Below are 57467 nucleotides of genomic sequence, written 5' to 3'. Positions count from 1 at the left end.
ATGGCACTGACATGTGATACTAACTCATAGCACATGTGCATTATTTTTTTCCTGTTGTCAAGCTGCCCACTAACATGGCCTGCAGTTCCCTCTCTGTCCTGCAGGAGTCCTCACAGTTTCCCACAATTCAACTCCATCTGACATCCAACCCACCAAGTCCATTTACAGAATACCATAAGCCTGGTTTGATACCTGTTCCTGCTCACCTGATGTGATAGTTGTAGTCCTTTTTAAAGTTTTTGCCTACATACTTCGCCCCTTGTGCTTTTTGTTATTGCCTGTCCGGGCTGCTCAGGACCATCATTGATGCTGTAAACCTAATAAAAGATGGTAAGATGACAGAGGAATAAGGTATAAGTGGGAAAATAAAATGCATTGACAAGATGGGAAGATGTTCATGGAGTGTCAACTTAGGTAGGTGATCTACGTTTTTCTTCTTCAACAGCTACTTATTGGGCTGATGTTCGGTCACATTCAACCCCATTCATTCTTATCCCCTCCAATAGTTTCTCAGTTTATATCAACTGCATCCTGCATAAATATGTTGGCAGTCAGCCTCTGGAGGTTGTTCAGTTGCTTTACAAGGATCTGTTTAAGTGTAAGTGTCTATTTCACTGATTGACAGTTGGTAGCGGTAGGGCAGGAGGAAGAGCATCAATGCGCCAATAAGAGCAAGAAAGTGAAAGTGCAGCACAGTGGTAGGGACTGCTGTCTCATAGCAACCTGGGCTCAAACCCGGGGGGGGGGGGGGGTTTGCATGTTCTCTCCGTGGGTTTCCTATAAGTGCTCTGGTGTCCCACACCATAAAAGGCATGCACTGCCCTTAAAGTACTGGCATTACATCTGGAGTTGCTCCCTGGATGCCGGACAATGGCTACCCACTGCTCCTGAAGAGTTAGGATGGGTTAAATGCAGAGAATACAGTTCTTGTATATGCAAAATATAAATGGCAAAAAAATTATTTCCTTTCCTATAAGTGAAGACTGCCAGCAAGTAAACATGGATGTGAACATGCAGAGGTAATCAGCTTTGCAAAGGATCCTTATGAGGAAGTAAAGCCACTTCATAGACCAAGAATACTAACCTCATGTGTGATTGTGTGTTTGTGTGTAACTCTCTGCAGCTTCGCCCTGTTGCATTGAAAAAAAACAAAAGTGTGAAGTCAATGTGCTGCTGCTGTGGCTGATTGAAGATTAAAAAAGACTCATCAACAACCTTTAAATACCCTCACCTTTAATAAGATTGCATTCTCTGTTTGTTTGTTCTGAAGGTCATTAACACAACAAAGAATGTACATTTCATCTGATAGCTCATTACCATATAAAAGTGAAAATCAAATGTGGCTCCTACACCTCATTAAGACTAAGTATTCTTAGTATTTCTGTTTCAGTCTCTTTGTTGCAGCTCATACTGTAGTAATGATGAGGGCGGGCAGAGAGGAAGCTTGGCTCCTTCAGCATGAACTATATAATCCTGTGATTACACAACTGGATTAATTATGACACACACAAACTGACATATATAATATAAAAGCATAAGATAATGCTCTAATTTTCTCATAGTTTCACATATATCCTTTAATAGAATCGTTAATAACATATTTTTTTATTTAAATTCATTATACTAAACTAATAATAATAATAATAAATTGACAATACAAGTCATAGAGCACAGACACAATTTACCAGCGTATAAGAAAATACATGTGTTTTTTTGCTTTAATAGCCTGTGGTCAAGTCATACATTCACACAGTAAAAAATTGATTATAAGCATTCATCTTAAACAGTTTACAGCACTATGTATGTTTAGTTATGATAGTGTATGAAAGATGTATGTTACAGTGATCCTTGTTTTTATATCTAGTATTTCTTGTTTTGAAATTGTATTATTTTCTATCTATCTATCTATCTATCTATCTATCTATCTATCTATCTATCTATCTATCTATCTATCTATCTATCTATCTATATATATATATATATATATATCTTTCCATCTATATCTATATATATCTCTTTCTTTTAGATATATATATATATATATATATATATATATATATATATATATACAGATATATATAGGCAAGGCAAGGCAACTTTATTTGTATAGCACTTTTCATACACAAGGCAGACTCGAAGTGCTTCACAGCACAAAACTTCATGAATTTAAATGCATAGCAGAAAGACAAAGAGAATAAAAACATAGACAATAATAAAAACAGTGCGGACGTTAAAAGTGCAAAGATTTAGCAGAAAGCTAGGGTGAACATAAAAGTTTTTAGTCTAGTTTTAAAAGTGGTCAGAGTGGGTGAAAGTCTCAAATCTTCAGGAAGTTTATTCCAGCTGTTTGTTGCATAATGACTGAAAGATGCGTTCCCTTGATTTGAGTTTACTCTGCGAACCACTAACAGATTGGTCTCAGAGGATCTTTTAGTGATCTAGAAGGCTTATGTAGTGGGAGCATATCAGTGATATACCTCGGCCCTAGACCATGTAGTGATTTATATGTGAGCAGGAGGATTTTGAAATCAATTCTCTGACGTACAGGAAGCCAGTGTAATGATTTAAGAATTGGTGTAATGTGCTCACATTTTTTGGTCTTTGTTAGAACTCTAGCAGCAGCGTTCTGAACAAGCTGTAGCTGCCTGACAGTTTTTTTGGGAAGACCTGCAAGGAGACCGTTACAGTAGTCTAGCCTACTGGTTATAAAGGCATGGACAAGTTTTTCTAAGTCTTGAGCTGACATGAGCCCTATATCGATATATATATCGATCTATCTATATACTGTATCTATCTATCTATACAGTTGACTGACTATAGATGAAACATTATTATGCATTTAAATAAATAAAACGTTTTGGGGAATTAGGTAAAGGCAGTTAGTTTGTGTGAGTGACTATAGGGACTATATCATTTTCAGATTTCAATATACAAGATTCACAGGCGTACATGCAAAGCTTTTTGAGGGGAAAATACCAATTTTATGGGGTGTAACAGAAAAGTAGTGTAACTAAATACTGTTGGTGGTGAGTAATGAATCTTACTTTTGAAAGAGTAACAAATAATAAGTAATAGTTTCTTTTTGAGTGACAAGCCCAACAATGAATATGACACACGTCACAAATAATCATCAATACAGAAATATGAGTACAAAAGTTGATGCTGTAGAGGAAATTGTCTTATTTGAGAGCTTGAGTTTGTTTTGATGCTGTTGCATGTCTATACTCTCTTACATGCAGTAGTGATAAGTGTTGCATGTCTCCACCGTGCTGTCAGTGACGTAAGGAGAAGAGGTTATGCACGGGCGAGGGCTCCTTAGCTTTGCTTGCAGAAGTGCCTTGTTGTATGAAACCTGTGTACAAATCACTTTGTTCTCTTTGTCAGACTTCTGAACCAGCTTTAATTCTCATTGACTCATTGGTTGACTTAAATAAATACATAGAACTCAGCTGAACTTAACCCCTCTTTATTTCTCACCAGAGAAATTATACACTTCATTTCCACCAAGTAAATAAAAATCTATGTAATGCCATCTGTTTGCTATTTTAATTGCACTTGGAACAAATGACCCCTGTGTCTTAAAGGGACTGTGTTTTACTGTTAAGCCAGGACAGATTTGAACTTGACAGACATCAGTTTACAGTGTAACCAGTAGGTGTCGTAACTACATTGCTAATAGCTCAGCTGTTTGTCACCAACAGCAGGATGCCATCCTGAGAGTGACTCCTGTTTAAAGAAATGCATATTTATAGATCTAAGTGTTGTTGCATCCAAAAAGCTTTAACTTCTGAGTCCTCATTGAAGTCACAACAGCTGCTTGTTTCTTTTTTTGCTTTACGTCCTTGTGGCTGCCTTAAGCTGCATTCATGTCTCTATCTTCTCTTCTGCATCCCTGTCACTCACTCACATGGGCTTGAACCCCTAGTCACCGTTGCACCCTCACTAATGTGAACTCTCACAAGCCTGCAGGACAGACAGGGCACGTGGATGTCCTTTAGAATAGTAATAATGATAGTGATGGAGAGTAAAACCTCAGAGGGGGGTCTCTCTGTGTCAGAGCTTCCTAACGAGATGCTCTCTTTCTCTTCTTTGAAACATCAGAACAGGCACTGGCACATTCCTGTACGCGCGTAACCGCTCGCGTGTGCAACGTGAACGCGCTCAGTAGAGTCAGCGGGTCTCAGTGGGAATCTGGTTGAAAACTCAGTTCTAAATGTATTTTTATTAGTCTGTTTATCTGAAGACATGTTTTAATGAAAATGTCCAGTTTTATGTCACTTATTCAGCTCTACGTGCACAATGAGTCACAAAAGCGAATTGTGGTTTTATTCACGAAATATACATTCATTTATTTTAGGACGGTATAGTAGGCTACGTCCATGTATATGTCTTAGTGTAATATTATCAGCCTGATGCGAGTAAAATTGGTGAATGCGTTGCAAAGTCTTGTGTAACTCTGCATCAACTGTCTCAGGCGTCCAGTGGAAATGATGAACACATTTTTGTGCATGCATGGATCCGGAGATTGGAACGGCTGACGGCGGGGGCAGCTAACTCCACCCAGCTGATAGGATCTCTGGCAGGCGGAGCGGGGAGCAGCTTGCGCCGAAAGGGCTCGGGCTGGTTGGTCGGGACCTGTCGGGACGCCTGACAAGTCCCGCAGAAAACTTCGGAGGGGCAAAGTCCAGATAGAGTGTGCGTTAGAAAGAGAGAGAGAGGGTGAGAGCGAGAGCGAGAGAGAGAGAAAGAGAGAGGGAGTTGAGTGTTGAAGTGAATGTGTGCGCGCGTGCTGGGAACAAAATCACATGCCATTTTTAAGAAATGCTCCAAAGATGGCGGTGGTAATAGCGACGGGAGTTCCAGGTGCCTTCGGAGTGCAAAAAAGTGGATTTGTGGAGGTTTTGGTGCGCGAGCGGTGGCACAAAGTTTTGGTCAACTTGAACGAGGAAGCGCTCACGTTGAGCTGCGAGGACAGCTGCGTTCAAGACAACGTGAACGACAATGTCAACTCTAACGGCGTTACCAACGGATCTTACCTTGACAACAATAACGCCAACTCCAACAACGGCCCCCAAACTGTGCGCACCGCGTTCACAGACCTCCCGGAGCGGGTGCCCGAGGCGATCGCCAACAGAAAGCGGTGCGTCAAGGTGACCAAGCAGGAGGTCGGGGGACTCGGGATCAGCATCAAAGGGGGGAAGGAGAATAAAATGCCCATCCTCATCAGTAAGATATTCAAGGGGCTCGCGGCGGACCAGACCCAGGCTCTGTACGTCGGGGACGCCATCCTGTCCGTGAACGGCACGAACCTGCGGGACGCCACTCACGACGAGGCTGTGCAGACGCTGAAACGGGCCGGGAAAGAGGTGACACTCGAAGGTAGGCACGCTGGACAGACTGTGTGCGATATAATGGCTGAAACAGAAACTTTTCATACTCAATGCATGACCCCAAAACTTCCACATTATAAGGTCTTATTTTAGGAAGCACACACTGAGTTTCTTGGATTGTACAGCATGCCTGTGGGGGAGATAAAAGTTAAGATCTCAGTTTAGCCAAGGTCCTTCTGTTTTCAGCCCCTTTTATGGAGATCCAATATAACCAGATTGAAAGATCCCTCGGGGAACTCTGGACCTTAACATGCATGGGAACCTCATCCTCTCTCATCCCTCATAGCTTCCTTCCATTTGAGCTGTTTTTATGCGCATCACCCAGCATGTCTGTGGTCCCCGGGACACAAAGTAGGCTACTGAAAGTTTTCTATTCTACTTGCCAATTGATTGCATTCACTTTTAGCAAATCACTCCCAGAGAGGAACAGAATGAAAAGCAGCAGGGCTCTGAGTGTCAATTCCTGGGAATGAAAACTTCTGCTGCTGCTGTAAGATGTGATTTACTTTCCATTTAAGAAAGGAGAGGTACTGGTTAATAGCAAGAGCGGAGAAAGAAAATGAAGTATCTGTATTGCACCAGTAGCCTATTATTCTCATCTCATTTCATCAAATCTGCTTTGTTTTGCATTTACAAAGTCACAATTTGTTATCAGCAAACCGTCCCCCAGGGTAAGAAACTGTAGAGAAACTTTTCTTCTCTGCAAATTAATTCAATTTACAGCAGGAGAGGGGAAGACACTTTACTTAATTGTATATACTAAACATAACTTTGCTGGACACCTGGTTTCTTCCAACAGCTGACTGACGGGCTGCCTGCTCAACAGTTCAGGTTCTTAGGGAAACACTTGGCACCGTGGGAGAATCATGCAAGGTCAAACTCTCTCATCTCTCAACTCTCTATCATCTCTTTTACCCTCATGAACAAATCCAGCTCCACATTCACTCGAGTGTCATTCTCTCTCTCTCTCACATATACACACACATAGTCACACATGTAAAGGCAAAGGCACATTTTGTGCTCATGGACTCACAGGAGTGGTGCAGCCACGTTGGTGTTGTGCAGTTGTTTTTAACCAAAAGTGAAGATGAAAATTAGGCTGATGGCAGACAGATTCCACTCTGGATTAACATCATTTTACCCCCTTAACAAACACACACACACACACACACACACACACACACACACACACACACACACACACACACACATACACACATACACACACACACACACACACACACACACACACACACACACACACACACACACGCACACACACACACACAAGCAGACATGCACACACACTGAAGTACTCAAGCACAAATACACACACACTCACACACCGGGAAATGTTGCACATAAGTGCCCACTTCTGAGTTTTTATTCCTGTTCCTGTGAGGACTCTTGACTTGGACCCAAGATGGAAGAACAAAGCATCTCTTGCTCTCCCATACACGCACACGCACACACACACACACACACACACACACACACACACACACACACACACACACACACACACACACACACACACACATTCACTCATATATACATGCAAGCATGGTGGTGATCGTTCCCAGGGGGACACAGGGGCTATACTGCAGAGGAAAAAGCAGGTCCCAGCTGAAAACTTACACAGATAAGAAAGAAGGAGAGAGGGGAATGGAGCAGAGGAGGAAATGTGGAGCTGAAATGTGAATTTAATGGGGAAAGTGTTGTGAGGGAGGGAGATAGAAAGAGACTGAAGGAGAGCTAACAAGGGAGGCTAAGAGGTTGATAAAGACGACAGCAAGGGTTAGCGTAAGGGTAACAGAGAGACAGGAGTTCACCATGACTACAATTTAATAGATCATTTGCATTTGGCAAAGCGCTGAAACATAGGGGAATAGTACAAAGTGCAAGTTTCAAGCGGTGTCATGGATCTTTGGGGGCGTAAAAGGGTCTTGACACGTAACCCAACACATTTACTTTCATTTCAAATAAAACCTAAATGAGTGATTTATTCCCATTTTCTATTCCTGAGTGTAAGACACCATCTATGATATCAGAGAAGAAGACTGTTACATTAGATCAGGAAGAAACATAAGAATCAGCTGTTAGAATAGATAGCAAATGTCTCATGGGAGAGGAGCGTGTGAGTGTGTGTGCAGTGCACTGCATTTTTGTGCCTTTTCTGTGTATGAAACAGAGCTTGTACGTGCAAGTTTGTGATCTGTGTATTTGACAAGCCATCTTGGAAACTCATTGGGAAGATGGAGAAAAAATTCAGCTAAAATAGGCAGTGAGCACTCACTCACTCCAGCCTGATGTAAGAGGGCAGCAGATTGACCCAGGGAGGACCATGGTTCAAGCCTCCATGACAGAGAGCATCTGCTTTGTTAAAGTGTCCCCTGAGCAAGACGCCAGCAGCTCTTTTCTGTAGCTCAGCAAGCAGTCTGACAAGTCAAAATTAATTCACCACAGAGATTAACCAGAGTTCTGCAGCTGCACTACAAAGATCCTAGCAACTGCAGCCAGTGCCATTATGGAGGTCCACTGAGGAATCGATTGTGCCCCAATAATACCTTCAATTACACACTCATGGAAAACAATAAATAAGGCAGTTTATACTTGTACAGAATATTGCCAGTTTACACCATGTAGTGTACAGCTTGTACAATCACACTAAAGATCATTGGGTGAGCTAACAAGGTTCACGTGGTGCACTGCCTAATCAGTTTACCTGTACCACGTCTCTTGAATAGAACAGAGCTATTGTTAATGTTATTTGTAACACCTGTACACCTGTACTTTTGCTACAAGTCAAAATGTCTTCTGTGAAATTTCACAAGACATCGGTAGGAGAGTTTGTGTAACGAACTGTCAACTCGACCTATTCCTCGGCAGCAGAACAGCGCCCACACACACACACACACACACACACACACACACACACACACACACACACACACACACACACACACACACACACACACACACACACACACACACACACACACACACACACACACACACACACACACTCACACACTGTCCCTCAGTGTGATTCCAACAAAGTGCTTACTGAAGTGTCGAGCAGTGTCTGATCCCCCTTTCCCCACACGTTTCCCACCAAAAAAAAGGGAGGGGTTTGCTTCCAATGAGTTTTTGCAACTTTTTCGACACAGACGAGCTTCGTGCAATGACTTCACCACACATATTTTGACTTGTCATTGTGGGTAAAGCACCAGTGATACGAGGAAGCGCTTATGTTACTGGTGATATAAACGATGGCACTGTTCTGTTGAAGTGTCAAAGTAAGCCAAGACAGGACCCTGAAACTGAAGCAAACAAGTGGACTTCAGCCATTGTTACTGTACTAGCACTGTGTGCGGGTTGTTAATATTTTGGAGTGTGCATTAAAACTAGTCTGCAGATCCAGCCTTCACCTGCCTTCTCTCCAGATATCAATGCCCCTTAGAGAACCTGTGAGATGCCTGCTGGCAACATCAGAAGAGGTAATGCCTTACTTACCATTGGTAAACAACTTCAAGTCTCTGGTGGTGGAACAAGGCTAAATACTTTACAGGTGTCAGTCGTGGCGGTCACACGAGGATAACGGCTCTTAATGTTCACAGCTGTCTCTGTTCTGTCCTCCTTGCACTGTTTTTAACCTCCTCCCATTGTTTTCATTTTTGTATCATTTTATGCAATGGTGATTGAAAATTCAGTCCAACCATGGGGGTGTTAAGTGTATTTTTCCCAAAGAGCAATTTGATTAAGATAAAAATGATGAGAACAATACCTGTGGAGAATTGTGAAGCCCATTCACTTGTTTTTTTAATGGAAACTGGGTAGTCTCTTCTGTAAAAATTGGGTTTTTGAGCCAGAAGGAGATATAGGTGATGCAACACAAGGAGAGGCCAGATCATTTATTCGGAACATTTATCAATTATGTGTGATCATCCATTCAGTCACATGCAGGCTGAACAAAGCCTTCCCAAGGTTGGATTGCTGCTCAGAGGCTGAATTGATTTTGACCCCAGAGCAGTACAAGTAGCCAGTGTGTTAGGATTGTTCAACATACTCAACATTATATATTTCTTATTGAAGGGGTAAAAAAGTTTTCTGCAGTTTTTCTATAGTACATTTTAAGTTTTAAAATTAAGAACCCTGTAAAAGGTATATTTTGCACATTTTAGGGTGACCAGTTTCTCAAATGCATCCGGGGATATTTCCAGTCAATATATCTTTAAAATATCCAATGTTTTTATAAAAAAAGGGGGGCATTTCCCGTTTCATGTATTTTGACTGTGGTAACAGTTGGAAAAAATCAAGCACAATGTGATTGAGACCACTGATAGGCCCATTTTCTTGCCACATAAAATTAATGTGAGGGACATTTCTGGGGACAGCTCCAGCCGGGGACAGGGCAGGCCACCAAAAACGGGGTTTTATATGTAAACGTTTGTGGTTGCTAAGCTGAGTGGACAATCTTCGGGTGACGCGTTCAGCCAAGGGTCAATTGGCATCAACTACAGGACCCAGTAATCTAGTAATGGAGATAGTTTTGGTCAGAATGGATGAAAATGATGGCAGAAAACACTGCCAGATTGAGACTAGCAATAGTTGCACCCATCAAACTGCATTATTTGTTAGCAAAAGCCTTAACATGAAGGAAGAAGAAATGAAGAAGTGAAAGTCAGAATACAATAAAGAACATCTGTCGCACTTCTATAGACAGGAAATGAGTCGGTGTCCTGTTAGCTCCCCTGTTGATCCCCTGTCGTCACCTCACACCTGATGAGCACATCTGAGTGTGTGTGTATATGCTGCTGTCAACAGTGTGATGAAGTGTGTGTCTAGTGTATATGTATGTGTGTAATAAAATGTAGTTATCAGCACTGCAGTCTAGACTGATGTCAATACGTGGTTGTGTGTGTGTGAGAGAGTCGATGTGTCTACCATCTGCCTGTGTGTGTCATTATCATCTCCGCCACTACCGTTTGTTGTGCAGTCTGACTCAGAGCGGATGGAGGTGATAACAGCTGTAGCGCTGCAGTGGTGATTGTTGTGCTGAATATAATAGATTGAATCATTCATTCCACTGTGGATGTTTATACAGCCAATTCAAAAGCTGAGACAGAGTTAAAGCTCATCTGTTTCTCTTGTTTGAAGAGGACAAAAACACCTCCAGGTGTAAGCCTTGTGTTTTCTATACACTGTTTGTTTTGTCCCAGTTTTCTTGCCTGAACTCTGCCTCTATACTTCACATTCATGCTTGATTTGGGAGTCTGAAAAATATTTGTCAGGGTGACCAAAGATGACCAATAATGAGAAGTATGTCATGCAGCTTTACGGACTTTTGTTGAATGTGTCTCACTGTAAATGAGTCAACGCCCTAGCCTACTGTAGAAACACTTTCTGTGGTTGTGGTTTTGAGTGAGTTTGGTGGTTTATGTTGTTGCCATTTATGGAAATAATGGAACATGTAACACACAGCTTTCTGGTTTAAAGATTTATGATAATAGAGATAATGCATTGTGCTATTCACTCTTTTTAAGCATAGAAAGTTAGTGTTTGCTATCATCCCTGAGGCAATAGCGTATTTTGGGTCTTGTGAGCAATCATGGAGGAAGTTATTTGTGTGAAATTTAGAGCAGGACAAAATACAAGATTATGATTTTAAGGATGCACTTATCTTTTTTTTTAATGTCATGTACAGTAGCTCTTAGTCATAGAGGTTGAATGCACTAATAAATGTTAGCTAAGCTCCACCCCCCCTAAGGCTCATTTATGTTTGTCGTTAGATTATGACATGAACAGATAAAGCCCTCTGTCCATACTCTACGTTCATTTCGTCCGTATTTGTGCACGTTCAAGCAAGACATGACCAGTGATGGGAATACAGTGTTAAAAGATAATGGCGTTACTAACAGTGTTACCTTTTTTTAGTAACAAGTAATTTAATCGATTACTCTTCCCATTTTCGTCGTTACTGCAAAAGAAATGTGACGCGTTACCATAATTATTAGCTCATTAAAGCTGTTTTCAACTAGATCTCCAAGCTGCATGTGTACTACAGCATTTTGAATAGGATTCAATGGTTTCGTGTGGGCACAGAGATTTCTTTAGCCGAGGCCGTGTGGACGGAAAACCTTTTGAGAAGGAGGGTGGGAAACAGATCGTTTTCGTGTGGACTAGGCCTCAGTCAACAAGCAACTACAGGAATAGCGAGCCCAGGTAATCCCAAGTAGCCTTTTCGAACTGGAAGTATAGCCATCACTTTTCCTTACATGAAATGAATGGAACAAATACATGAAATGCACATTATGCCCTGTAATGCCCATTCTTCTGCATATTGGTTTTTCATGCAATTCCAGTGTGACTTCTTTCCATATAATATAAATATTATATCAAAAGTTCCAAAACATCTATTGTGTTATTTTTATTGATGCATTAAAAAAACATAGTAATTATAATATCTATAATAACACATGAAATTTGATTGGAGACTTGTCTAGATTTATCTTAAATAATTCCACATGCACATGTATTTTAAGTGTTAAAGAGGGGTGGAAGAGGGGTCCAAATTCTTTGACACATTTGAGCATAACGCAAAAGTTACTTTCCATAGTAAGTAGTTACTTTTGTAATTTGTAACTCAGTAACTAATTCAGTTACTTTTTAGGAGAAGTATCTAATAGCTAATTACTTTTTTAAAGTAGCATGCCAAACACTTGACACAACCATAGGACAAGATGAATTTTTTTTTAAATGACAGATTTTCTATGTCAGTGATGTATTTAATGACCTCACAGACCGTAGCCGTCTACAACGGTGCCACCGCTTTTGTCTCTTTCATCAGAAGTACATTATCCTGACCTCCTCCACCATCGCTTAACATCTATGCCAATGTAAAGGATGCATGGAAGTATGAAATGAATGTATCTATTTTTCGGTACGTAAAGGGAGCATCAATGAGCCTTTAATTCCTATTACACCTGTCAAGCTCTGACTCATGGCACACATAGTTTAAAATGATAACAATTATTTACACTTGAAATTCCTTGAGATTTTAAAACAGCGCATCCCTGTTTTCAGATAGAAGTAGAAAAAAGCAGGCTTTTCATTTCTAGCAGGGGACCATTGATTTACTGGCAGACTTTATCAGCTTTTGCTAGGGTACCTAATTGATCTCAAGTCAGTGCATAATTACTTTGTTAAAAACTCTCTCTGGTTTACTTTTTAAGGTTTCTTTTTAATGGGAATCTTGTAAAATGGGTCTTAAATATGCACTTGATGGCTACATATTGTGATAAAAGATTGAGGCTAAAGCTATGCAGTGGAACAGACGTGTAACCCAACAAACTAATGTAGTCATATGCTCATGGCCTTGTGAGTAAAGCTAGGTTACGTCTGTAGGTAGTTAGCTTGTTAGATGGACATGCCAATGATTGCAACTCATTTAGAGATAAACACAGTAGTGTAGTGGGGGACATATGCAGGTGTCTTCTTTTCATCTGTTTTTCTAGCAGTTTGAAATACACCCCGCTATCAGCCAAAAAGCCACTGGAATATATGAGTGTACTCACTTCCTGTTCAGCAACATAACTAGTTGCTAACTAATTCACCCACCTCTGGATAAACACAATGTTTTATTAATTCCTTACACTTTTGCTTTAGTGTATTTGGTTTTGAAATCTTTAATTCCCCGTATCTGACTGTAACTACATGGGCCTCACCATTTCAGCATGTGGAGAAATCCAAAGTTTGACCGACCTGCAGTTTTAACCTAAAAGCACATATATTTGAGAAACATCAAATTTATACATTTGCACACACACAGCCCGGACTGATTTTTGGTCTTTAACATTCATTTGATTGTTAGTGTAATGGAGATGTCACATGCACATACTGTATCCATCTAAACACGAGTGGTGTAGACATCTTCTGTGTTTGCTTATTTGACTCTTTGCAAATAAGCTCATGAGTATGACTCATCTTTCTGTTCACTTTGTATGTACAGGATTCAGTACACATAACAGTGACTCAAATTTAGTCATGGCCCTTTTTACAGCCTGAACAATATATTATGATCTATTTATACATTGGACCTTTGGCATATGTATGTAAAATAGAACAAGTGAAGATATAGATATAAATATTACATAGATACATAAAATATCTACAAATTTGTGTAGACAGTACTTCAAACTTAATTAAGAAGGGTACTTGCATATTGAGAAAGTAACAATCTTGCTAAGTGAGTCACTGTTCATCAAGCTCAAAGTTCTTGTCAAATTCCTTCTTTAATAAGGTCCTCCACCTCAGTTACTGTTCATTGTTCAGTTAAGGCGATATTTGAACTCTTGGAGATGTTGTTCTAAATCTCACAAAAAGATGCCTTGAGGATGGATTTGTAAAGGCCTTTTGTGCGGCTGCAGTATCCAGCTACCTGCTCAGTGCCGACAAGGAGTAAAAGCCTTCATTCTGCTTTCAGACGAGCTGCTTTCTTCTCTTCCTCTTTGCCTTCATCACGCTTCTACCAACGTTAGTTAATGACAGTAGTTTTTTTCCTTTGGTACCTTTTCTTACCAAATCAAAAATTGATGCATATGGTAGAAAGTCCAATGACTTCATTCCTCATTAAATACTTTTATGCACTATTAAGTGAAAAACCACAATGAGGCTGGTGTGTGTGTGTGTGTGTGTGTGTGTGTGTGTGTGTGTGTGTGTGTGTGTGTGTGTGTGTGTGTGTGTGTGTGTGTGTGTGTGTGTGTGTGTGTGTGTGTGTGTGTGTGTGTGTGTGTGTGTGTGTGTGTGTGTGTGTGTGTGTGTGTGTGTGTGTGTGTGTGTGTGTGTGTGTGTGTGTGTGTGTGTGTGTGTGTGTGTGTGTGTGTGTGTGTGTGTGTGTTAGATCTTGGTGGTCAGTGGTCAAGGTCACCTTGCACAGCATCCGAATTCTTGTGATAATAAGAAATAACGCGACAATCGTGTCAGACAAAAATCAATCTCATCGGGCTCAAAGTAATGTGTTTTGCTTTGGAGGCTCGTTCAAAACAACAATTAGATGCTGCAGTGGCATCAATCAGAACTGGAGATTTATTCTTCATTGAAAGAGGAGAACAGCACAGAATGCTTTTCTCGATGGAAAAGATGTCTTCTCTCTTTTCCTGTTCGACTTCGGCAAAAGATTGATTGACAGATGGTTCATCCAATCATCTGCCAAGTGTGTATTGAAAGCACCTGCCCTTTCCCCATCAGTTTCCAATGACACAGAACCGTCTGAGTAACAAACCAAGACTGGTTACAAGGTCACAAAAAAACTGTTTTTCTGGCCATGGCTCAAGAATTCCTATGTTATTTATGACCAGTTTGAATTTCAGGTTTCAGTTTCAGGTTTCAATTGTAGTGGTCATATTAGGTTTAGCACAGAGTCATCAATGGTAGAATGACAAACAGATCAGCTCCACAATAAATAAATAAAACATTAAATGACGCTGAAAAGACAACAATAAAATAAGATAATATGCAGTACCAAGGTAAAACGGCATTAATAAAATAGAAAGACAATAAGATAAAGTGACAATAAGTGGAGAGGTAAGATGATCAGACATAACTGTAATGTTGTACTATATCAGGCTGTCCTTATACATATACTTTAGAAACGTAATGCACTGTAATTCATATATAATCCATGTATTTAATACTCTAGAAGTTAGGTCTGTGGCAAAGAAGGAAATCAGGTGATGTGGAAAAGAGTGCCAAAATCGAAGTGGTGGATGGGTCCCAAAACACAGGACTTACTTAACCAAACCCCAACCTTTATTGTAATCAGGTTGTTTTGTTGCCTAAACTTAACCTGTCACGTAACAGTAGTTTTGGTGCCTAGGTAACCGTCACAGTCATGTGACGCTGAGAACATTAAACATATCGTACCTATACATTTTTATGCATACATTTTGTTGGATGTCATACAAATCCATTGATGAGAATATGTTGACTATATACATATATGGAAATTAAAATGAGGATTGAGTTTCAGTAGTGACAGTATTTCACAAATGTAGTGAGATATGGAATAGTGCAGTAAATAGTGCAGACACGATGTTAGAAGATACGTGATGTGGAATATCAAGGATATGAGTTAGAAGACCTGATAGCATGGTGATAAAAACTGTTCTTAAATCTGGTGGTACGTGCAGCCATGCTCCTGTATCGTCTGACTATACCAAGGAGAATGCTCTGCATAATTGCTGGCTTTGGCTCTTGATGATATTGTGCGCCTATACCAGGCAACCCTGGTGGAAAATGTCCTGAATGTCCTGTAGACACTTGCCAGTGATTTGCTGTGTGGCCCTCTCTGTAGTGATTTGCGGCTGTGGGCAGAGCAGTTCTTGTAGCAGACCGTGATGCAGCCCATCAATAAGCTCTCGATGGTGCATCTATAGAAGTTTGTGAGGATGCTGGCGTTCATCTCAAACTTCCTCAGTCTTCTCAGGAAAAAGCCGCTGGCAAAATTTCTTGGTTATTGTGTCCTGCAACATTTTACGCACATGTCAAATAGGATAAAATTAAGTTGACATTTTATATTCAAAAGGTCAGAGGTCAACTTCACTGTGACATCATAAAGTTTCTGTCCATTATTCATCACCATAACTCAGGAACAGAAGGGGAGACATTTTGTCGGATGCTGTAATGGCGACACCAACTTTGAAGCTGTGGTGAATGCATAGCTTTTTTGTACTGCCGGGTTGAAGAAAAAATACTTAATACCTTTTTGTTAAATTCCTTCACTAAATATATTGCTATGCAAGTGTGGATGGGCATGGATGTAAACTGCAGCTTGACTGGTTGGCGGAGACGTTTAACCAAAAGTCGGTAATTGTAGTTAATGTTGAGTTGAACAGCTGGTCTCTGGTGATACGTTGCCATTCAGACATCAAGTCACTGTTTCTAAATGAAGTGGAGAGTGGGAGTTACAATGAAAAAAAGATTTAGTTACATCTGTTTGTTTATGCTCTCACTAGAAAAATGGAAACTAAAGTCAAATGAATGGGGGAAGGGCAGCACCTTATTTGGATCATTTGGTTTGATGTATAAAGGCCAGAGCAGTCTGAGCCCTATGCTCTCAAAGTTCTTATCGTGCTATTGAGGTTATTGTGCAGAGTACGCTGTGTTGGTGCCGTAATGGAATAGAAACACGACCCAAGGGAATGCACACACATTTACACACTTCCACTGTAATGATCACAAGGACTCCACCCCATTTATTTTCCCCTTCGCTGGAAACAGTTACAGCTCTGTTTCTGGGCACAGTGACTCTGGTCAATGAGTTTACATTTCCTCCCACCAGACTGTCATTGTAAATGTTAACTCAAGACAAATCACCCACTAAACATTATGTTTGTGTAATCGCTGCATTTCATTTGTTTTTAATTTAGTCAGTTTAGGAAGTGGACTGTAAATAACCCAAGCCACATAACTGTAGCATCATTTCAAATTAATTGTTTTCAAAGTAAAATTTCCTCCTCTCCTTCGTCCTCATTAGGACTGCAACTAATGACCGTTTCATCACTAATTAACTGATTAATCATTCAAAGTATTTAAAAAAGTCTATCACATAATCCAGAGCCAAATGTGACGCCTTCAATCTGCCTGTTTTGTCCGTACAACAGTCCAAAAGCCAAAGACATTTGAATTACAGTGAAGCAAAGCAGACAAAAGAAGAACATTTAAGAGCCTGAAACCAGACAGTATTTGGCATTTTTGTGTGATAAATGACACAAACAACTAATCAGTTTCATAAATTTAAGTTAGGGACATTAATTGATTCAGTGCTGCTTTTCATTCACGCTCCTCAGTAAGTCAGTGAAGCCCTGTAAAGTCTAAATGCAGATTTATGGCTGATGCCAGAGGTTAATAAGAGTCCTGCAGTGTCCAGGGTTTTGATTTATAATCCTGCGTTAGATTTCTCCCTTTGATATCACCACTGCAACACTAGAAGGATGCATTGTACAGATAAGGTTGCATACTGCACTCATTAAATTCCCAACAGCAACTGTGTTTATACTGTTACATTAACAATAAATGAAGCCAAACAAATCTGTAGATTCAATATTTGAAGACCATGAGCATGTTGGGATTTTTCTACTGTTTGCTTCTATCATGAAATTAAATAGCGCATCTGATAACAGGAGTCTAATAAAATGCTTACAAGTTAATGTAAAACACACACACTCACACACACACACACACACACACACACACACACACACACACACACACACACACACACACACACACACACACACACACACACACACACACACACACACACACACAGGGCAAAAAAGTAGGACTCTCCTTGATTATATAAATTCTAAATCTAACTAGTACACTCACACCCACAATGTTTTATTAATTCCTTAATTCCTTTTGTGTTTTTGGTTTTCAATTCTTTAATTTCCAGTATCTGACTGAAACTACATGCACATCACCATTTCAACACATAGAATAGAATATAATAGAATGACTTTAATGATCCCAGACTAGGAAATTATTTTGTAACAGCAGTAGTGGGTCAGCAAATAAAAACTTTGTATATAACATAAATAGAATCCAAGATATACATAGTGTATATATACAGTGCAAAGTGTTCTATAAACAATAAACAATAATAATATATACAACAAAATATGCAAAATATACTATAACAATAATAATATATATAAAACAAAACAACAACAACAAAAAAACAGTAGAGAGAGGGAATGTTAGGATGCAGCGTCTGTATCTGGGCAACAGCGGACGTCACAGGCCAGCGCTGCATCAGCTGAAGGAGGAACGTATACACCGATAATGATGGCAGACGTGAATTCCCCGGGACAAATAACAAGGCCTCATCCCCACAGTCAACAGTTCAATGTCCGGGGTACAGAGACGTCTCCCCAAGCGAACGTGTCCGGGACCCAACCACCTCTCACTCACGTACAGTGCAATCCCTCCTCCTTTTTTCTTTCCGCTGCTCGTCACGTCCCTGTCCGCCAGAACAGTGCTGAAACCGGGAATCTCCACGCTGTGGTCCGGGATGTGTGAGTGAAGCCATGTCTCCGTGAAACACAACACACTGCACTCACGATATTCCCTCTGAGCCTTTATCAGCGCGGCAAGCTAGTCTTGTTCCCCAGAGACCTCACCTTTCACTCTCCGTTTCACTCTAGCTCTGCAGCCACGGCGTCTCCTCCGCAGCTCCTTCAGGACCTCAGGTCTGGCTCCGGGCAGCAGTACAGGTTCACACAGCGCAATCAGCTGGTCGCGTGTGTAAACAATGCGCTCAGTGATGCGCTCCTGGCACTCCGTTGCAAGGGTTAGCAAAACCATCACAAAAACAAAAACAACACAAAAAGCTCAAAAAAAGAAAAAAAAGAAAAGAAAGGTGTTCGTCCTCTCCCAGTCTCCGGAGAAGAGTCGCCAAAAGTTGAGCAAAAACCAGAACACAAACAAAACAAACACTTTTTAAAAACTTAAAAACTTAAAAACCCACGGGAGCTGCTGTTACAGGCTGCCACCTAGTACGGCGCCATAGCAACAATCATGGAGAAATCCAAAGTTTGACCGACCTTAAAGTTTCTTTTAATCATTGTATTTAACCTTCATTTAAATCAACTTTTGTCGACTAATCGATTACTTAATTTATTCGATATATCTGTAGAACTGAGTTTCTCTACCAAGAATCGTGCAAAAGCACCACTTTAAATCTTGTGTTTACCAGAGATGTGCTCATCCAGTATGTTTCTTAGAAATAATTCATTCAGCATGAAAAAAATCATAAAAATGACTAATTGAATAAAGAAATCTTCGTCTACTAAGACCAAAACAACCGATAAGTCGACAAATTGAATAAGAGAGGGCAGCCCTACAAACTAATATCTGGCTTTTGTCTTTGGCTTTGGTAACTATTGGCATTCATTCCCAGGACAAATGACTGCAGTAGTCACGGGAAATTATCAGCTTCAGCTCCACATGTTTAAAAAACCTGCACGTACATGCTAATTTGGGTGGAAAAAGGATATAATACAGGAACACATACACATACAGACACACACACTTTGGTGATATAAGGTGGTATTTGTGTTTCTTTGCAGCTTTGTTATGCTTTGCAGGACAGAAGATGAGGCAGTCAGTGTGTGTATCTTTGTACTTGCAAATCTCAAATTTGAAAGCCTTGTTGCCTTTTTCCTTTCTAAATCTAAATCCTACATGTGCCTTTATGTCACCCTAGCCTCCTAACAAACGAGACCAGACAAGGTTGTCATCATCCAACTGCAGCAGATTCCTCCTTTTCAGTCCGTTGAATCAACCCGCATCGTTTTTTATGATGCATTTTAACAAATGGATTTTTCAGTCCTTTAATCTGATTACACTGTGTGGGTTATTCTAGTGTGCTATTGGAGCCCTTCGTCACCGTAGGACCATTGAGGACCACTCTCACATCACCCCCGTATCCTCTGTTGTGTGTCAGCCTGTCATCTTTCCTGTACAGGTTGGCGGTTAGGCTTGTTACACAGTCTCATAGTTCTTCTTCGAAGAATAGTTCACTTGCTGGATTACAAATGCCACCAGCCATATGCCAATTACATGCAGCACGTACAATGGGATATGCCAATTAAACATTCAGGGCATACCAAGTATTGAGAACGTTCAGGACAGAGAAAGCGTACTGAGCACTCACTTTATCTCTGCCTCTCCATTTCTGTCTCTCATTTAAACATGTGCCCTGTCTTTCCTTTTCCTCTCCCTTTCTCAAACCTAAGATCACAAGGAATTTATAACAGTTATCAAACCTCCAGTGATTGAGTTTGGCATTTACAAGTGAAGCTTTCTGTGTTACCCTTTGGAAAGAGGAGCAGCAACCCAAATTTAGAGCCAGATATATTGGTCTGCCGATATTATTGGCTGATACTGGCCTTTTATAGATATATTGGTATCTGTTAGGGTTGGCATATACACTGTTGCCCATAATGTTGGAATAATTTATTTTCATACACATTCCTCTTTTAATTTTATTTGATATGTTTGGAAGAGATTCATCAATAAAGTTTTGAGAATACATACACTTTATCTATCAAGAAGAAATCACATTGTCACAATAATTTCTTGAGAGGAAGTAAAAAATATTTTTTTCCAAACTTTATGGGCAACAGTGTATGTTTTCCGATATGCAGATGTGATATGCCGTTACGGTTCACATCTCACTTAATCTGAGTCTGTTTTGGCTATCAACACTTTGACATTTACTGTTATCATTTTAAATTGACAGCAGAGAGTCCCAACTGAACCTCCTGCTATCTGTGCAGCAAGCATGCACTGCTTTATTTGCATACCCTCCAATGATAGAATAACAAGTTGCACACACATTTATGGACTTGGGTCTACTCTAAAGAGAACCCAACTGTTCATGCAAATCTGAAGAGACTCATAATAAAATAAAAATGTTTCCACACTACCAACACATTTTAAGTTCAAGAATCATTTATGCAGAGATATTGCTGAGAGTAATCTTTCTATCTGCTGCCCCATGACAGTCTGTAATACTTGCCAAATGCCTCAGAGGTGCCATAAATCAACATTTTCTATTTCTGCTGTGTATCTAAACATATGTGATATCCTCACATCCTCCCTATGTTATGAAGACAAACTACCCTCAAAAGAGTGAGCCTTTTATGCTTTATCTTTTATACTCTATATGTTTGTTGCCTCTGATATTATAAATGAGTCGATTTTACTCTTTTTATTTTGTTGTGTTGAATGATGTTGCCAAAGAAACATCAGTGTTCAGTGCAGTAGAATTGTATGAATGTGATCTTATGAACATTTGTTTAGTTGTGTTTTACAGGTTTAGTACCACTTGATGAATACGTAATTAGGACCCGTGCACTGACAATATCGGTTGGCGAAGGCCTCATTGAAACCGAGGGAATTATTATCCTCTTGAATTATTTTTTGGCTTAAAGGTGCTTGAAAACTTGATGCTACCAAACTTGGCACACTTATCAGAACTGGTAAAATGTTTTATATTTCATGGGTAGGGTGTGGCTAAATGGCTACAAAACTTGTTGTAGCCTCACAATTTTTTTTCAGGTACGGCAAACTGTAGGCACATCAAGTCTGCCAAGAAGTCAGCCATTTTCAAGTTCCTGGGCAATTTTATTGCATAACAAACCCTTACAGATTTAACCAGACCAACCGTAAAATCGGCCAGTGCATCTTTAGACCTTCACAATGAAAGGTTACTAAGCGTTTGTGTGTTTAGAGTGGAGAAATACCATTTCACCATGAACCAGGAACATGTAACTTCAGCATACATTGTAGTAGTGGTGGCATGGTAACAAATAATTCACCATGGTTGGAAAGATGCTTTCAAAAGAGCTCTGGGATAAAGCTGCGTCAAGACACAAGTTAGCGGAAGTATATAAAAAGATTTCAAAGGCTTTAACTATCCCTCTGATTACCGTTCAGAGTATTGCCCAGAAGTGGAAGGCATATGGCATCACCCAGACCTTGCTTAGATCAGACCGCCCCTCCAAACTGCATAAGATTGATCAGGGAAGCTACCAAGAGGCCCACGGTGACCTTGAAGGAGTTACAAGTCTTAATGGCAGAGATTGTTCGATCTGTGCATGTGACAACAATTTCACAAGTTCTACATGTATGGCAGGGTGGCAAGAAAGAAGCCTCCTCGGAAAAAAATGAAGATTCTGATGCCATGTGGCAAAAGGTCATATGGTCAGATGAGACCAAAATGTAACTTTTGGGCCTAACTCCAAGCTTTATGTTTGGTGGAAACCAAACACAGCACACCACCTAAAACACGCCATACCTACAGTGAAGTATGGCGGTGGCAGCATTATGTTTTGGACCAGTTTTTTTTCTTCAGCAGGGTAAGGTACACCCAAATTCCTGAGGAAAACCTGCATCCCTCCATCTTCCAGAAGGAGTGGCTAAAGGACAGGAAGGTGAATGTCCTAGAGTGGCCCAGTCAGAGCCCTGCCATGAATCCTACGGAACATCTGTTGAAGGACTTGAAGAGTGCAGTCCAAAACACACCTTCATAAAACCAACACAGTGGCTAAAGGACAGGAAGGTGAATGTCGTAGAGTGGCCCAGTCAGTGCCCTGACCTAAACCCTACAGAAAATCTGTGGATGGACTTAAAGAGTGCAGTCCATCGCCGCTCACCACAGAATATGACTGAACTCAAACTGTTCTGTAAGGAAGAATGGGGAAATATTTCCCACTCTAGGTGCTCATAGCTGGTAGAGACATATCCAAACAGACTGATGGCTGTAACTAAAGCAAAAGGTCCCTCCACAAAGTATTAAATCTTGCCTTTTCAACCTTGTTATTGTAGTTTTAAATTTTTTATTAATTTTCAGAAATTTTGAAAAAAAATCACGTAAATGTTGTTAGGCAAAATGTGTAAATCACGGTGACTTTTTACGTTTTTTTTTTTAATGTATTATCATTTCAGGCTGTAAATAAAAAAAAAGTGACTTCAAAAGGGTATCATGGCTTTCTATAGGCACTGTGCATGTCAATACTGCCACATACTGGCAACAGAAAGTCATACCTATATGACAAATATCATCAGATTTACGTGAAATTTACAGTATGTGGTCTACACTTACATAGCAACATGATGCATGATTAGTGCACGTTCTCCAGTGCCTCATAGTTGGCACAGGAATTAATACTTAATTTGCAATAGGTCATCTCCAGAGCCCCTAACGTGCGTGCAGGTGCGAGGACCCATTCATCGCTGATTCCAACCATAATTAAGAATGAACTTTCTTGTTTGCAAAATAAAGTTAATTTATTCATTAAGCATTTAATAAAACAAGGCTTACAGCATGCCCTTCTGTGTAGAGAAGGGGAAGTAATTTGTAGTTTTTATCAGCACTATAAAGTGAGTCAGTAATCTTGTGTGTGCTGCTCAACCAAATATTACACCAGACACTAAATGTGTTCAAATTAACCCTCCCACCTTAACCAATATAATTTCCAGGACATTTAAATCTGTAAATGTGCTTCATCCATGTCCCAGTTCAACCTTCTGTACCATGTCTTATTTGAAATCTCTGTTTTCCTTTACTGCCTAGTGAAGTACATGCGTGAGGCCACTCCATACGTGAAGAAAGGCTCCCCTGTGTCAGAGATTGGCTGGGAAACCCCACCTCCTGAGTCTCCTCGTATCAGCAGCCCTACCATCACCTTCTCCCCCTCATTGGACCCTCCGAGCTCTCCCACCCAGCCCTCCCTGTCTCTGCAGGGCGACAGAAGGTGTATACCACTCAAGATGTGTTGTGTAACTCGAGCCATGACCACACCAGACCCAGAAAACAGGTAGGTGAAACACACACACACACACACACACACACACACACACACACACACACACACACACACACACACACACACACACACACACTTAAAATATGAATGCCTGTATCATTCTCTACCGCACCATACCAGTCAATCTTCGTTCCTACCCTCACCTATGGTCATGAAAGCTGGGTCATGACGGAAAGAACAAGGCCGCGACCGAAATTAGTTTTCTCAGGAGGGTGACTGGAGTCTCACTTAGAGATAGGGTGAGCAGTTCAGCCATCCGTGAGGAACTCGGAGTAGAGCTGCTGCTATTTTGCGTTGAAAGGAGCCAGTTGAGGTGGTTCAGGCATCTAGTAAGGATGCCCCCTGGGCGCCTCCTTAGGGAGGTGTTCTAGGCACGTCCAGCTGGGAGGAGGCCTCGGGGAAGACCCAGGACTATGTGGAGAGATTATATCTCCACATATGCCTGGGAACGCCTCAGGATCCCCCAGTTAGAGCTGGTTAATGTGGCCCAGGAAAGGGAAGTTTGGGGTCCCCTGCTAGAGCTGCTGACCCTGTGACCCGACCCCGGATAAGCGTTTGCAGATGAGATGAGATGAGATGTATCATTCTTGAGCTTAGGGCAGTTCTCTAGAGATGCCGCCTCCAGAGCTCATCCTGCCTCTCTCTTTAATATTATCTGTCTGCTCTTCTTGTGCTTTTCATACACTCAAATTCGTTCAATCGATTAACTCTCGTAGTTGAGTCAGCCAAATGAAGCAGCTCTGGCGACTTGCCGCAGGGTTGTGCAGCAGTGGAAGTTTCCCTTTGTGTGACGTGCTGTCGTGTTCTTTAACCCCCTAATGTCACACAAGCAGACTTTATATTTCACAATAATTGTTTTGGGTCAGATCGTTATTATTTTTTATTGCAACATTTCCAACTGTACTTGAAGGTAATCTTATTTTATGGAGAAAGAGAGAAAATAGATGGATGGACTTTGTGCTGGAGCTTGTTTCAGGGAACTGTTACACTGGGCAGTTACATGCTTGTGTTTCTTTCTTTTTTTGCCATTTTTCTTGCGGCAGTGATAGAGAAAGGGGTGTTTACTATTGACTATACTGTTTACTGTCTTACACTGCCTCAAAACGGACAAGTCTGATTGCTGGATATACAAATGGCCACTGCAGCATGATGTGGGATTGTGTTTTGTAAAATAAGTTAAATCTGTTAAATCTGTCTCAACTTTATTACCACACTTGTTTTGGTAACCCCTGCAGCCCGCACCACCACAGCCTAAACTCCCTACCCCCATTCAGAATGAATAGAAAGACTTGCCAGAGGACCACCTGAGGACCACCTGAAGACCACCTGAGACCATGTGAATGCATCCTAACAACCGCGAGTGTCCAACTATCAAGTTGCATCAGACGCTCTCTGTCCACACTGAATATGTTTCCTGTGCACCAGCTGACTCCCAATGTGTTAAAGCCCCTGAACACCAACACAGGTGTTTTCAGTTAACCTGGTTGATTAGACCTCTTGTGTGGGTGTGTGTACTGTGATTGATTGACATCTTCCAGAGTCTCCTGTTAGCTTAGTTTCACCTGTTAATGAGGGACACCTTTATCATTCTTAGTGGTGGGCGAACATCATCAAATTCTCATCAAAGCCCTGCCAACCTTCAACCCAGACAGAGGTCTAATTAGCCAGAATAAGTGAAAACACCTTTAAGGGCTTTAAACAAACAAGGAGTGGTCACTATACATACAAGCTGTGTTTGAAATTGTTCCCTATCACAGAAGTAGTGCACTATATAGTGTGTACACACTTTTGTAGTGGTGTTCGAATTATCCGTGGTTAATTTCATTCACGATATAGTCCACTACAAAATACCCACAATGCACAGCTAATTTGAGCAAACATACGATGTACACTACATTGTACTCCCGCATTCCACAATGCAATGCGGTCGTGTTTTACCGGAGGAGAAGAAGAAGCAGAAGAGGTGCAGTTACGCACCGCTACGAACAACCATTACTCACGAGCTGACTACTTCCTCACGAGCTGACTACTGTTATTCGCTTGTGAAATAAATGAACCATGGGCTATGACAGCTCGCAAACAGGACACACATTACACATTACACTGATCACACATTAATAACAAAACCACACTTTAAACCATCGACCACCACCATCCAACACACAGGAAGTCCCACAGTGCGCAGACTCACTCATTCCTTCAATATTGTCACTTGCAAATAATCCAGAGTTCAACTTTGAAACAACCAGAAGACGATTACCTTAAAGAATCAAAGGTTAACAAGTTCCTCATTTGCCAGAGAATAGAAAAGGGATTACCCAACACTGTTTCTGTTGTCAATCTTTTTCAGGCAGTTTTTCTTAAAGACAGACGTTTAAAGTTGCACTTTGATCATTCTCAGTCAGCGGGGGGGCGGTCTGCTAGGAGGTGTCGTCAAGTTAATTGGTTGGTAAAATGATAAGGGCCCAATCAAATAGCATGAAAGAGATCACTGTGAACTGTAAATGTGTGCTTTCTGTCCCAGTTGTCTCTCCCACTGTTTCTGTCTCTCTCTTAATACTGATCTTCTTACTCTTTCTTACACATGTGCGTAAGTCTGCCCCTTTCATCTTCTCGCTGCCCTCTCCATTTTTTTTCTATCATGATCTCTCTCTGTGTCCCCAACTTTCTCTCTTATCTATAATCAATTCTCTACTTTTGTCTCCATCCTCTTACCATGTCTTTTCTCACTCTCACTACATTTCTCAGTGTCTCCTTCCCTCCGTCCCTACAGCCATGTGTGTCCCCTCTGCATATGTATGATTTTAGCAGTGAGAGATAGTTGAACCTCACTAAGCTTCAAAGCCTCAGACAATGGAGGAAACTTCAAAGTTGAGTGGTAACAGTGAGCTGTATACGCTGTTAGAAAGCTCAACACCGCGGCTGTAAAATGTAACAAAGCAATCAATAAAAAATACTTGTAAAAAAATGAAAAAAGACCATCCACAGACAGAGCAGATGGTTCTCTGTGGGCTCTTCTGGATGATAAAACTTTGATATCCTTCAAAACAAAAAATAAAAACAAAGATTCATTAAAAAGTACATTTTTGCTAACCGAGGAAAATCCAGTTGTCACTTTACCTTGCTGGGAATAAGTTATTGACAGAGATTGTGTCCATGAGCCGTTCTCTGCACTGCCCAACAGTCTGAGCACCATTATGACTCTTCAGGTTTGTTAAAAACTGTTAAAATGCAGACCATGATTTGAGCCCATGCTCTTACTATGGTCATTTTTGAGAAAGCATTTTTTGAAAGTCTATGAAAAATGGACACGGCAGTTGCTCCATGCAAGGTTGCTAATATCAGCTGCCATCAAAGGTTGTAGATCAACTGGCCCCAGGCCTCCTGTCACTTTGCAAAAGTGAGGAAAAACTCTCTTGAAAATAAAAAGAAAGCTTATTGGTGGAAACAGCTTGTAGAAACAAATCTGTCAGAAAAAGACAAGTTTTTTAAAATGCTTTTGTAGACATTAGTGAGGGCACAGTTGGACTTCATACTGTGGTTGGCTATTTGGTGAAAACTCCAGCTGCACTTGCAAAAATCTTGGTTTAAGTATTAAATATTTTAAGAGCACAGTAGAGTTGAACATTTACTTTATTGGTTGAAACTTTGACTTTAATGGGAATGGCAGTCAAGGACTTATCTAGTGATGAGCTGAGGTTTTGCTTTTCCACAGATAGCACAGTGTATTGTGGCCAAATTTACCTTGACCAGCATGTTTTTTAAACAAAGGTCCTTCCTCATCCTCACAGCAGGACAAATCCCCCTTTGACTCAACAGTAACTATTTAGTAAATGTTTAAATGGGAGGACACCCAAGTTGAAATCTGGCTCGTTGTGCTTAATCCACACATTCGAAATTCATACTGAAAAGTTGGATGCTTCTCAGTATCATGGTGTTCATAGATATTGTGCATTGGATAAAGACTAAATTCTGTTTTTCTTATTTTGGATTCAGAGCTGAAATGCTTTAAGAGGCTTTATGTTAAGTGACAGGAAAGTCTGGCTTATCTTTTATAAGAGACTCGGTGCAAGGCTACATCCCTCTGAGGGTTTCTCTCTTCATTTCAGCAGATGTTGTTTAAACTGTGAGTAAGCCTGAGAGATCAGACAGGAGAGAACGGTATGAGGAAAGGCAGAGCACGTACAGTGATGAGAAGAGATGATAAAAGAGAAGGAAAAGAAAAAATGAGGGGGAGTATGGAGAAGAGAAGACCTGATTTATCTGTTTTGCCCTCTGTAACGCTCTGACGACATTTTCCCCACCTTACTATAACATGCACACTGTATAAGGATGTAAAGTCTAACTTTCGGGGACATTTGTGATGGATTAAATAATAATAAAAAGGGATTACACTCTTATCATTTACAGTGTGGATTAAAAATGTTATGAGAAGGTGTGGAGAGATCGGATAAGAGGAAGTGAGGAGGGGTGGAGGAGAAGTTTTGAAAGAAAAGGAAAGGCAGAGATTAACAAAGATAAGTAAAAGCAGAAGAGATAAATGCTCAGAGACAAAAGGAGAAAATAATTTAAGATAAATATATTTCAATATTAATCTGTGTCATTACTGATGCAACAAACTTGAAAACCTGCAGAATGTGTGAGACTTAATTTTTTCACGTTTTCTGTGGATATCCACAGAAAACGTGTGGCAATGTGAAAGGAGGAGCACTAGCACACTTCCTCACAGTAGTTTTGTTTAACCTGAAAGGATGAAGACTGACACTTTCTCTTCAATTCTCACCTATTGTCAGCTGTATGCCTGCACACTGTAGTGCAGAAAAATTTACCTTATACCTAGAGCAATACAACCTCTTACTTTAGTATACTGCTGATGTCTTAATTAGTCTTCAGCTTCATTGGTTTAAAACAGAGGACTTGTTGTATTTCATATCACATATTTTAGAGTTAGAACCATTTTTAAAACCAGTGCTGCAAAGATTAGTCGATTAGTTGTTAACTATTAAGTTAATTACTATGAATCGTTTTTTTCTGGTTTCTTTCCTCCTCTGTCATTAAACTGAATATCTTTGAGTATTTCACCATTTTGAAGAATGAACAACTTATTGACAGATTAATCAACATTGAAAATAATCATAAATTATAGCCCTTTTTACAACTATATATGTATAGTTATTTTACTTGGTGGAGATGGCCCACAAGTTTAAAATTGCAATTATCTGAGCTAAAAACACAAATTCCTCGGATCACAAATCCGAAAGCTTCCAAAATACTCAATAGATTTATTGAAACACAAAATTTGTTAAGGTAAAATATGCAGGTTATTCAACAAATGGCTGAATCCAACATATACAGATTGCCATTCTAACTCAAAGAAGTTGGGTCAGCCGCATTCAACAAGTTAAAGCTAAATGTCCAAGAACAATGCTGCCGGTTCACCAAACCTATGAAATAGCAGGCCAAAATGGGATGGATATAGCCAAGAGATAACCTTAACCTTAACTGTAAAGATGGTCAAATCTTTTGATAAAACCACTAGGACATACATCTGGTGAGAGGATATGCTGAAAATCAGAGATTTGGACCTCAAAGGTTGTGTACTTCTGAGAGCAGTTGTACTAAAAGTGAGAAAGCCTAATCCTACAAATCACAGGAACCACGGGAAAAGGATAGTTATACTTTTATTTATATAGCACTTTTCAAAAACAGTTACTTTAAAGTGCTTTACAATGAATAAAATGAAATGAAATAGTTCTAATAAATACCATGCTAGGTTAATTGTCAGTGACTTCCAAAATTACATCATAATGTTTCTGTCCATTATTCAACACCATAACTCGGGAACAGAAGGAGAGACATTTGGTTAGATACCTAGTAGATGACACTGATCTTGATTGTGACAGTGCTAATTGTATAGATCTTCTGTGCTGCCGGGCTGAAGAAAAATGCACTTGATACTTATTATTATTAAATTCCTTCCAATTATTCACTACATATACTGTATAATGTAAGTCTGGTTTTGATGTAAACTGCAACTTGACTGGTTGGCAGAGGCATAAAACCTAGTTACGGAATTAAAGTAAATTAATTATAAATACAACACCACGCAGGCCCTAGGTATTCAGAGACCCAAAATATCAACTATCTTGCAATTTGCTTATGAAGAATTGCCTTCAAGGACTTTAAATGGGACTTGCTATAGAAATGCTTTACCAAGACTTGAGACCCGTCTTGAGACCTCTCCCCAAAACTCTGATTGAATCCTTCCGTATGTGTGCAGCAACAACTGCTCCATGTTGAGTCATCATCTGGATTAATTATGAAATCTAAACTTGTTTTCTTGTTCTCTTATGTCATCTGTTTCACCATTATTGTCACATGCGTTACTGCATCGCTAGAATGCAATTTTGCCGTTAAACATTTCCTTCATGCCACTGTTGAGTGCATACAGATGTCTTTCATTAATATTTACAATAGAATTACTGCATGAATCACATCTGTATGCTGGAACGGACGTACCAAGTTCAAATACGTATAGGCTATATATATTGCTTATCCTGTGAGAACATCCACCCTTTGATCAAGTGATTGATCCTTATTCAGGCAGGACTTGTATATGAATCCATACATTCAGGTCCATCTACGGGTCATCCAGACCATGTGCTGTTCTCCGTGTCAACGCACTGTGTCGTGTATGTAGAAAAGATTTGTAATTTAGCCCCAAAACCACCTCTATCAAATGCACATCTGGCCCTGTCCTCCCCCCTCTGCTCTCCCAGTGGCCTGTCCTTAATCAACTCACCTTTTACAGGCAGCCTTCCTATTTTTAACCCAGAAAACAAAACACCTGGGGGCTGATCTAGAAGGTCTCACCTCCCCTCTGAGGGTTTGATGGAAGAGCAGATTCATCACATTCACTGAGGGTTTTCCAAGTCCCCAGTGTGTAGTGACTGCATGAATAAACAAAGGTGCAGAGAAAGCATGTTTGCAGAGTTGAAACCAGCCTGGGTTTAGAGTAGTTTCTATTTTAAACCACAGGGAGCACCTGCAGTGGAGTGCTGTGAACAGAAATGGTCAATAGTTTTTGAGTTGCGCACACTGAAGAGTTCTTTACCTTGTCTTCAGAATGAGGTTTATTACCATGTATGTAGTACATACAAGGGATTTGCCTTGGTGGTGCATACAATAAACATTTAAAGAGGGAAATAAAAAATGAAGGCAAAGTACTGCAACAGTCAAGAACATATACAATAAAAATCATATAAAATTGTCAAAATATATACAATGGAAACATTTTAGATTTGGAAAGCTGAATCATTTTTTTCAGGATTTGCAAACGTTTACAGTGTAGAGAATATGTGCAATATACGGGGATAACAGTCCAAGATGTGCTTTTGTCCTCTGACCCTCTAAATCAGCCATACATAATAGTTTGTGTGTCAAAGTCAACCGTGATGTCACTCTTACTTTGCATGCTTTTTTATTTCTTCCTCAAAAAAAGGACAACAGACAGTTTAGCTTTGCTTTAGCACCCCTTACTCCACAGAGATTAACACTAACAGTATTTTATGCACTGTAAAAGCTGAAAATGATTCATTGTCAAATATTCATTGAGCGTGCAATCAAAGAGGCGTTCTATGAGATGGAGAAGCATTCTACAGATGCGTTTCTCTCTGGGCCAGAATTACTCCCATATGGTATAAGGAGATTAGCTATGGAAATTTGTGTCATGTGACCCACAGAGGATGCATGAGCAATGCCTGCATCTTGTTTTGAATTGACTTGAATAAACTCACATTTCAGTACAATTCATTTCGTTGTTCTGACCAAGTGGATGAGATGAGCATCTTTTGAAACTGAGACCTAAATGGATTACATTTGGCTTTGAGATTAAACTGATTCCAATTGGGTCTGCCTGATAAGGTTAGCAATAGATTTTCAATCTTCAAAAAGGAATTTATTCATCGAGAGTTGTGAACCATAAAAGTCTTAGAACACAGAGAGATTAAAGCTGTTCTAACTTTTCTAATCTCCCCCTACAGACAACTGGAGTTGCACTCCCCTGACACCAGGCACACCGTGGTGCTGCGGTGCCCAGACCAGCCATCTGCCCTGTCCTGGTTCTCTGCCATGCACTCTGTCACATCCACACTGGCACAGGTCTGTCTTTTATTCGTTTAAATTTATTCATTTACAATTCTCACGATGTGACCATTAGAATGAGACATTTCAATGATTCCATACTGTTGCCATGATTCGGCTGCTCAGTATAATGTGTCCTAAATGATCATCCGACCACAGCGGGCGCTGGCAGAGGTCATCCAGAACAACGCCAGGACAGGGGTGGCTGGCAGCAAAGAAATCCGACACCTGGGATGGCTGGCAGGGAAGGTAGGAGTGACAGAGTGTATCTTTGTGAGGACCAGTTTGAGTGTTACACTTTAAAAGTGTGGACATTTTTCGGGAAAATTAGGACACACTCGTCTTAAAAGGGCTGTTTAAAGGCAGTTATTGATTTTATTTTTTTGCGCACATAGCTGTGAAACATAATATGATGAAAGAGTCGGTTGATATGTGCTTGTTTTCCCCACACATGGATTGTAATTTAACATGATTTTATGCCTCCGCGCCTTCGACAGCCATGGCTTATAAAAGTGATGATATTTTATATCAGAAAAGGTCAACGGTGAACTTAGTAACTCAGGACCAGAAGGGGAAATATTTGGTAGGATACTGAATTGGTGACATGTATTTGAAGCATCCATGTTTCACCAAAAAAATACACTTAACCTTTCTATGTATTCATTTACCAATTGTATATATATTTGTTTTTCTTTTTTTTTAGTGGTTATTTACTTTTTATTTAACCCATCGTTACCGAGGTAAAACCTGTTGAGATCAATGATCCATTGAAAGGACACTGGCTTAGTGCTCAGCTCCACCACCCCTTTTGTCCAAATATGGTCACATCTGGTTTAAAAAACAACAACATGGTGACGACCAAAGTGCCAAAAAAGCCTCAACCAATGGGTGACCTCATGGACGGTAGCTACGTCCATCTCTTTTATACAGTCTGTGGACAGAAGAGCTGTCACAGCACTTCTTCTTATCCAATATGCCAATGATCACGTTCATTTCCACGGTCGTAGTGTTATGTTGCTTTCTGAGGCCAGATTGATGTTTGATAAATGTCATTCTCAAATATAAACTTCTTCAGCTGTTACCTAAAAAGCTTTTTAAGAACCTTATCCAGAAAAAAAAAAACTTAGGAATGGACCTATATTTATTTAATGAGGTAGCATCCACCTCTTTCAGTGGGAGACTATACTGTAGGCTGACTTCTATATTTTGGCAATCACCTTAGTGTTTAGGGTAAGGTCAAAAATATAGGTATGGGATGTTGCAATCAAATCTGCAATTATCTTTAAAGGGTCCTTCACATGATAAGGTTTTTGCGGTTGACTAACCACAAGTTTGGGCGCAGAGACCCAGTAAACGGCTAAATCAAAGCTAGTAAACCTCCAAGCATTGCGTTTTCTTCCAAGATCATGATACAACTTTAATGTAACATTAAATAGTTTGGGAAACTCGGAAACCCAAATAATACGTTTTTCCTCCATCTTTCTAGCCAGGTGTCGCTCCCTGGTTGTGCTTTTTAAAGGACAGCAGCAACAAGGTCAAAGTTCAACCGGTTTGAACAAATCTGAGCGGTGCGCGCCACTACCTTGGATGCTGCCGCCTCCTCCATAGGAAATGAATGGAACGGCGGCACAAAGCATTTTTACCATGTAGAATGGCTCAAAATTGTCTGGAACAACATTTTAGTACTTACCGTGGACTCCATGTACTTCAACAGAAATTAGTTTTAGGTTTTCTATGAGCTCAGGATGCATTATGGCAATCAGCCAATAGAATTGCAAGTGTGTGTGTGTGTGTGTGTGTGCGTGTGCGTGTGCTTGTGCGTGTGCGTGTGTGTGTGTGTGTGTGTGTGTGTGCGCGCGCAAGTACCTGTTTGTGCGCGCGTGCAAGTACCTGTGTTTGCGCTCATAATTTTGCATTATGCAGATCTAATGTACACAGACATGCACACATCTTTGAAATTCATACAAGCATGTACACACACGGGATCAGTCTCTCTTTCATACAAAGACACACACACCTGTGCAAACATATCCACACACACGCATACCTGTCTAATTTAGTCCTCATGAATTTGACAATATTTGATCCTTCTAACGCAGTACAATACTGTTACTTAGCAACATATTCTCATTATGTTAAAAAGCTGACCCTTGGCCTTTTAAATCCCACGATATGATTGGCTTAGGCAGAACTTCAAAGAGCAGCTTAGGATTCCATGGTTGGGCTGCAGATAAGCGCTCATAATGAGAATAGTTATGGAGCATTGTAAAATGAAATACTAGACGAGTGTATGTGTATGTGTGTGCTCTAAGTTGAGAGATTAACAGTGTGCGTTATGAAGAGAAAGCGAGGGTTTGCTCGTTAGGAGGGATGGGTGGGTGAGGTAGCACAGCAAAGAAAATGTGTAAAAAGTGTAGCTGCACCTGCACACCACCTTTTATTTTTAGCTAATTCTCCACTGAGTGCGCACAACAGTTAAGTGAACATGCACATTTCTAGTGAAGGACCAGAGCAGCTTTGTGACCGCCAAAATTAGATCATTTTTGGAGTGAAAAATGACGGAGAGACAGATGGAAAGAGTAGGGTTGAGACAGCGAAACCTTCACAAATAAGACAAAAGGGAACCGTGTAATTCTCAAGGCACCATCAAAACGTGAAATGCACCTCTAACTGCTGACAAGCAAACGTGTATAGGTGCTCATTTGCTATTTGCACATATTTAAATTAGGTAATATGCTAACATTTTTCCTTTCTATGTATGACTGGAATAGTACCCTCAAGGGCCCCGTGCTCTCTGGCTGGAAAGCCTATACAGGATGTCGGTCAGGACACTGTTCTGCTGACATTTATACTTTTCTACATGGATAATTACAATCAGATGCAAAAAAGAGCAAATTTTACTCAGCTACAATTTTATGGGTGTTTTTGCACTGTAATATCATAAGAGCAATATATTTTATAAATCAGACCTTAAGACGTAGCAGATAGCGGCTGCTAGTAGTGCTCAATTCATAGAGCAACAGCCGCAATCCATTCTTTGTGTATTCACCACTGAGGCTTTTGCATATTATCAAACACACGATACCTCTTTCTGATAAACCATTAGTCCCAAGCCAGCTCACTGGCAAACAACCATTGATAATACTGATGAAACACCTGCTTTTATCTGAAGTCCTGAGGACGAGTTCAGTGTGACAAATATAAGAAGGCATGGGAACATCAAATCCTGCAGCATCAAATTAATCGAGGTTGGGCTCGATTCAAATTCAGAATGAGCAGCCTTGTAGGATTTATTCAATTAATTTATCTTTTAAAGCTCAGTGTAGATCTGTTGATATTATGAAAATTAATACTTAATACTTTTTTTGGGCTGCTGATTAGACTCAGCAATCATTTCTAAGTTATTACTTCAGGCTCTGGTAATTTGTTCACTTATTAAATAGTTCAAAACTAGTTTCAAACAGCTTTTTTTGTTTAAAAAGTTTGTTTGAAAGTATGGCCCTGCACAGGATGAGAGGGTAAATAACCTTTCCTGTCTCATTATTGTTGTTTGTGCTGCAGACAGAGAGTGAGAAGCAGAGCTGGAAGCCTGTGCTGGTTGTGGTGACAGAGAAAGACCTGCTGCTGTATGAGAGTCTACCACGAGGCAAGGAGGCCTGGCAGAGCCCCGCACACACTTATCCACTTTTAGCAACACGGTAGGTCCAGGGCCATATGCACAGACATCACTAACATACACAATATATTCACACAGGACTGTTGAGTTGTCGCAGTCATATGTTTTTAATTTAAAAACCAATATTAAATTTGGTATGAAAAATACATGGCAAACAATAGACATACCCGCTACAATATCAATTCAAAGCATCTTTACATGCAAAACTACAATGCTGGGGGCACCGGTGGGACAGTGGTTAGAGCAGTCGCCCCAGTGTAAAGAGGCTGAAGGGGCAGCGGCCTTGGGTTCGACTCCTTTGCTGTATGTCTCCCCCCCGCTCTCACACCCCATCTCCTCTCTGCCCTACTGAATAAAGGCCTAAAAAATCTGTCAAAAACAACATGCTGAATATAATGCATATACGTATAGCGTTACTTAATGGATTGGATTTATATACCGCCTTTCTCAGTACTCGAGGTGTTTTACAGAGTCCAGGTTCAATTTACTTCTGTTTACTTCTTAAACACCAGCATGTCGGCGTTTTCATCGTGGGCACCTTCTGTTTGGAGTTTGCATGTTCTCCCCGTGTCTGCGTGGGTTTTCTCCGGGTTCTCCGGCTTTCACCTCCCACAGTCCAAAGACGTGCATGTGTTAGGTTGATTGATGACTCTAAAGTGCCCGTAGGTGTGAATGTGAGTGTGAATGGTTGTTCGTCTCTATGTGCCCTGTGATAGACTGGCATCCTGTCCAGGGTGTACCCCACCTCACGCCTGATGTCAGCTAGGATCGGCTTCAGCCCCCCCTCGACCCCGATAGAGACAAGCGGATGAAGATGAATTGATGGATGGACAACTCCTAAGGATCAAAACTAAACTTTCAACTTTAATCCGTCTTTCAATTTGTTTTTTTTTTGTTTTTTTTATTCTGAGTACTATAGCCCCTCAGAGCTAATATTGGTGGCACTAGTTGATTGGGAAGGTCGGGATCACCAAAGTCATTACAATTCATCCTGAGGTTGACATATATTTTTGTACCAGATTTCATCTAAAATAAAAAACAACAAACTGTGTTATCAAAGTGTTATCGTGAATTTTCCTTTCTTAAAACAAGGTGTTTCCGATGACAAGATATATTTCCTTATTATAATGACAACATGTTTTCTCCCTTCCCCATACTACATGACAGTTTCTATGTATATGCGTTTCTCCAGTCTGGTCCACTCCGGCCCTGACCGGGGGTCGCCCCACTCTGGCACGGAGCTGTTCTTTGCCACTCGGACTGGCACTCGACTCGGCATCGAGACTCACCTGTTCCGGGCTGAGACCACCAAGGAGCTGTCCCTGTGGACCAGACACATAGTCAACGGATGTCATGCCTCAGCAGAGATGATCAAAGAAGTTACGACGAGTGAGTACTGATGAGTAACACAGAAACATCTAGATTTTATAAAAACAGATAAAGCCATAGACACATTCAGAAATATGTAGCTGTGGATGGAGTGGAGTGAGCAGCACAGGTCACTGTGCTGGATTCTGTGATGCATCCTCAAACATGTTCAGGCACGCTGCAGTAAAACATATCCACAGAAACTTAGGAGCCTGCAATGGTAAGTACTGCCTCAGGTCTTGCACTCCTATAATAAAGTCTAAATCCAGTGCATAAAGCAAAATGTATACATGCACATATACACTGAGATAGGAGAGGGTTTGTGATATAATTTGACAGCCATATGGACAAGATGTGGACAAAGCACTTGCTATTTATAGAAAGGAATTTGTGTGTGTGTGTGTGTGTGTGTGTGTGTGTGTGTGTGTGTGTGTGTGTGTGTGTGTGTGTGTGTGTGTGTGTGTGTGTGTGTGTGTGTGTGTGTGTGTGTGTGTGTGTGTGTGTGTGTGTGTGTGTGTGTGTGTGTGTGTGTGTGTGTGTGTGTGTGTGTGTGTGTGTGTGTGTGTGTGTGTGTGTGTGTGTGTGTGTGTGTGTGTGTGTGAGCGCGCTATTTGGCATTGGGTTTAGGTCGCCTAGGGAATTCCAACAGAATACCCCCTCTCTCTTGCTCCAAGCACAAAATGTCCTGGGAACTGCACTTCTCCCTCGGGTCCCCCTCCTCTCTCCAACTATGATAACACTGTGCCAAATTAAGTTTCTCTTCAGACTCCACTCATTTAATAAATAGCAGCAATTTAAACACAACTTCAAGAACACAACCTCGTTGGCAGTATTGTTTCTACATTACCAAACTCTAGTGGTCCGGGTGTAAATGTTTCAGTGGTAGTGGCAGAGCAAAGCCTCATTCCCGCCTGCAGAACTCAATTTAAATGCACCACTCCCAAGATGTTTGATAATGATCACATTTTTCGTGTCATGGTAGTTAGCGAGGAAATGTGAATGTTATAAGGACATCTTTTTTAATCCCATGACAAAACTCTGTCTAGACTGAAACAGGATGCTCAGTATTGACACGCTGCAGCTTAAATCAGCAGATAAAGTGAAGGACCTTGCACCCGCAGGTGATTTCACTTTTTGTTAGATTATTATAACTCCTCACTGTAGTGGGTGGGAGTGTGCTTGATTAACATCTTCAGCTTTGTGAATACTACATCTGTGGTGCATGGCTACCGGACATGTTGACCTTCAACCTGAGCAGAGGATTAATCAGCTAGGATAAGCCTGTGCCTTTAAAACCTGCATTAATTGATGTTTCGCCACTTAGGGGAGCAACATTGGCATTAATCATTAATAAGCATTTATTAAGTTACCAAATGCACTAGCATTTGCTATTCAGACTGGCACACAGCGCAGCATCACTAACTTTTGTTGTCTGTCATTTGGTTTGTCACTGCTGAGACCCAAAACTTGGATCCCATGGGACCTTATTTTGGAAAAAAATTAACAGTAGTGAACGTGTGTTAAACCACTCACTGAAATACATCTCTCATCTCACAGAATGTCACTTTGCTTGCTAGCTAGGTAACTGACATAGCGTTAGCTATGTTCCACAACACATGTAACGTTATCTTACCTGATTTATTTTATCCAGCATCTCTTTTTATCAGCCGCAGTGAAAAAGAACAAGATCCGTTGTAAGTGTGTGTAACAACGTTTCGGTACGAAAAATGCATTGTAGCATTTTCACAGTCTTAAACATCAACAGTTCAACAATAAGCTGTGACTTTCTTGACTTGCAAATTTAACTTTTAAATTGTCCAACATCATGTGTAATTCATGGCACAATTGAAATAGGATCAAAACATTATTTGTCTCTCACTGTTCTCTACTTTCTTCTGAAATATGATCCCATGGTGGAAACTGGAAGGGACTTTACCTCTCTATATAACAATAGTAAGAGTAGCTCTGTGAGACTGTACTTGAGCTAAATGCTGAATCCGCATGGCATCATGCTCATGTGAGACAACAATGCTAAAATGCTAATGTTTAGTATCCTTCATTGTACACATTGAACATTTAAATTTAAGTACTAGAGTAGAAATTTTGGGAGTTCACCAAAGTGATTACAATTCATCCAGATGAAGACATGGATGTCTTTAACAAACTGAATATCAATCCATCCAAAAGTTGTAGAGTCATCTCACTCAAAATCAGAAGTCAAGCTCATAGAGGCACTGTCAGGATTCATCCTAGGGGTACTGCTGTATAAAAATCACCTAGTTTTTGAGATATTTGACCGTCAAACCAACATCACCATCCACAATGTGTGGAAATATTAGTTTGCTTTAATTTTAAGTGTAATACTGATTTAGGGTACAATTCAGTGCGACGGGCCAAATGAATGAGGAAAAATAAGAATAGTTTTGAATCTTTATTGATGCTGAACATTGAATTTCTGACTTTAATGGATCCCATAACTTTTGTGAAACAGATTGATGTTAGCACCAAGCCCTCGGTTTCTTCTTAGGGAAGTGGAAAAGTAATTTACACTTCCCCGAGAAGGAGTGTGATAACGCATACAGAGTGCATTCACTCATTTTTCAGCAGTTGCCACCTGGAGTCGTCGCTCTGACCTTGTCATCTGTTCATCTGTGTAACATTCTGATAAATCACTGTGATGGTTTATTCACTGTCGAGGCCATGACAAAGATTTGCTCTGAAGACGGATGAACTCTCAATCTAGAGGGTAGACGGGCAGTGGGCCATTTTTGGAGGGACTTTAAAGGGGAATGTAATTTGTTCGGCTCCGAAATCAAATTTCACAGGCACTTGGCCTGCAGTCATTTCTGTTATTATTATGTCCAAGGTGACTTAAACTTTTCAGAGGTTATATTGATATTTTGAGCAATTAGCAGGATAAGGCCCTGCCTATCATGTAGGCCTAAGGATTAAACTCTGTTTATATTAATTGCATATCCCTGTCTTCTGTTGCTTGTCTCACTTCACTTGAGTCTTAATCAACCTATCAAGAATCAATAATCTGACAGTACTGTGCAGCGTGTCATGTAGCAGAATATAAATAGATTTTGCAGATGAAGTTTGCCCAGTTGTCATGATATTGCATCTTTTGAGCTCTGAGGAAACGGTAAGAGATTTTGAGAAATATGCTTTATTTTTCTTTTTTGTAGAGAAGATGGATATTACGGTAGGGCTGCACCTAAAGATTATTTTCTTGATAAATGTTTCTCTATTAATTGATTAGTTGTTTGGTCTGTAAAATGTCAGAAAATTGGGAAATATGTGAATCAATGTTTCCTAAAGCCCAAAATGACCTCCTCCAATGTTCATTTTTTTTATCTGTTATATTTGCACAGGTGTTTTAGTGTGAAAATGTATTCAAGTGGCTTTGTTAGTCGAGAAATAAAGAAATAAACAACTTAAACTTACAAAATGTCGAGAAAGTAAATACTCGTATACCTATTTTACTCATTAAATATAAAAATACAACCCTACACCTTCTGAATTCAAGCTTCTCTCTTTCACCGGACTATGTTAGCTTAATCACCTTGTTGACTAAAAACACACTTCATTCAAACTGGACAGAAACCAACTGAAGCTCCTTGTTAGTCTTCCCACTGTTGCAACAATCACTCACTCTGGTGTGTAAGATGTGAAAATATGCCAACAGTACATGCTGTTTTTCACAAAAATTTCCCCCAAAAGCAACCACCAATATACTCCGTCCGCCTATAGCTAATATATTTAATCAATAGCCTAATAGCCTTAACTAACACCACTAAAGATGGAGCTACAGTCAGCTGTCAGTTTCCTCAATTTTCCATAAAGAGTGGAAAAGGAGGGAAAGGGCTAGCCTGGCTGTATCCAAAGGTAACAAAAGCTGCCTTCCAGCACCTCTAAAGGTCACTTGTTTAAAACACAAACTAAAGTGTTAAAACCTCGAGTCGGTCGTGGTGTTACAGGGTTTGTGTGTTCCATCTTAATGATAAGCTACGGCTGCTTGAAAACCCCAAAACATTTACTAAATTAACCTTGTGTTGTTTTCTCAACTGCTGCGGTTAAATCAAGAACCATCTCTCGCCTAGATGCACGCCTACAGCCTTCTTGTTGTCAAAGGTGACAAATGTAAAACTGTCCTAGGGTCTCCTGATGAATGAACAGGTAAACAACTTAATGACTTTGAGCGCTTAAAAAAGCCATTTTATCTCAGTGATTGTGGAAAATTAAACGACAGAAGTGACCTGCTTTGACACATGCAGTGGGATGCAATTTTTTTTCCTGCTGGTAATGTCATTCACACATTTAAAACTAATGAAAGAGAAAAGCGACTTTCTGTCCCATGATAACCTTTTAGGGTTTCATTTGTCGTTATGGTAACAGAGTTAGTGTCTCTCTCTTTCCCTCATTCATCCAGCTCCTCTCTTTGTCTCTTCTTCTGTCTTTTCCACTCACCGTCAGGCAGAAAGAAGGGCTTTTGTTGCAGCCTGAAAAGCCTGTGTGTGTGTGTGTGTGTGTGTGTGTGTGTGTGTGTGTGTGTGTGTGTGTGTGTGTGTGTGTGTGTGTGTGTGTGTGTGTGTGTGTGTGTGTGTGTGTGTGTGTGTGTGTGTGTGTGTGTGTGTGTGTGTGTGTGTGTGTGTGTGTGTGTGTGTGTGTGTGTGTGTGTGTGTGTGTGTGTGTGTGTGTGTGTGTGTGTGTGTGTGTGTGTGTGTGTGTGTGTGAAACATTGCTTGCCCCACAGATCAAGGCTCTCAGGTGGAAGAGTGGAGTTTCAGGTCTAATTTTCCCAACAAAGAGTCGCACTCTTTGCCCCATTTACAACTGTTGTGCCATTAGGGAGACGTCTGTCCTGCTAGATTGTTTATACATCATTAGAATAATATTACACATTATGAGACTCATTTTTCATCATGAATGGGATGTCTTCAGGGTTCTGACGGTATTACACTGTATATTTGACTGTGTGTGTTTGTGTGTGTGCCGCATTTTTCTATTTGATCAACAGTGGGCGTCTTATCAACATTACTTCCTGAAGTTGTAATCAACACACCTCTGTTGTTTTAGTGTTTCACAGTTGATAAGGAGAGGAGAAATTACTATAATATAGTGCTCTGCTCCACACTAGCACTTGGTACCAGCTCCTCCCCTCATTAGTGTTGTTTAAAATACCCCTTGGACCTTAATCCCCCCTTGACAAACACATACATCTACATTAAAGCACCTGTATGTAAGAATTGGTATATTTTTATTGATGGCACCCCTAAGATGTCAGACCCTAATTCAAACATACACTGATGTCGTAATTATGGCAATGTATCCTCATCATTAGGTTTGTATATCTAAGGAAATACGACATTATATTTAATGCTGTGAAACGGCGGCCAGTACATGACCGTGAAGGTTAAGTTTACTTCCCTGGATGAAAGTCCTTTGTTTTGGGATCCATCCACCACACAAACCCTCCTACCTTTGCACATTTTTAGCTTCTTACCTGATTACCCTCTTTGCTCCAGATTTCATTTCTACAGTAGTAAATATGTGGATTACATAGAAATTTCTTAGGCATATGTACGAACAATGAATGAGGACGATGAGGATGAATGAAAATGGACAGCTGTACACATGCATTTGTTAGGATTGCATTGTTCATGATCAAAAAATAGTGAGTCGCCAACAGCCTTAGCTTTCTTCGTTAACGTCCCTCTTCTTGGCTAGAATTCCCCCCTGACCCTGGCATGAAAACCTCCGCCTCCCAGCTGTCCAAAACAGGGCAAGAGTGGGAATAACAGAAGCACCATTCTCTTAATTACAAGTTAGGGTAGAATCTAAATGATTTTGAAGCTGTTTTTTTAAGGTTTCTGTAATAGTGAAACATATGATGTTATAATGACTGCATACATATGACTGGACGTTTCTAGTCAGCTCGTAGATTAGCTGATGACTTCTGCGCTCTGCCTGTACAGCTGTAATTTTTTAGACTATTTCCCCCGTCAGTTCACATAAATAAGTCTGCAGTTATCAGTCTGTAATTTGGGCTCTGTCTCCAGGCTGGTGGTCTCATGTTGCTTTGTAAACTCCCATATTAAAGATACAACCTGGAGGATCTCCATATTGTGTTCTTTGGTGACATCTATGGCAATTAGTGGTAATTTCAGGTCTGTTTTTTTTAAATCTCACTTCCATTTGTTTTTGAAGTTTCATCATTGTTTTTACACTATTACATTCCATTCTGTGATAAGAATGAGTTTCCTGACTACTTTGTGTCATTCATTGTTTTATCGTTTCACTCCCTTTTCCCATTATCTCTGTAACTTAATCTTGGACTATTCTCTCTATTCTTATCGAGGCCTGTTCTTATCTATCAATTCTTACGTCGGAGGAATGAACATTTAAGTCTTGTGTTTTTTGATTAAACTTTGAGAACTTTGTTGAACTTGAACTCGTAGCTGTTTTCAAATCAACTCAATATTTAATCGAGCCAGTAGAATGATCGGATACAAACCAGAACAACTGTGATCGGATTGTTCCACAGCAGTCGTCATAATTCATTTCTTGGTTCAGCCATAGTTACCGTTTTACCGGACACTAGCAGAGACCAGAAAACACAGCACCTTGCTTCACACATAAGTGACTTGAAGAGTGGGTCTGTCGCGTTAGCCCCGCCTTCCCTCTCTGGGGGTCAAACGGATGGATAATGGAATCTAACTGGGCGTCGCTTGTGACTTTTTAACCAGGAATGCTGACACAGACACGTATCCAATATTGCAAATAAAGGGCTTTCATCAGTTCAATCACCATTGTGTTTCTGCCTCATTATAGTGACTTAACAGACATTTATTTAAATGAAAATCCTCCAGATTACCATCTCTTTTTAGAACTGCTGCTAGTTGGCAGTCAACCCAATATGACCCTCTGTAGGAGTTGTGATTGTGAATACGTTTCCAGTTATTATTTCAGTATTTTATATTATATTATGCTGAACCACAGTGAGAAAATGATGTAAGGTTTTCAAAATAAAATTTTAATTTGTGCAAAACCCAATGAGATGCCAAAAAAGTCATCAGAAGCAATAACAGAAAAACTATTTCTATGACTTCATTACATTGTTTTGCAGTACAACCAATCCATCTGCTACTCCGCAGGGTAAATTAAACACACAGGGAATGATTTGCCTTTGACCAGTCTGGTGTGTGTGTGTGTTACTGTGTACATATTTGCAAACTGTGGTTTCATAATTGCCTTTAGCCAAAGAGTCGAACGAGGAAGGGATTAAGATGTGTATAGGGTGATTAGCATGGTTTTACTGGCAACATGGTTAATCGGCCTGTTGGCAGTCAGACAAAAGACACTGACACAGGCCACAGAGAGCGTCCAAACACACGCCATAGCTATTCTAGAGAAGACGCATTCATATATGCATCTCCATGTCTCTCTCATATATGTCTGCATGATAGAAAGCACTCTTTTTTTTATTCTTCTTCTTAGAGTCATTACACACAAACACTCCCCTCTCTGTACATGCAACACACACACACACACACACACACACACACACACACACACACACACACACACACACACACACACATCCTGCTCAGGCTGTCAGCAAACAATGGAAAGATAACAACTCTTTCATTGCTCACCGGCTCTTTGTCACACAAACAACGCTGGATAGATCAGATGTCATCAGGAGAGAGGAGCTCATTCTGTAAATGAAGTTTTCAGCATGTGGGGAGTGGAGCGAGGGAACTCTGCTGTCAAAAGACTCTGAAAAATAAGACTAAATGCAGTTAGATCACACTGTGCGGAGACGCGACAGGTTTGTCATTAAAGCGGGGGGAAAGTGATGAATAAATTGGAAGAGTAGATAAAGATAGCACACTGCTTTCAGCTGGACACATGCTGTGAGGAGAGAGAAATGATGTAGAACTTAAACATTACACTGCTTCCTCCATGTGAAGTTATTTTGTTACTGAAATATGCTTAATCTTAATGTGTAAAAAACACAGCACACGATAGAACGATATAGTCTGGTTTTGACAACATGACAACTGTACAATATATTTTAATAAAAAGAGACTCAATGTACATGTAGTTCCAAATTTTTTTTAACCTGACTCTGCCAGATGGAGTTATTCTCATTTGCTCAGCATATCCATCTGGGAACTTTTTTTAGTCTAATAAAAGAATATCAAACTCACAAAATGTCAAGAAAAGAAATATTGTTATACCTGGACAGAGATCAGACAACCATTTAAATTCAAGTTTTTATCTTTAACTAAACCAAGCCTCATAAAACACTCTTTATTCAAACTGGACAGAAACAAAATAAAACCCAAACCTGTCCAAAAATCCGGCTGGAGGCAATAAAATTACAAAATATTTGACAAATCGCCCTGCTTTTCTTGGTTGCTTTTTCAGTTTATCTTATTCAGGATCCTGAAGACGTCTCCAGCACACATCTTTCCAAGTGCGGAGTAAAACTTTCATTTAGTAAGACGTGTCTCAGTTGTTGTCAGAATCCAACAAAACTCTGGTTCGACTTTGCTGCATGTCTTCCCCTCTCTCTATCCCCCCATTTCCTGTCAATCTTGATCCGTGCTGTCAAATAAAAGCAACAATGCCAAAAACCAAGCCAAAGTTGTTGTTTTTTAAAACTTAGGAAAAAAAGACATCCACTGCAGCAGAATGATTGAGTTTATGTTTGCATTGGAGGGAGATTTGAGCAAAGGGACTGCTAGTCAATGTGCTCTCAGCAGCTCCAGGCCCCCAAAGAGTGAGCTTCAGGCCTTTTAAGCCAATTTGACAAAGTGGCTAAAGGGTGGAATTGAAACTTCTGTGACATTCTTAACATTTGTAATTCAGTGGATACACTTTTTTGAGCATCACAACCTCCCTGAAATTACTTGTTTTTCTATCAGATCCATTCAGTCCAATGACGATAGGAAAGTCTAGAAGAGCCACAAAATTAAATAGTTTTATCCCCATTCAAGTAAGAGGCCCACGGCAGTCTAGTGCGCCTGCTCTATAGGCCATACAGTGCCAAGCAGTGCAGGCGTCTCTTTCACACTATACCCCTAATTTAGATGTATAGAGTTGAAAATACGTGGCAAAAAATCCAGTCAATATTGAACATGTATTTATTGTTTTTATTGCTTTCAGTGAAAATGTATCATATTACGTCATTGTCATAGACAATTTCTCTTGTCAGAATTAATGCTTTTGATAAAACTGTAAAGTAATTGATGTTTTTGTTTTATATGTGAGAAGAGCTGAATGTCACTTGAATCGGCTGATTGTCATTCCACTTTTTTATATTTATAACAGAAAATAAAAGCACTCTGTACAAACACATAATGAATCATAGTGAATGGCCTTCCAATGCTCTTCCAACACTCAGCACTTAAGTCATTAGATGAAAGAAAATATATAAAAAAGAAAGTATATCCTCCCTAAAAGTAAGGAGAGAAGGTTTTCCAAAGGACAGATATGAAATACATTTTTGAAGTCCACATTATGCAGTTAAAAGTGAACTGCTACTTTCATAAAGTTTGGGATTTCAAGTTCAACTTGAATGACTTATTCTATGTAACACATATACCAGCTGTTTCAAAGTATGATTATTTTTTACCATCCACACACTTTGATACAGGGGAAAAGGAAAAGAAATATGATGCTAACAATCAAAAATTGAAATATCCTATCTACTGTATTTATCTTCCAGGTTGTCTTTACCAGAGTCAGGAGTGCCGACTTGTGATTCACTACGAACAGGGGTTCTCGGTGCTGGCTGACCCCAGACTGGGAGATGGGGAGAATGGGGAGGAGAGAGGAGCTCACACACCCAGCAGGCCCCAGGTGCTCCTCTCCTACCCCTACGAAAAACTAAAGATGTCCTCCGATGATGGAGTTCGCCTGCTCTTCCTTGACTTTGGAGGGAAGGAAGGGGAGATTGTGAGTGTTTCCTTTTATTATGTTTTGACACAAAATGTAAACAGATGTGTTCTGATAGGAACTCCGGTGTTCCACTGAAACTCCCTTTTATTTTTTGCACCAGGTAGAACACAGATGATATGAAATTGTTAGTAGAGAAAGACTAATGTTACACAAGCACGCAGGTAGAAAACCTCCACCATAGAAGAGGCTGATCTGACATTTTGGGCCTCAGTGGTAACTTCAATAGACCAGAATGCAATGCTGCATCGTTTTAACTAATCTCTGTGAACAGATATCTGCAAAATCTGCCAGCAACGTAACAAGATTTTGGTATCTGATGCATTGTAGTTTCAGTTTGTAGTGCGTTCTTAGTATTGGCCAATCACGTTTGGGCACGTTTTGGTTCCATACTGGTAAACAGTCTGTAGGGAAAACAAAAGAGGTGGAACGCTTTGGCTAAAATGTAATCTCACAACCCATCAGCTGTCGTCAGATGATTTAGGTTTTTATTATCATTTTATTTTGCAGGGCCAATCACATCCACAGGACCATCATGCTTGAATGTAGAATAAATAGGCAGCGCTGATCAAATATGATTAAGATTATGTTACCATATTTGCTTATTTCTCTCCTCAATTGTTTTCATAAACACATTTTAGTGTACCATTTAGCTGTAATTTGAGAACGTTTGTGACCAGCGTCCTGTTTGAAAACAGCTCCAACTTGCATGTGTTGTTCAGCGCTATGTTCTTTCATTGTTTCATTGCTCAGATTGGTTGGAGGTCGATAAATTGCTACCAGAGGCATTTTGGTCTGCACTGTTAACGCCCCTTCTGAGAGGTCCCAGACTAATAATTGATCAGGTGATGCCAGGCTACCAAGAGGCTAACTTGGCATCAGACTGATAGCCAGTGGGTTCTGAGATACAAATATGGACTAACGCATAATTTATTTGAATTCATTTGAACCCACGTTTCCTACTCCTAAAGTACACTCTAAAATAGACAAGTTTGGCTCATCCGCTGCCTTTTGTGTCATATCCAAAATGCTTCCACACCTTACTTCATAAGTGGTTTGGTGTCATGATTGTCTGTTCAGGATTGCTCGCTAGTTTTTTCCATTTTGCTTTAGCAAAGAGGACAGCAGCCTAATTTACTGACAGAGTAACAGGGAGTGAGTCAGGTGGACAATGCTTTTTAGGAAAGAACCCTGCTGGAGTACAAGGTACAGCCTGTTCCAATCGTAGCCTCTGAATTTTGAATTTGAACAAGTTTGTGCCATATTCATACTTTGAATTTAGAATAGGAAGTGACAGCCTTCTCATTTTCTCCAGTCTATGACACAAAATATTTGAGTTTAAATTATTCAAGTAATTGCACTCAATCATTTCCCATTTCAAGTTCAGATGAGAATTTTCTTCTTTAATATAATACCTGTGCTTTTTAGTTTTGCTTTTCAAGTCACACTGATGGGAAAACAATATTCAATATCAAAGTTACTTTGCTCTGGTCATGTACTTGACCACTCAGTGCAATAAATAGATCAAATCCATACCCACTCTCAGAGGGTTTTAGGAGGCCTTCTGGGAAATGAAGCCAAACACAAACGAGACAGGCAGATGGAAAGTGTTACAGCAGAGAGCAAATTAAAGCACTTCATCATGAAATAAAGAACTACACACTACACACACACACACACGCACACAAACACTCGTAGGTCTTACCAGGTAAGAGCTTTGGAGAGTGGAGTTTTCTTCAAAAATAGCCTGTCACTTACTGTAAGAGTTTTCATCTGTTTTCACCACTCAACAGCTTCTGTATGGACGTCCAGGTGGCTCGTGTCTATACCTGAAAACAACCAATATCACTCTCACTACCCAATGTAATTATTACTACTGTTGGAAAAGGTTCAGTCAGTTTTTAGCCTCTTGAATTTTATTTGACAATACTGACATGTTTCTCAATGTTGGTGTCAGGAGGATGAGCTCGAGTAGCTCTTTTAATACTTCAGCATTACCTTTTTACCCAGTTTCATTATTCATAAAGCCAAAGCACTGTGGTTTACTGGTTTACTGGAAAATAAAGTGACATTGAAAACTATAATATTTACTCCTTTTGTTTACAAGATTTAGAATCTGAGACGTTTCATATCAATATCTGCAGTACAATAGTCCACATTCTGTACAGCTCCCTATAAAACTTCTGTCATGCTATGATACACTCATGTTTCACCGCACTGATGCAAAGACTTTGGAGCTTTGATTTGGCTAGCTTAGCTTGTGGATGTTGCTGATGGCTTATTAGCTCATCATTTGAAAGTGGAATCAACTTGTTTCAAAGTTGTAACTATGCCGCATTAGTTGGCAGGAACTATATCTAGCGTTGTCACAGCAACTGACAGTTCTTCTCCCCCATACAGAAAAAGTACAGTCGAGCTTGGATAAAGCCAAACCTTAAAGTGAAAAGAACAGTGACAGCAGCTCTTTAAGGCTGCACTCCTATGGCTAGGATGACAACTGACCATTATTTTCCATTATCGATTCACTTCATGATTATTTTCATAAATTAACTGATTAATCAATTCTAGGTCTATAAAATGTCAGAAAATTTCCAGCTTAGTTACTCAAACCTGCAACTTCTTTTGTCCAAAGTCGGTATAAAACAGAGGCATATCCATATCTGAGAGGCATGAAAATTTACTTTGTAATGATTTTCAAAATACTTTGGAATTATTTTTCTGTCGATCGGCTAATCGATTAGTTGACTTACTATTGCAGCTCTCACACCCACGCACACACACACACACACACACACACATACACATACACATACACATACATTTACACATACACATACACATACACATACACATACACATAAACATACACATACACATACACACACACATACACAGGACGGTGCTTTGTGCTAAATGCTCACATACTCACAAAGACATTGCAAACATACTGATGTACAATGCATACCATTTTCACCTTCTTAGTTTAGCCTGTTAACGTGCTAAATGTTTGCTAATAAGCTTAGGCTGACAAGAATGTCATATTTAGCAGGTATTTCTTCACAAAACACAATGTTGTTTTTGAAAGACCAACTGATATTGCCACTACCAAAGCTAAAACTAATTTATTATAACTCCTGAAAATATGACTTTTTGGAGGCTTTTTTTGGAGATTTTTGTGGATAAGTAATAATGATGTGTAGATCTACTCATATTTCATCACACTGGGTTTGCTGGAGATGAGGTATCCTCTTAAACTGCCTCAGTGTTTAATATGACCAACTAAACCATATTGAAAGTGTGAATTTATAGGTCAGACCTCCCTATAGGCCTGAGAAACAGGATATGAGTCATCGTGCTGATGTTTATTCAGGCTATGAACACAGAACTCTGTTCACAGTGATGGTGTTTGTGTGAGTGCAGTGCTTAGCTCCAGCTAGCTCTATCTAATCCTTGCCTCACATGGAACTGTTGCCTGTGCAGTTAGTTTTAAATATACTTTTATGTGCTTTACAAATCCCTTTTCTTTCCATTCCCTCCCCTGCCTCTTCCCCTCTCCCCTCTCTGTCATCCCATCTGCTCTCACGAATCCTCACATCTTTTACATATTTTATCTGGTCATTTTTTTTGTATTATTCTGTTTTGTTCTATTCTTTTAACTGTGTTGGTTTTGCTTCCTCCTGCAGCAACTTGACCTCCACTCGTGTCCGAAGCCTATCGTCTTCATCCTCCACTCCTTCCTCTCTGCTAAGATCTCCCGCCTGGGTCTGGTGGCCTGACCTCTCATTTCCTTTGAAAACAGCAATCAACCTCTCTGCAGCCTGCATGCAGTAGTAAACCACATTAAATTCCTTCAGTTGGGGACCTAAGCTGAATGAATGTAGCCTATGTCTGGAAATTGACTCTTTTTTGGGTCTCCAACTCCAAGCCAATCCAGGTTGGTTTTGCTTTGAGTGAAATGGACAGATTTTTTTCTTTGGGATAAACCCTTTCTTCAGGGGCTGCATGGACTGAAGTGTTGACTGAAGAACCACAGAAGAAAACAGAGGGATGGTATATAGAGACAGATTGAGCATTACATTCACGTCCAGGATTGGAAGGACTGGACGCGTATAGCACGGTTGAGATTAATTCACTTTTAATTCAATCAAAATGTAATGGCAAACTGCCTTCCATTTACGAATGCTATAATTTATTCACCATTAGCTCTCAAAAGTCATTCTGAATTTCACTCTGTCATTTTTCTTCACCAAACACTTGACACACTGTGGAAAAACTTTGTGCATTTGTCTTTGTTAGCGTTCCCTGAAATGTCTTGTTAGCAGTGACAGCATTCATCATTGAAACTGGCGGGCACAATCGCCCACACAGTTTTCCACAATGTGACAGCTGACACAAACTCAAAATGTCACAGAATTCATTTAATAGGTGGGACACTGTGACCGTCCGGTGGTCAAAGTATTTCCATGTTTGACTGATTTAACAGTTATCTGAAGTCAGTTCTAATGTCTTTAAATATGGAAAAAGCTGATTATAATCACTCACTCAAGCATCACATTTAAATTCCATGTATTGTTTATCACTCAAAAAGACTGTAATAGCTTGGTATGGCAATTTGGAGAGCCAGGTGGCTTTTACCGTTCTGTTTCTGATACATACTTCAGTTTCTACCGAAATACAAAATATGCTTGGGAGTTTATGATATAGATAAAGATGCATATGTTTAATTTATCCCTCATAGTACCATAACCAAATAATGAGGTAATGATCATAATACTTGTAAACATATTTGACCTGATAATCTAAAGCATAGTTTCATCTTTTAGAGATAGCCTGTTTCACTTTCCTCCAGAGATAAAATGTGGTGTCAAATCATGCCATGGTCTTTTTCGGCACTTGCATACATTAAAAAAGCCTTTTTACGTGTATAAACTATTGACAGAGAAATCAGAGAGAGTCCCTAATATATGTGGCTAACACTGATTAGCTCAGGGCAGTATGGTGAAGGCATTAAAATGTCCTTTTTAACCACTAATACTGCTCAAAAATAATACCAAACCTCTGCAGTAGCATGATAAGTATCTCTACATATAAACAAAGCACCAACAAGGTAGTTAACAGGATTGTAACATCACCTCGCGTGACATTTCGGTGCTGTTGGGGACCAAACCTTTTACATCTATTATTAACTTATATTTCACCAAACTGCCACAAACCACAAAGTTTACATGTTTGGCTGGAAAAAATCATCAATGGGCTCTTTCCTTTCGGATTGCATTTGGTAACTTAAATGAACTTTACCACGAGAGGAGCCAGTTGGTAAGTCTTTTAATAAACTCCGGGTTCTCTAACTAAGTTGTTGGTGCTTGGTTTTATGTGTAGGGACTCTTACCATGCTACTGCAGAGGTTTGGTGTTATTTTGAGCAGTATTAGTGGTTCAAAAAAGGACGTTTTAAAACCTTCACCATACCGGCCCCGAGCTTATCAGTGTTAGCCATGTCTGGCTGTTAGCAACTTCCAGATTTCTCCGCTAATAGTTTATAGACAGAAAATCTGTCTCAATGGCTTATGTGATGTATGTAATTGCTGAAAAAAGAAACATTGGATGATTTTACTCTAGAATTAAGCTCGGACACACCAAGCCAGCAGTGGAATGACAAACACGGACTACTGCCCCCTGTTGGTATGGAGAGTTAATCCTTCCCATGGAAGTATGTCCACTGTAGTCTTTGAAAGGTTTTCAAGTGCAACTTTTTGATGAGACACAGGTGACGTGAGGTGACGCAACAGTTTGTCTTTGATGGCTCTTTTTTTTATGTCGAGTCTGGGTCTTTAGATGAGCTATAGCCAGCACCAGGTTGGCTTAGTTTTGTGTAAAGACTGGCAACAGAGAAACAGCTGGCTACATGTAGTTAAACTAGTTAATTAGTGAGCTGCTGGTAGATGGATTTTGTCACCTCCCATGTTTATGCAACGCTAACCTACTGACTATAGCCTTATATTAAAGGAATACTTCACTTTTTCGAAATGATCGAAATTATTTGTATATCAGATACTCACCGAGTTTTGTCTTGAAAGAATTCAAGACAAAACTCAGTGCGTAAAGGCTTGATTATACTCCCAAACGGATGCGTACCAGACACTGCACCTGCAGCCACCATAGACTTGACATACTTCTGTTTAAACTATTTTGAAGCACATTATAGCTGCAAAGATTAATCAATTAATCGCAAACTATCTGGATAATCGATTAAACAGTTTGAGTAATTCTAATTCAAGCTTCTTAAATGTTTTGAATATTTTTTCCTTCCTCCAAAACAGTCATATAAAATATCTTTAAGTTGTGGACAAAACAACACATTTGAGGACATCATGTTCGGCTTTGGGAAATACTGATCCACATTTTTCACCATTTAATAAACCAAACAGCCAATTGATTAATCGAGAAAATAATTGACAATAAAAATAATTGTTGGTTGCAGCCCTACCGCATCGCATTACAATACATGCACAGTAGATCATTTTAGGTCATAGGTCATTTTGAGGGTAAGGTGTTCCTATAAATTGACAATATATAAAGTAGTATCTATCTTATCAACAAACTCCCAGCAAGACAGCAAATGCGTATTTTCCAAAAAGTTTAACTATTCCTCAAAGGTTCTGCATGAGTGTTCGCCTGATTTACCAGCTGAAATCATTTGATAATCTCTGAACAACTGATCCTGTTTGCCTGGTTAACTGGCAAAAGCATCTGCCATGAATACTTACAATACATATTTTGAAAACAGAAACTCTATGACTCATATAGTCGCTACAAATAATACTTGATGAGGTGGCTGTACAATCCTTGCCACATGTGGAACCGTTTCATAGAGTTTCATTCATTCATATTCAACGACGAGACTATATGAGTCTCCAGCTCTGCTTTAGTGCTTTTTATACGTCTCTGTCTCTAACATGGCTGGCTGCGGGCTCTTTCCTCGTGCCTTCAGATGACACAGAAGAAAACATTTGAATTATTAAATAAATTAATCATAGCTATCACAGGATTGAGCGACAATGTGACTTCTATTATGGCTACTTTACTTTTGAAATACTTAACCAGCAGGCATTTTGTGTTTGCTCTCTTCTTCTTCACATCAAACACACATTTCCACACATTTCCACACACTGTGAAGAATGATTTACACATTGTAATCCCATTGCTCTCTAGAAGAAATATCATCTGTTAATACTAAAAAGTGTTGGAGGCATTGTAACTGTTGTTTAGCCAAGAAGAAGCCAGCACTTATTGATAACCTCAAGTTGAGAGAAGCTCTCTGATCTGTAGAATACTCTGATGCCTTCGGCAGCTACTGCACTGTCACTCCGAATGATAAAGACTAGTTTTTAGTCAAACAGTGTACATAAATCATGTATTTAACAAAACGATGAGTTTGTTTTTATTGTCTTCACTTGTTAATTCCTATCTCATCAACAGATGAAGCCTGGAAAACGTTTCAATTTCACTAAAATCCTATTAAAAATGTAAATTACATCTAAAACGTGTTTGCTAATGATACTGGTTCTAACTATTCCCTTCTTCCACTTTCAGAATTATAACGAACCCTGCTGTAAACACACATCGTCAGCAGTGCAGTGTTTTATCTCCAGGACAGTTCAAATGACAGGGGGTGTACAAATTCACTGCATATTAGTGACAGTTCAGCGGGTTTTGGGAAACGTTTTATTGATCACCTTAGCAGGAAGGATTCATGTGTCTACAGTCAAAGAGCCAGAGAGTAATTGAGTTGTAAGCAATGCTTAACACAATTGTAACTCTCAGACATTGTTTACTTGGCTCCAAGGTAATGAGCCACCATCCTTTGTCTCACCCTCTCTCTCTCTATCTCTCTATCTCTCTCTCTCTCACTCACACACACACACACACACATGAATGGATGGACACATTCATATAATTGAGGGTAAGGAGTTTAGACATTTTGACATTGTTTACTAGCAGATTTTCCACCTCTTTGTTTCCATCACCGTTTCCCTTCTGTTTTCAGCTTACTGTTAACAATTCAAGTCTCAGTGGGACACCAAACACCTGCAGTTGTTGCATCATGTCAAAGAAAAACTTCCACTTCCACTGAGATGGACAGAAAGCTGTGTTTGTGCCAATCTTAAGACATAAACACACACACAAATGGACCAATCGCTATTACTGATGACATTTTAACACACACACACACACAACCACACGAACATGCACCGTCCAGCTTTTTCATTGAGACTTGAACGAGAGTGGAGAGGGGGCTGTATTGTATTGACTCAGACTGTCAGCTTTTCATTTTGAGGGGCTGGACATGAGCCAGATCAATTAGCAATCAGCCATAAACTCTGTGTGTGTGTGTGTGTGTGTGTGTGTGTGTGTGTGTGTGTGTGTGTGTGTGTGTGTGTGTGTGTGTGTGTGTGTGTGTGTGTGTGTGTGTGTGTGTGTGTGTGTGTGTGTGTGTGTGTGTGTGTGTGTGTGTGTGTGTGTGTGTGTGTGTGTGTGTGTGTGTGTGTGTGTGTGTGTGTGTGTGTGTGTGTGTGTGTGTGTGTGTGTGTGTGTGTGTGTGTGTGTGTGTGTGTGTGTGTGTGTGTGTGTGTGTGTGTGTGCATATGTATTAGCTAATACATGTCCAGAGTTGTGTTCATGTGCACAAAGCGAATACTTCTTCCAGTTACATGCACATACATTCTGCTAAGGTTTTTTGTTTATTTGTTTCTGTGTGTATGTGTGTGTGTGAGAATGAAAAGCTTTTTTCTTGGCTCAGTCTCTTGTTGCATTCCTCGGCTGTGGCAGGTCCTCACAGGTTCTGGACAGGTTCTGTGTGTTTACATCAAATGTGTGTAGGTAATTGGCGAGAGAAAGAGAACAGGGTGGGCAAAAGGAAATGGAGGAGGGGGAAGCTGGCAATCCGAAGCTAAAGCTTTATCAACTTAAAGTGAACATGCATTTAGTATTTCATATTCAATGATATTTGGTTGGGAACCATTGTTCATTTCCTGACTGAAAACTGTCTGGAAGGAAATCGAAGTTATCCATTACAAGAAGTCTGTTTTCTGAAAGGGAAACTTTTATATCCATTTGGTCCATATTTCAATGATGTTGTAAATAAAAAATCAAAGATAGTTTTCTCTGCCTGAACTCAACTCGGCCCAACATGTCAGTTTCAAGCTAGGCTGACCTGTGATTTCTCAAAATTCCCCCTGACTTAAATTAGGTTGGGTTTAGCCAAATCTACGTTCTTTATTGTTATTTTTATGTAGACCTTATAATCTGACCCAAATGCAGACACGGACACCGAGTAAGACAGTGTCCAGGGAACGGGGAAAACAGGAACGGGGTCCGGGTGAAGACGATGAAGAACAAACTCAGGGATCAGGAGAGAAACACGAACAGGTGGTAGGAAAGCAGGAACGCTGGAGACTAAAACAAAAGAAACAATTAACGAAGAAGAGAGCAACACAAGTAGAAAAAACGAGCATGGTTAAATGGGAGCCAACCAAGAAAGACACAATACCACGTAAATGCGAAAACGGTCAAGCAGGGGATATCAGACAGAGGGAGACAAACTCACACAAAAGGAAGAGGGAAAGGCCTGACAGAACAGGCATCCTGACATAATGTATGATCCATGAACCACTTCACAGTTCTTAAAATGAAATTTGGCTTTTTAATCATTTCTTGGACAGAAATATGGGTTCATGCAGAGTCAGGCAGTTGTTCCAGTCCAGATACGCTGTGCTTCAGTTAGTGGGTGACTGCTTGTGACATTACGTTTTTGGAGGAAGGGGGATTAAGAGCCTAATAATCAGGGAAGGTGGTCCTCACTCTCATCAGCAAGCATTACACACAAATAATCTAACTGTACAAACAAGTTTTAAGACAAGGTAGACTAAACCTTTCTTTAAATGCGATATGCCACATGAATCTCATGACGCAGTTTTTTATCACTCAGACAAAGGTGACATCCTCTGACATTAAGATATCATGGAGTTACACTTAATGTTTGCTTATGGTTGTCTGTAGAAAGAGATAGAAGAGTTCCCCAGTAATATCTGTCCATTCCTAGCACTGACTGTTTTTCTTGTGCTTTAAAAAGGATACCTTGTGTTCTTTTTTTGAGAGGCTAAGCCCCCCCCAAGATTAAATCCTAAAACTGCTTGTGTATCTGTCCCTTGAATATAAGGCTAAAGCCAGCAACCAGTTGGCTTAGTGGAGCTCAAAGAGTAGAAACAGAGAGACAGCGTGGCTCTGTACAAAGCAGCAGCCAGACAACCAGCAGAGAATGTCACTGCTGCCAGCCAAGAAACAGCCAAACATATACCTCCCCCTGAAAATTGGCCAATTGTTTTTACACTTTGGTTTTTGCGTTGATTAAAGAAACGAGACAAAACATGTTAATTAGGGAGCTTTGGGGGGTGCTTGAAGGCAGATTGTGTTAGAGAACCAGGCTAGCTGTTTCTAGTCTTTGTGCTAAACAAATCTTACCAGC

At 40.1% G+C, this 57467-nt stretch overlaps 1 protein-coding gene across 1 annotated transcript; it reads left to right on the top strand.

Moving 5' to 3' along the window:
* The first annotated feature begins 4714 nt into the window (after positions 1–4714).
* Positions 4715–54373, top strand: sntb1 (syntrophin, basic 1). Its single transcript, XM_083918966.1, has 8 exons — positions 4715–5379; positions 23536–23779; positions 31831–31948; positions 32090–32179; positions 35492–35628; positions 36799–36995; positions 46714–46943; positions 50627–54373. The coding sequence occupies exons 1-8, from the start codon at positions 4806–4808 to the stop codon at positions 50717–50719; spliced, it is 1683 nt and encodes a 560-aa protein (XP_083775092.1). The 5' UTR covers positions 4715–4805; the 3' UTR covers positions 50720–54373.
* Positions 54374–57467: the final 3094 nt, after the last annotated feature.

The sequence above is a fragment of the Echiichthys vipera genome, assembly GCF_963691815.1.
Source record: "Echiichthys vipera genome assembly, chromosome: 8".
NCBI classification, from domain to species: Eukaryota; Metazoa; Chordata; class Actinopteri; order Perciformes; family Trachinidae; genus Echiichthys; species Echiichthys vipera.
This window is presented reverse-complemented; position numbering and strand designations above follow the sequence as displayed.

Excerpts from the sequence above, each read along its gene's own strand:
- sntb1 (XM_083918966.1), top strand. The coding sequence starts at position 4,806 with ATGCCATTTTTAAGAAATGCTCCAAAGATGGCGGTGGTAATAGCGACG. Across the intron at positions 32,180-35,491 it reads TGGGATGGCTGGCAGGGAAG|ACAGAGAGTGAGAAGCAGAG; the intron begins GTAGGAGTGACA and ends TTTGTGCTGCAG. Across the intron at positions 35,629-36,798 it reads TATCCACTTTTAGCAACACG|TCTGGTCCACTCCGGCCCTG; the intron begins GTAGGTCCAGGG and ends GCGTTTCTCCAG.